Source organism: Triticum aestivum, chromosome 4A (genome assembly GCF_018294505.1).
Source record: "Triticum aestivum cultivar Chinese Spring chromosome 4A, IWGSC CS RefSeq v2.1, whole genome shotgun sequence".
Taxonomy (NCBI): domain Eukaryota; kingdom Viridiplantae; phylum Streptophyta; class Magnoliopsida; order Poales; family Poaceae; genus Triticum; species Triticum aestivum.
This window is the reverse complement of record NC_057803.1, coordinates 270,674,388-270,746,476: the sequence shown is the minus strand read 5'-3', so window position 1 is coordinate 270,746,476 and position 72,089 is coordinate 270,674,388. Positions and strand designations below refer to the sequence as shown.

Genomic DNA, 72,089 nt, shown 5'->3' with positions numbered 1-72,089 from the left:
TTGACGAACTCCAGGGACCGGCGTGCGCCAGCCCGGGCCGAGGAGCCCTTCCAAGCCTCAAGAAAGACGGCCGCCACTTCCAGCCAGTCGGCGGTCCGGCTGGGAGTGCGCGGAGCCGGCTTGTCTAGCCACAGGGAGGAGATTGCCTGGGCTCCGACACGCTGAAGGCGGCGCAGCATCCGATGAGACAGCCGAAGGAGGGCCTGGATGCTGAGGAGCTCCTCACTAAGGGATCGGGGGCATCGGCAGCAATCTGCACTCCTTCCGCCCTCCCTTCCTCGCGATAGGCCTCAATGGCCTGGTTGGTGGCGCCGGAGTGGCCAAGGAAGAAGTCTGCACGAGCAGAAAGCAAGTGAGGCAGAAGCCGGAAGCTAGAAGCCGTCCTGGTCAGCAGCCGGCAAATCAAAGAAAGAGGAAGGAAGAAGTTTAACGTCAGCCATGTCTTCGATCTCGCTGAAGCCTGCAGTCAGCATTGCCTCCTTATCGGTCCAAACGGAGCGTTCGGTCTCGGAATCAGCAAGGAGACCGGACTCCTTCGCCTCCGCCTCTTTCTGAGCCGTCTTGAGAAGCTCCGCCGGCTCCATGGCCAGCCGGTCACGCTCTTCGGCTAGCTTTCTGCACTCCTCCTCCTTGGCGCACAAGGCGGTCTTGGCTTCACCAAGCTGCTGCTGCAGGGCAGCGTTGGCCTCTGCAAGAGGGGAGAAAGGAAAATGCGTCAGCAGCCAACAGAAAAGAAGAATAGTTGCCGAGGAGATCCGGCCCGACTTCTCAGCAGTCGGCCCGAATCTCGGGGACTACAACCCGCAGGTGCGCCAGCGCGCCCCCGCAGAAAAAGTAAACAAGAACTTACTCCGACTCTCCGACAAGTCGACGGCCCGCTGGTCCAGCTCTGGGACGTTAGAGTTGAAGGCAAATGCGCAGAGGTTGTGATAGTCCTATAAAGAAGATAGCAGATGAAGTCAGTACTCGAAGCTCGCCAAATAAAGCTCTGAGGCGCCTTCTCAGCAGCCGGCCCGAAGCTCGGGGACTACACCCAGTAGGTGTGCTGGCGTGCCCCCATAGAGAAGTACAAAAAATGCAACAGTCAAAGATGAAGAAGCATACCCGGATGGCTGCTCGCGACTCCAGGAACGCCTGGTTGCACCGCTTCAGGGCGTCGGCTTCGGCTCGAAGTTTGCCTTGGACGTCCAAGATCACCTGGTTCAAAGGGCCCGTCCCGCCTCCTCGCACCCAGTCGGCGGGCGCGGTGCTGGTCGCCTCGGCGTCCAGGATCGAAGAGCTCGCGGCGCTGACTTCCAGCGGGCGCGGAGCCGAAGCCGCCTTTGCAGAACGGCGACGTGATTGTGTGCAGACCTCGGGAGTTGGGGCCATCACCATTTCGCTTTTGGCTGGTGGCGCTGGCGGGTCAGCCGGCTGCTTGTCTTGCGCTCCCTCGAACGGTGGTGCTGGAGGCATGACTACGTCCGGCATGACGATGTCACCACCTTCCCTCTCCATGACCAGGTGGTCGTCGCTGGCACCCCCAGTCGGCGCCACAAACTCTGGCGGTGGAGGTGCGGAGTTCAGGGGGACGACGAAGAGCAGATCCTGGCGGCATGCGGTTTCTTCAAGCCGCTTCTTCGCGGCAGCCTCCGCCTCCGCCAGCTTCTTCAGTGCGGCGGCCTCCGCCTTGTCTGCCTCCGCCTTCTCCCGGTAGGCGGCCTCCTGCTCCTCGCGCACCTCACGTGCGTTTCACTCCCGCGCCACCCGGTGGTTGGCCACGGGATCGATTCGCCGACTGGTGGTGGAGGCCTCCGCCGACCCAATAACGGAGGCGGCGGCTGACTTCTCGAGCGAGAGCAGAGCCCTAAATCAAGAAGACAAGGAGAAGAAGCTCAGATAAAATCAACAAGAAAGGAAGGCACGAGAAAAAGATACTTACGCCGACACCATGGGAGGCGCCTTCGGGAGTTTTTGGAACTTGGCCGCCTTTGCAGCGGCTTCCTTCTGCCTCGTCGCGGCGGTCGGATTCTTGGCCTTCTTCGGCGCGCTGCCGAACAAGGCGGCGCCCTGTTTACGCTTTCGTGTACCGCCTCGGGTAGATGGCTCGGCAGAGGGGCCCGCGTCCGCCTTGTCGGCGCCTCGTGAAGGGTGCGGCTCCTCCTCCTCCTCCTCAAAGTCGTATGGCCACGACTCGACGCCGACCCCCTCTTCGAAGCCGCCTGCTCCATAGACGCCGCATGTGGCGTCATCTTCCAAGGCGGCCGCCCCCAAGTCGGGGTCGTCCACGTCGCTTACCGCTCGGTCCGGTAGGTACGAGCCGCCCACCCCCACGACGGCGGCCATCGCCTTGGACATGTAGATCTGTTTCTAAAAAGCAAGAGGCCGGCTGGTCGAATCAACAGGACGGAATCAAGATAAAGCACGAAAGAGGGAAAAGGTTGAAAAGCTTACGGCAGGCAGTGGATCCGCGCGGGAGTACGGCTACTTGCCGAACTGCCAGGACCCGTCCAGCTTGAGGTCGGAGATCTCGTTCACCAAGTTTGCCACCTCGGCAGCCGGCATCTCCTTGGTGCTCAGCCAGCATGGGTCGCGATGCCCGCTCATCTGGCAGATCAGGTTAGGCCGGCCTTGGAGCGGGAGAACCCAGCGCGCGACAAAGGCGACCAGCAAGTCGGACGCTTTGAGGCCTTCGGCTTCGACCAGTGCCCGGAGTCGATTGATGGTGGCGGCGCCGTCTGGTGACACCGGCTTCGGCTTGTAGCCCCAGTTGGCCCGAGGCTCAGCCGGTGGGCTAGCTTCGTAGGCCGGCAGGTTGAGGAAGTCGACGGCCGGGTCGACGTTCTCCACATAGAAGTAAGATTGCTGCCACATCTTGACCGACTGTGGCAGCTTGATGGAGGGGAAGGCGTTCCTTGGAGACGGACGGCGCACGCCCAGAAGGCACCGCACTGAGCAGCCACCTCCCGGACTGAGGTGCCCAACTTGGTATATAAGAACGCTCCCCACAACTCGATGGTGGGGAGGATGCCGAGGTAGCCTTCGCACATTGTGACGAAGGCAGAGAGAAGCATCACGGTGTTGGGCGTGATGTGGTGAGGTGGGAGATGGTAGAAGTCGAGGAACAAGCGGAGGAAGCCGCTCGCTGGCAGGCCGATGCCGCGGATGAAGTGCGAGCGGAAGACGACCCGCTCGCCCTCCCCCGGCGCTGACGAAATCTCCCCCTCGTGAGGCAGGCGCGCCTTCACGTAGCCAGCGCTGGGAAGGCATCGCGTGTCGTGGAGGAAGGCGGTGTGGTCATTGTTGACGTTCGACCCGTCCCAGTCTCCTCCCTGCTCGTGCACCATGAAGAGATTGGCGAGGCAAATGGCGCGGCAGGGGAGCTGGGATCGAAGCAGGGCCGAGAAGGGCTCGGGCGGAAGAGCTCGACGGAAGCGACGGCGGCAGCACTCCGGCGGAGCTCGAGGGCGCTGCGGCGAGAGGAGGAAGAAAGAGGCAAGAGTAGGGGCAGGAGGGCGTGCGTGCTCTGCCGCTTCCCCTCCTCCCCCTACTTATAGCCGTCGGGCTGCGAAGCCGAGGGGGTGAGCGTGGGATCGTGGGATTAACTGTGCCCACGACCCCACATCCCCCCGTTTTATCGCGCGAGTTACCACGTGCGGTAACTCCGCGGAGAAGCTCAACCGGCCGCCTCGGCCGCGGCGGATCCGCTTGCGTGCCGAGGCCCGGTAGTGGCGGGCCCTACCTACTGTCGCGTCCCATCACGCGTGTGGGCTAGCAGCCTAGCCCAGTTGGTTGGCGCCAAGTGGCATGCCTACAGTGGGCGGTGGGCCTGGAGGCTTCGCTAGTACGCCACTTGGTTCCCATTGTTGCGTTCGAAGTTTTTGGTCAAGTCCAACTGGCCGTGGCCGACTCCCTCCATGTGACGCGCTAGGAGTCGGATGAAGCTTCAAGACCAGAGCACTTAGAGAAGGAAACTGTTGAGGCTTCTCGGCTAATTAGCTTTGACGCCTCACCAGCTTTAGGGACTACTGTCGGAGTAATGGGCCACGGGTAGCCTAACCCGAGTCCGTGAGCCTTTCAAGACATCGGGGCTGGTTGCGTCCCTCAAAGGCACCAAGAATAAGTGCCGCCTTCTGGTGGCCGGCTGTCCCAAGCGGCCGGCTGCCGGAAGGCAGCCGAGTTCAAGAAGGCGGCTCCAAGACGGGCCGACTTCCTGCGGGCAGCCTCCAGAGAGGTCGGCTCCTAGCAGTTGGCCCACCGCGCCCTCAGAGTCTGCGCTCCCATTTAAGAAGACGAGACCGGGTGAGGCTACAGTGTAGCCCATCCCCCCCATATCCAGGGCCGGGCGTGGCCACAGTGCTCCGTACAGGCGGAGATCTCTGCCTGTACGTGGGACTGTTGCCACTCCGTCCTTGACGTCCCTGCTGGCAGGCAAGGCCCTGTTCCCACGATGACCTATCGGTATGGCCTGCAGGTGGCGGGCCCTACTGGGCAGCGAGAGCCTGGGAGTCGGCGGAGGCCTGACCAGTCGGACCTGAGGGAGGTCGGCTCCCAGCAGGCGGCCCGTTCCTCCCTCGGGGCCCGTGCACCATTAACCAGATGAGACCCGGAGTGGCTACAGTGATCTCCCACCAGGCGGTGGGACTGTAGCCACGCTCCCGTGACCAAGCATGCGTCGTTAGCACCATGGCTACAGTAACCAACGGCCGGCAAGACCCGCGAGCGGAGGGAGCGGCCTGTCGGCTCCGTACCAGACCAGGCGGCGGGCCCCAGCAACCGGCGGAGAAGCCGGCGACCAGACACTGACAGCCGGGTCCTACACCTGGCCAGATTACCATTGTACCCCTGGGGGTAGGACTATATAAACCCCCCAGGGCACCCATGCAAAGGGTTCCCAACCTGTTAGAACTAGACTCGTACCTAGAGGAAGGAGATAGCGTGCTTGCCTTCTTCTACCTCTAGCATATAGCTCGAGAAGCACCATTGTACTCACTAGTGCTTTAGTGATCATGCGGAGACCCCGCAGAGCAGGACTAGGGTGTTATCTCCTAGGAGAGCCCCGAACCAGGGTAAAGTACGCTGACGTTCGTGTCTACGCCTCATCCCGCTTCCAGGCACCGGCGACGTTCTACTCGCTCCCACCATGATAAGCCATCCATTGGCATATGTCGCACCCAACCCCCGACAGATGGTCTCCTCCTTTGAATGATTCGAGTGGCTTGACTTGGCACATGTTCACGCATGTAGTTGAAACAAAATCAACATAGCCTCCATGATATATATATTCATGGTGATTTATATCCTACTCACGCTTGCACTCAATGTTGGTTAATCTCAATGCATGTCTATGACTATTGTCGCTCTCTAGTTGGTCGCTCCCTAGTCTTTTTCTAGCCTTCACTTGTACTAAGCGGGGATACTGCTTATGCATCCACTTCCATAAACCCAAAGTTGTTCCATATGAGTCCACCATACCTTCCTTTATGCGGTATTTACCTGCCGTTCCAAGTAAATTTGCATGTGCCAAACTCCAAACCTTCAAATGATAATCAGTTTTGTATGCTCGAATCACCCATGTAGTAACTAGGGCTGTCGATATCTTCCATGCTAGGTGGGTTATTCTCACGATGAGTGGACTCCGCTCATCATTCACGAGAAAATGGCTGGTAACCGGGATGCCTAGTCCCATGCTCAAATCAAATCAAAATCTAATTGCAAACAAAACTCCCCCGGGACTGTTGTTAGTTGGACAGTACCCGTTGTTTCGGACCAGCCGTGGAATGTGCTTGTTGGTGGTGGGGGAGTATAAACTTTACCATTCTGTTTGGGAACTGCCTATAATGACAATGAAAGCATATCGCTCAAAATATTATTTATCTATGTTTTAAAAACCCGTGCTCTACCACCTCTGCAAATCCCTGCTTCCCTCTGGGAAGGGCCTATCTATTTACTTTTATTGTCGAGTCATCATCCTCTTATAAAAATCACCAGTTAGAGAGCACCACTGTCATTTGTATGTGTTGTTATTAATTTATATTGAGTATGACTATGACTGGATCTCTTTTACCATGAATTACAATGTCTAGTCAGTCATTGATCTTCAGGGGTGCTCTGCATTTATGTTTTGCGGTCTCGGCAAGGGCTAGCGAGATACCATCTTGTTATATTACATCATGATTATTTTGAAAATGTGTTGTCATCCGAGATTTATTATTATTGCTCGCTAGTTGATTATGCCATTAATATGGGTGAATGTGAGACCTAAATGTTATTGTGAATATGGTTAGTTCATTATCTTTGCTGAAAACTTGAATGTTGGCTTTACATATTTGCAACAACAAGATCAAACAGAGTTTGTAAAAGTTTTTCCTTATCACTTTCAGTTTGTCAACTGAATTGCTTGAGGAGCAATGGGTTAATCTTGGGGGAGTTGATACGTCTCCATCGTATCTACTTTTCCAAACTCTGTTGCCCTTGTTTTGGACTCTAATTTGCATGATTCGAATGGAACTAACCTAGACTGAAGTTGTTTTCGGCAGAATTGCCATGGTGTTGTTTTTGTTCTAAGATTGATGTTGCTATGACTTTGCTATGCCTAATGCTTGTCACTAGGGCCCGAGTGCCATGATTTCAGATCTAAACCTATTATATTTTCATGAATATATTTGTGTTCTTGATCCGATCTTGCAAGTTATATTCAACTACTATGAGTTATGATCCGGCAACCCTGGAGTGACAATAGTTGGGACACTTCCCGATGATGACCGTAGTTTGAGGAGTTCATGTATTCACTAAGTGCTAATGCTTTGGTCCGGTACTCTATTAAAAGGAGGCCTTAATATCCCTTAGTTTCCAATAGGACCCCGCTGCCACGGGAGGGTAGGACAAAAGATGTCATGCAAGTTCTTTTCCATAAGCACATATGACTATATACGAAATACATGCCTACATTATATTGATGAATTGGAGCTAGTTCTGTGTTACCCTATGTTATAACGGTTGCATGATGAATGCCATCCAACATCATTATCCATCATTGATCCATTGCATACAAGTTCGTTTCATATTGATCTTTGCTAAGTTACTTTTATGTTGCCACTATTACGATTGCTACAAAACTGCTACTGTTACTTTTGCCACCGTTACTTCCATACTACTTTTCTACTAAATACTTTGTTGCAGATATTAAGTCTTTCAGGTGTGGTTGAACTAATAACTTAGCTGCTAGTACTTGAGAATATTCTTTGGCTCCCCTTGTGTTGAATCAATAAATTTGGGTTGAATACTCTACCCTCGAAAACTGTTGCGATCCCCTGTACTTGTGGGCTATCATCAAGATCATGGACTCACGGGAAGATATCACAACAAAACTCTAAACAAAAATAAGTCATACAAGCATCATATTACAAGCCAGGAGCTTCGAGGGCTCGAATACAAGTTCTCGAACATAAACGAGTCAGCGAAAGCAACAATATCTAAGTATAGACATAAGTTAAACAAGTTGCCATAAGATGGCTAGCACAAACTGTGATATAGATCGAAGAGGCGCAGGCCTCTTGCCTGGGATCCTCCTACCTACTCCTGGTCGTTGGCGGCCTGAACGTAGTAGTAGGCACCCCTGGTGTAGTAGGGGTCGTCGTCGACGGTGGTGTCTGGCTCCTGGGCTCCAATGTCTTATTGCAGCGACCGGTTATCGAAGGGGAAAAGGGGGAAGCAAAGCAACTGTGAGTACTCATCCAAAGTACTCGCAAGCAAGGACCTACACTACATATTCATTGGTATCAATGAAATGGGTAGTATCTGTGGACTGAACTGCAGAATGCCAGAATAAGAGGGGGAGAAGCTAGTCCTATCGAAGACTACGCTTCTGGCAGCCTCCATCTTGAAGCATATAGAAGAGAGTAGCTGGTAAGTTCACCAAGTAACAACATATAGAATAATCCTACCTTGCGATCCTCCCCTCGTCACCCTGTGGGAAAGCGATCACCGGGTTGTATCTGGAACTTGAAAGGGTGTGTTTTATTAAGTATCCGGTTCTAGTTGTTGATGTCGCTTGAAGCTACGTCAGTTTTTTCCCCAAAGAGGAAGGGATGATGCAGCATAGCAGCGGTAGGTATTTCCCTTAGATATGAAACCAAGATTATCGAACCAGTAGAGGAACCAAGCAACACAATGTAAACAGCCCCTGCACACAAATAACAACCACTCGCAACCCGACGTGTTAAAGGGGTTGTCAATCCCTTTCGGGTAACGGCTCTAGAAATGGCACGAGGACGGGGGAAAGTTGTAAATATTGATAGATCAAACGCTAAATAAAATAAATTGCAGCAAGGTATTTTTGGGTTTTTGGTTTAATAGATCTAAAAATAAAAGCAAATAAAAGTAGATCGCAAAGGCAAATAATATGAGAAAGAGACCCGGGGGCCGTAGGTTTCACTAGTGGCTTCTCTCGAGAAAAATAGCAAAGCGGTGGGTGAACAAATTACTGTTGGGCAATTGATAGAACCTCAAATAATTATGATGATATCCAGGCAATGATCATTACATAGGCATCACGTCCAAGATTAGTAGACCGACTCCTGCCTGCATCTACTACTATTACTCCACACATCGACCGCTATCCAGCATGCATCTAGTGTATCAAGTTCATGGAAAAACGGAGTAATGCAATAAGAATGATGACATGATGTAGACGAGATCCATTTATCTATGGTGGTAGATATAGATCCCATCTTTTTATCCTTAGTAGCAATGATACATATGTGTCAGTTCCCTTTATATCACTTGGATCAAGCACCGTAAGATCGAACCCACTACCAGGCACCTCTTCCCATTGCAAGATAAATAGATCAAGTTGGCCAAACAAAACCCAAATATCGGAGAACAAATACGAGGTTATAATAGATCATGCATAAAAGATATCAAAGAAACTCAAATACTTCCATGGATATAAAAAGATAGATCTGATCATAAACTCAAAGCTCATCGATCCCAACAAACACACCACAAAAGAGTTACATCATATGGATCTCCAAGAGACCATTGTATTGAGAATCAAGAGAGAGAGATGAAGCCATCTAGCTACTAACTACGGACCCGAAGGTCTACAAAGAACTACTCACGCATCATCGGAGAGGCACCAATGGAAGTGGTGAACCACTCCGTGATGGTGTCTAGATTGGATCTGGTGGTTCTGGACTCTGCGGCGGCTGGATGAATATTTCGTCGACTCCCCTAGGGTTTTGGGAATATTGGGGTATTTATAGAGCAAAGGGGCGGTCCGAGGGGCACCCGAGGTGGGCACAACCCACCAGGGCGTGCCTGGGCCTCCTGGCGCGCCCTGGTGGGTTGTCCCATCCTCGGGACTCCCCCCAGGTGCAACTAGGGCCCAACATCTTCCTTCTAGTCCATAAAAAATCTTAAAGTTTCATGGCATTTGGACTCCGTTTGATATTGATTTTCTGTGATGTAAAAAAACATGGAAAAACAGCAACTGGCACTTGGCACTATGTCAATAGGTTAGTACCAAAAAATGATATAAAATGACTATAAAATAATTATAAAACATCCAAGATTGATAATAAAACAGCATGGAACAAACAAAAATTATAGATACGTTGGAGACGTATCAGTTGTCATGAGGTCGGAATACAACTCCGGGTCGTCCTGTTACCGTGGACACAGCTATTCGAATAGATCAATCTTCCCTGGATGGGTGCACCACATTACTCGACCTCGAAAGATCATGCCCGGCCTCGAAAGATCAACATGTCGCAGGCCTACCTAGGCTTAACAGAGAGGTCAGCACACCGGTCTAAATCCTAAGCGCGCATGGGTCTTGGGCCCATCGCCCTTTGCACTCCTGCACGTTGTATGGGAGGCTGGAAGCAGACCTATCCCCCCTAATACAAGAGTCGACGTTCCAGTCCAATCTGGCGCGCGATGCTCAACCGCTGACATCTGGTAAGCTTCGGCTGATACTATGATGCCAGCTGCCCATATCTTGTCCCACATGGCGGTTAGTGCGTATAGGTCAATACCAACTCAGATCAAATACCCAATCTCGTTAAGCATGGTTCTGAAGTATCTGCGGACTCCGACCAGGACCAAGCCCACATGTCTCCTAGGTAGTCACAACCTGCCCTGTCGCTCCGCCACAAAGTAACACTCGGGAGCCGTCGGGAACCCAGGCCCACCACTACCTGGGTGGAACCACCTGCCCCAAGTGCAGAAGCGAAATCCGTTGAGCAAGAAGCCAGTGATCCCACAACATCAAAGTGATACATATGACATATTGGAAATTAGGCTTAGTTTGTAGCTGTGAATATAGTAATGCACTTATTTATTGATAAATATGTTCTATCAAGTAGAGCATACTCGGTAGAAAGGAGGTAGCGGAGCTGGGAAGAGGATTATACTTTATCGATTACTTGGACTTAGAGACCAATTATAGAAAGAAGACAGTAGCTGAGTGAGTTTTATGGATCTAGTTTATGAGCAGCTGAACTAGAAAAGCAAGCAGAAGGAATAGAAGAATGAAATGCAGAAATAGGGGAAGGGCGGAGCCCCCATATCCGAACAGTAACATAAGTATGTAATAGTATATCGTATATACCCGCAATCACCTCCCGAAGTGATCACGGCCCGATAGTATAGCATGGCAGACGAACAAGTATGTAAGGCCATTGATGACATTCTAGCAACCTATACTAAGCATTTAGGAATGTAGGTAAAGGTATCAACAATAGTAACAAGGACATGCTATGCAGCAGAATAGGATCATCCGAAAGCAGTAACAGTACTCTAATGAAAGCAGTAGAGGGAAAGAGTAGGCGATATCAGGATGATCAAGGGGGGTTTGCTTGCCTGGAAGCTCTGATGAGAATGAGGGGTCATCAACACCGTAGTCGATCGGGGCAGCAGCGACATTAGTCTCGTAGTCTCCAGAAGAGAAGAGGGGGAAGAAACAATGAATACAATGCAAACAGATGCATGATGATTCATGGCATGACATTGAGCGATGCTAGGTGTGCCCTAACGCGGTAGTAGGCGATACTGGTGAAGGGGGAAAACATCCGAGAAAGTATTCCCGGTGTTTGACGTTTTCCGACAAACGAACCGGAGGGGGACGGTTGCATGTTTGCTATGTTCGGGACATGTGGCAAACGAACAGACTGCATATTCGGATTCATCTCGTCGTTCTGACCAACTTTCATGTACAAAGTATTTTCATCCGAGTTATGGATTATTTTATATTAATTTTCAAAGTTTTATTCATTTTTGGAATTTATTTTAATTCAAAATTAAAAGACAAAATGATAAGTGCACCCACAAAGTGTACCCATCAGGGTATACTGCGGCTGACATGTGGGCCAGGGGACCTAGTTGACTAGTCAATGATGAGGACATCAATACCATTGTTACACCCACAGTCCCTACTGCTACATATACTGGACCAATTACTAGAGCTCGCGCATGCCAATTAAATTATCAGGTACTTTCGTTTCTTGGTAATGATTCTAATGTTCATGAGAATATGATGCTGCCTAAATTGGATACATTTGTTTTGCTTACAAATGAAGGTCCTAGCTTGGAGAAGGATGGACATTGGAGCAAGAACAAGCATGGAGATGATGTCATGCGCAAGGGGAACCAGAACGGAGTTACAAGTGATGATTTCAGGACTTTGAAGCCACCATAATGGGTGCATGAAGCCTTGGACGAAATATACAAGATGCCACTTCATAAATTTTGTCCTTAGGCTATTCTAGGTGCTGCGTCACCTTATTATTGGGCCAGGCCCATGTAATTTCGAAATACATAAGTATAGGCTATTTTTAGAGTCCGTATGTGTGGGGAAACAAGAGATAGGGTTGATTTTGGACCCCTCCACCAAGGGCCACGAAATTCCCCCCTCTTCCTCCATATATACAGCCCTTAGGGAGCCATTTAGACTTTGGGTTTTGTTTAGATTAAAGTTCGCCATAGCTGCAACTTCGCATACTTCGTTTGTGTTCAACGACCAGACAAAGGCGTCACAGAACCCCACCTTGATCAATAAAGCTTTCATCTTATATTCGCAATATCCAGATTGCAATCTTAGTTTCTTTGCTTGTTCTTCGTTTGCTCGCAGGAAACAGACCCTCGTGGTCAGGTTGATCGTGCTCCGGCGTGGTCAATAACCTCTCGGAGTTGGTTTAGCGATTGCTAAGGCGCGACGTCCTCGCACGTTCGTAGTCGGATCGTCAAAGTCGACTTCCACCAAAGCGAAATACATCATCTCATCGAAAGACGGGACACCTTTGCCTCTATCAAGTGGTATCAGTTTTCAGGTTGCTTGGTGAGATTTTACAGTTTTTTGTAGTTTAGATCGAGTCTGTTCTTCATACCTACAGTCCACGAAAAAGCCACAAAAAAATTAGGGTTAGTTCATCATATCCGAACCAATCTGAGCCTTTGCATAGTCTTTTTAGGGTTTTGCTTTGTTGAATTTGCGGTTGCATCGTCGTGTCTAGTTGCTGGTCTTAGAGTCTAGTCTTTTAGAGTTTCGAGTTCTGGTCATAAGTTGTCACGCCGCCGCCGCACCATCATCATCGCCCCTGCCATCTACCACCACCGCTCCAAATCCGTATCCATATACCACCACCAATCTGTGTCCATATACCACCACCAATCTGTGTCCATATACCACCACCGATCCATATCCATATACTACCACCGCTGCCATATACCACCACCATATATCCACCACCAATCCGAGTTCCTTGCATATTAGGTTTGTTTTCGGGATCCATCTAATTTCCGATTCGTGTTTCCTTGTCTGAGTAGGTTTCGGATTCCAGCAATCTTTCGCCGTCCGTAGAAGAGGTTGGTTTCCAAAAAAAAATAAGAGTCCGGAAACCACCCTCCGTTTAGGCCCAAAATTTTCCGAAAACGCACTTGTCGAAAAAAATTCTGGCTATCCTATTTTTTGGTGTTTCTAAGCGTATTGAGACAGTCGCCGTTATAGAAAGTTTTTTTGACCCGTTTCCAGTTTTTGGGTCCGGGCAGTCGAAAAAAAAAATTGGTCAAAAAAATTTCGTGCCCATCCTGTCAGTTTGACCTGGGAAGAGTTTTGAGACACTCGCCATTATAGTGGTTTTTCGCAAAAAAAAAAGAGCAGCGGAAAAAAAAAACAGCGCAAAAAAAAGCGCAAAAAAAATTCCAGAGTGTGCTTTTCCCTTGTTTACGTGCAGCGCTGTGATTTTGTTAGTGTTCTAGGCTCGCGTCTCTAGCATAGTCTAGCCTACGACCAGCACAGTACCGTCGTTGAGCGTTTATTCAACTTTGCATCTCTGAATTGATTATTGCTTACCCCTTTTGCTACCATATTATAAGCCTTCCCAGCTCCACATACATCTACGTCGTGCGTTTGACTCTCCCTGGTAATCGCTCTATCCAAGCTTTGAGAGTTTTGACTACAACGGTTGCCGATCACCGCCTGTTGCTGGGTAAGAACTAGTAAGAATTTGAGTTTTGCTTGACGGATTTGTGACACCCACCACCACTTGTTCGTAGTCTATAGGATCATATTCTTATGTGTTTCTATTGCTGCTAACCATGCCAGGATCACAAGCCGACGAGATTGACTGGGAGAACTTATCGAACAAGGAGCTTCATGATAAGTTTCAGCAAATGATGACTGAACAGGTGCAAGATGTGCTGAACAATTTTGAAGAGGCCATGGAGAAGATCACTGGCCTTGAGAAGACGTTCGAAACAAAGCTCGATAACAGATTTAATGAACTGCTTGCGCGTCTTCCACCACCGGCTGCACCTGCCGCACCTCTGCAACAACAACAACTACGCCCCCTTCCGAATCAGTATGGACGAGCACAGCGTGTTCCTATTGAGCCAGGACAAAATTCTGGTGCCGCTGCTACTGCTGTTGGTGCTTCTTTGGCTCCTGCTACTGCTGCTGCTGGTACCCAGGAAGATGATGAGTATGCGGGCGATTATGAGGATGAGGTTGATCAAAATCAGCACTACGTGCAGCCACCACCACCACCACCACCAGGTCGACCTCAGGTATATATTCGTAATGGTAGGCCTGCACCACCACCTCAGGTACGAGATGATGTCCATATTCCTAAACTGAAATTGAATATTCCACCATTTGAGGGTAGATATGTCCCTGATATATATCTTACTTGGGAGTTAGAAACTGAACAACGTTTTACATGTTTACAATATCCCGAGGAGAGACGGGTTGCTGCTGTTGTTTGTGCTTTCACTAGTTTTGCATGTGTATGGTGGTCTGAACATTGTAGATTATATCCTATTCCCGCTACTTGGGCTGCTTTGAAAACTGCTATGCGTACTCGTTGGGTTCCACCATATTATCAACGTGAATTGCTTCAAAAATTGCAGCGTTTAAGACAAGGAAAAAATTCTGTAGAAGAATATTATCAGGAATTACAAATTGGCATGATTAGATGTGGTATTGTTGAGGAGAATGAAGCTATGCTTGCACGTTTTCTGGGTGGATTAAATAGAGAGATTCAGACCATTCTAGACTATAAGGAGTATACTAATATCACTCGTTTATTCCATCTTGCTTGTAAAGCTGAACGTGAAGAGCAGGATCGACAAGCATTGGCGCGAACTAACTTTTCTGCAGGCCGGCCTTCATCATGGACACCGCGTGCATATTCTACTTCAACTGCACCAGCACCTCAATCAGGTGCCTCCTCCAGCCGCGATACAAGAAAACAGGCACAACAACCATTATCTGCCAAGAGCGCACCTGCCGGGCCTGCACAGAGTTCTTCTTCTTCCATGGCATCAACAGGGCGCACAAGTGATATTATTTGTCGTTGTTGTAAGGGAGGAGGTCATTATGCGAGAGAATGCAAATCTAAGCGTGTGATGATTGTTACCGAGGATGGTGGCTATGAGTCCGCTAGTGACTATGATGAGGAGACTTTGGCTCTTATTACATGTGAAGAACATGGTGGAGATGATTCTGATCATGAGACGCAATACATGGCTCCTGAAGACGCTGACAGGTATGAATGTTTAGTTGTTCAACGTGTTTTGAGTGTGCAGGTCACACAAGCTGAGCAAAATCAGAGGCACAATTTGTTCCATACCAAGGGAGTTGTGAAGGAACGTTCTGTGCGCGTCATCATAGACGGAGGTAGCTGCAACAACTTGGCTAGCATGGAGATGGTGGAGAAGCTTTCTCTCACCACAAGACCACATCCACATCCTTACTACATCCAATGGTTCAACAACAGCGGCAAGGTTAAGGTAACACGTACTGTTCGTGTGCATTTTAGTATCTCTACATATGCTGATTATGTTGATTGTGATGTGGTACCTATGCAAGCATGTTCCTTATTACTTGGTAGACCATGGCAATTTGATAAAAATTCTGTACACCATGGTAGAAACAATCAGTATACTCTTGTTCATAAGGATAAAAATATTACTTTGCTTCCTATGACTCCTGATTCTATTTTGAAAGATGATATTCATAGAGCTAATAAAGCAAAACAAGAGAAGAATAAGAGTGAAAATCAGATTGTGGCAAAAGAATTTGAGCAACAAATGAAGCCTAATAATAAACCATCTAGTGTTGCTTCTGAAATTAAATTGAAAAGTGCATGTTTATTTGCCACCAAATCTGATATTGATGAGCTAGATTTCAGCAAATCTGTTTGCTATGCTTTTGTGTGCAAAGAGGCATTATTTTCATTCGAGGACGTGTCTTCCTCTTTGCCTCCTGCTGTCACTAACATTTTGCAGGAGTTCGCTGACGTCTTTCCACAAGACGTGCCACCGGGATTACCGCCTATTCGAGGGATTGAGCATCAAATTGACTTAATTCCCGGTGCTTCACTGCCAAACCGTGCGCCATACCGTACCAATCCAGAGGAGACGAAGGAGATTATGCGTCAAGTACAAGAGCTTCTAGACAAAGGTTATATACGCGAATCCCTTAGTCCTTGTGCTGTTCCTATTATTCTAGTGCCGAAAAAGGATGGTACATCGCGTATGTGTGTTGATTGTAGAGGCATTAATAATATTACTATTCGTTATCGTCATCCTATTCCTAGGCTAGATGATATGCTTGATGAATTGAGTGGCTCTACAATATTCTCCAAAGTTGATTTGCATAGTGGATACCATCAAATTCGTATGAAATTGGGGGATGAATGGAAAACAGCATTTAAAACTAAGTTTGGATTATATGAGTGGTTAGTCATGCCTTTTGGGTTAACTAATGCGCCTAGTACTTTCATGAGACTAATGAACGAAGTTTTACGTGCTTTCATTGGACGATTTGTGGTAGTCTATTTTGATGATATACTGATTTATAGCAGATCTTTGGAAGAACATTTGGAACATTTACGTGTTGTTTTTATTGCTCTACGTGATGCACGTTTGTTTGGTAACCTTGGGAAGTGCACCTTTTGCACCGACCGAGTATCTTTTCTTGGCTATGTTGTTACTCCACAGGGAATTGAAGTTGACAAAGCCAAGATTGAAGCTATTGAGAGTTGGCTGCAGCCCAAAACGGTCACACAAGTGAGGAGTTTTCTTGGCCTCGCTGGATTCTATAGGCGTTTTGTGAGAGATTTCAGCACCATTGCTGCACCTCTCAACGAGCTTACAAAGAAGGATGTGCCTTTTGTTTGGGGTACCGCACAGGAAGAAGCCTTCATGGTATTGAAAGATAAGTTGACACATGCTCCTTTACTCCAACTTCCTGATTTTAATAAGACTTTTGAGCTTGAATGTGATGCTAGTGGAATTGGATTAGGAGGTGTGTTATTACAAGATGGCAAACCTGTTGCATACTTTTCTAAAAAATTGAGTGGGCCTAGTCTGAATTATTCTACTTATGATAAAGAATTATATGCTCTTGTTCGGACTTTAGAAACATGGCAACATTATTTATGGCCCAAAGAATTTGTTATACATTCTGATCATGAATCTTTGAAACATATTAAAAGTCAAGCTAAACTGAATCGTAGACATGCTAAATGGGTTGAATTCATTGAGACTTTCCCTTGTGTCATTAAACACAAGAAGGGAAAAGAAAATGTTATTGCTGATGCATTGTCTCGTCGCTATACTATGCTTTCACAACTTGACTTCAAAATCTTTGGTTTGGAAACCATCAAAGATCAATATGTGCATGATGCTGATTTTAAAGATGTAATGCAGAATTGTAAAGAAGGAAGAATGTGGAACAAGTTCGTCGTTAACGATGGATTTGTGTTTCGTGCTAACAAGCTATGCATTCCAGCTAGCTCTGTTCGTCTATTGTTGTTGCAGGAGGCGCATGGAGGAGGATTAATGGGACACTTTGGCGTGAAGAAGACGGAGGACGTACTTGCTACACATTTCTTTTGGCCAAAGATGAGACGGGATGTTGAGCGTTTTATTGCTCGCTGCACTACATGTCAAAAAGCTAAGTCACGACTCAATCCTCATGGTTTATATATGCCTTTGCCTGTACCTAGTGTTCCTTGGGAGGATATATCTATGGACTTTTTTTTAGGATTACCTCGAACAAAGAAGGGGAGGGATAGCATATTTGTTGTCGTGGATAGATTCTCGAAAATGGCACACTTTATACCATGTCATAAAAGCGATGATGTTGTTAATGTTGCTGATTTGTTCTTTCGTGAAATTATTCGCTTGCATGGTGTGCCAAATACTATTGTTTCAGATCATGATACTAAATTTCTTATCCACTTTTGGAGATGTTTATGGGCTAAGTTGGGGACTAAACTGCTTTTTAGTACTACTTGTCACCCCCAAACTGATGGACAAACTGAAGTAGTCAATAGAACATTGTCTACTATGCTTAGGACTGTTTTGAAGAATAATAAGAAAATGTGGGAGGAATGCTTGCCTCATATTGAATTTGCTTATAATCGTTCATTGCATTCTACTACTAAGATGTGCCCTTTTGAAGTTGTGTATGGTTTCCTACCTCGTGCACCTATTGATTTGTTGCCTCTTCCATCTTCGGAGAAGGTTAATTTTGATGCTAAAGAACGTGCTGAATTGATTTTAAAAATGCATGAGTTAACTAAGGAAAACATTGAGCGTATGAATGCTAAATATAAACTTGCTAGAGATAAGGGTAGAAAACATGTTGTGTTTGCACCTGGAGATCTTGTTTGGTTACATTTGCGTAAGGATAGATTTCCTGATTTGCGCAAATCAAAGCTAATGCCACGTGCTGCTGGTCCCTTTAAGGTGTTGGAGAAAGTAAATGATAATGCATATAAACTTGAGCTGCCTGCAGATTTTGGGGTTAGTCCCACTTTTAACATTGCAGATTTGAAGCCTTATTTGGGTGAGGAAGATGAGCTTCCGTCGAGGACGACTTCATTTCAAGAAGGGGAGGATGATGAGGACATCAATACCATTGTTACACCCACAGCCCCTACTGCTACATATACTGGACCAATTACTAGAGCTCGCGCATGCCAATTAAATTATCAGGTACTTTCGTTTCTTGGTAATGATTCTAATGTTCATGAGAATATGATGCTGCCTAAATTGGATACATTTGTTTTGCTTACAAATGAAGGTCCTAGCTTGGAGAAGGATGGACATTGGAGCAAGAACAAGCATGGAGATGATGTCATGCGCAAGGGGAACCAGAACGGAGTTACAAGTGATGATTTCAGGACTTTGAAGCCACCATAATGGGTGCATGAAGCCTTGGACGAAATATACAAGATGCCACTTCATAAATTTCGTCCTTAGGCTATTCTAGGTGCTGCGTCACCTTATTATTGGGCCAGGCCCATGTAATTTTGAAATACATAAGTATAGGCTATTTTTAGAGTCCGTATGTGTGGGGAAACAAGAGATAGGGTTGATTTCGGACCCCTCCACCAAGGGCCACGAAATTCCCCCCTCTTCCTCCATATATACAGCCCTTAGGGCGCCGTTTAGACTTTGGGTTTTGTTTAGATTAAAGTTCGCCATAGCTGCAACTTCGCGTACTTCGTTTGTGTTCAACGACCAGACAAAGGCGTCACAGAACCCCACCTTGATCAATAAAGCTTTCATCTTATATTCGCAATATCCAGATTGCAATCTCAGTTTCTTTGCTTGTTCTTCGTTTGCTCGCAGGAAACAGACCCTCGTGGTCAGGTTGATCGTGCTCCGGCGTGGTCAATAACCTCTCGGAGTTAGTTTAGCGATTGCTAAGGCGCGACGTCCTCGCACGTTCGTAGTCGAATCGTCAAAGTCGACTTCCACCAAAGCGAAATCCATCATCTCATCGAAAGACGGGACACCTTTGCCTCTATCAGTCAATGTTTGACTGGTCAACAGGGGGTGGGGCCCCTGTCATACACTGATTACTAATTAACAGGATTAGTTAGTTAATTTGTATGTTAATTAATCTTAAGTTAATTAAGCAAACTTAATTAATTCATTTATTAATTAATTAAGTTAATTTAAATTTATTTATTTTTAAATTTTTATTTTCATTTCAGGGGAGTGGGCCCCGTTGTCATTGGCCCAAGGGCCAACCGGGCGGGGCGCTAGCGGGCATGGTTGTGAGCGCCCAACTGGCGCGGGCGTCGGACACGGCGTCGCCCAAACGGGCCCGCCGGCGAGTAGGGCGGCTGCGGAGTGGGCGTGCGAGGGGCGAGGCACGAGCGAAGCAGGGGACGGCAGCGCAGGGTGGGGCTATGGCGTGACCGGGCGAGGACAGCACCGGAGCAAGGGGAAGTCGCGTGGGGAGGCCGGAGCGTTGCAGTGGACGCCGAGGAGGGAGGTCGGGCATGGCGAGCAGGGGCCCGAGGCGACGGCGGCCTCGCTTGGCAATGACTGGGGCGAGGCGTGGCGAGGCTGGGCTCGGGCACACGTGTGCGGTAGTAGGCGACGGCAGGCGGCGCGGGGCTGCGGTGGGGCGGCAGCCCAGGGAAAAACAGTGGTGCGGGGTAGCGGAAGGGGAGGCGCATGACGAAGCCAGCGGAGGGCGCACGTGGGCTGGCGCGGACGTAGCGAGGCATGGGGAAGAGGCAGTTGCGGACGGCGGCGGCCGCGGTAGGCAGTGGTGGGAGCGGCAGCAGCTAGCAGCGGTGGCGAGCAGCAGCGTAGGTAGCGGCAGCAGCAGCACTGCAGCGAGGGCAGCAACGAGCGGTCAGGTGAGGGCGGCAGGCAGTTCGAGCGCGGGAGCAAGGGCAGCGGCGAGGCAGCCATGGCGTGATGCGGCGGAGCAGGGGCAGGCCAGAGCGAGTGGCAGGTCACGGTGGCCGCGGGCGTTGAGCGGGAGCAGAGAGCGATGGGGAAGGAGGAGTACCATGGGTTCCTCACTCGCGGTTGTAGAGGAATGGGGAGCGGTGAGGCTTGATGGAGCTCGTCGGGGTGGAGGATGAGGAGGCGATGGTGGGGCGGCGATGGCGAGGCGGTCTGACGAGGTGGCGGTGCGGCGTCGGCGTCCGCTGCCCGGGTGCCCGGTCCAAATTGGGTCATGGGGGCAAGGAGCGAGGATATCATGCGGGTGGGGATGGAGGAGTGGAGTGAGAGGGATTAGGGTTAGGTGCGGTTGCAGAGCCATGTAGGTGGGGGCGCAGGGGAGAGGCTGGCCTGCTAGTGCCAGGTGGGCCAAATGGCCCGGGGGTTCCATCATTTTTTTTATTTTTTATCTATATTGTTACTGTTTTAGTTTCATATTAGTTTTAGTCTTCTAAAATATAAATCTAGCACCTAATTTCATTATTATAGTTTATCCTACTGCCACATTGAGTTTTAGCATTTAAATAAATAGTTTGTAATTTATACATTTAAATAAGGCATTTAAATTATTATGTTCACCACTATTTTAATTACTTTTGGGTATTTTAACACCTTATAAAATGTTTGTTCCACCATGACATTTATCCCTTTATTATTTGTAACACTTCGAACATTTTTATTTTTCTGTTTGAAGAAATATTATTTTTGCCTTTGTTTTAAATTTTCATTTGAATCATTTTTGAACCATCGCGAGATCAATAACAGTAAGTGTGGTGATGTGGCATCATTAGCAGCGAATTACTGTAGCTTGATTATCCGGGCGTCACATAGTCGATGGTGCCGCCTCGGGGCAACTCAATGGTATTCAAGCTATCATCCACTTCGCATAGATGGATGAGCCCATAGATAGAGAGTGCGCGCTCTGGACACAAATCTGGCTCACCAAGAGACCTCATTGGGATAGTTTTCCTTTCTACGAAGAACTTGTGCACCGGGATTCCGAGGACACTTAGGGCTATCTCGAGTTTGAGGTTTTCCAAAGTGGATTGTGAGAGCTTATGATGGGCTAAGTTATGACACCCCCGCAGGGTTAAATCTTTTCGAGAGTCGTGCACGCGGTTATGGGTGACTTGGAAATTTATAATATCCGGTTGTAGAGAACTTGACACTATATTCAATTAAGATACACCAACTACGTATGTAACTGTGATCGTCTCTTTTCGACGAAGTTCGGGAAGAGAACATGGTGGGGTTATGATTGAACCCTAAGTATTATTCAGGATCACTTATTGATCATATCAATTTGCGAGTGATATGTGTAGAACACTCATCCTATTCTTGTACTCGTAAGTTAGTCACTTAAACATGCTTAGTGCTTGCTGCAACCTCATCACTTAACCATGCCATACCCATAAGCTTTGTTAGTCTTGATATCATGGAATGAGATTGTTGAGTCCTCGTGGCTCACATATTACTACTACAACAGTTGCAGGTGTGATACAGATACAGGTGATGGCAGTGAGCTCCAGTGGGATTATGACGAGGATCGTGGTCGTATGTATGTTTCGTTTATGGATGTCTAGTTGACACTTCTAGTTGGGTCGATCGGGATTGTAGCATGGGTGGTTATGTCTTTTCTCGTTTGATTTCGTCCGTAGTCGGACCCTGTCTTCTTCTGGATGAATGTATGAATGATTGAACATTATGTTGTAGACATGTGGTGAGTGTAAGCCTTTATCTAGTATTCTCTCATGTCCATTACATGGTTTGTGCAAAGATATAACCATCCTTGTGACAGGCCTAATATGAGCTTATGCCCATAAGTCGTGCCTCCATACATGTGGGATATAATCGCATATTGGGTGTTACAGGGTGCCACCGCTAGTTGGCAGTAAAGATTTGCGGCATGCTCAGTCGCCGGACTGGGCTTCTACAGAGTTGTCCCCTTAGTGGGTCGGGCACGTCCCGAGACGAAGTGGTCGTTCCAGGGGGTTGCTATAAGACTCGATCGTCCCCAGGGAAATGACGATGTATCATCATTGTAGTCCTTTTGCTTGGTGAAGTAGTTGAGGCGAGGGTGATGCCTTGCCAAGGCTCGGTCTGGGGGTTTCCAGACTCTTGCCTTACTTGAATCCCTGTAGGGAAATCCAAGCGAGCCTCAGGTTGAGTTGCTACATTCAGAGAGTTCCTCACAATGAGCCAGGGTGGCCCGCGTGTAGGAGGTTAGTGGGTACCCGTTATCCACAGGACCTACACTCGGAGCGTTTCTTCAACTCTTGTGAATGATTTTATGATTTTCTTGATTGTCTCTTACCACAACTAGATGAGGCCGAGCTTCTTCAACATAGGCCAACTTAACTTGTTTAAGTTGTGCAAATAGTTTTGGGGAGGCCATTTTGGTGTGTCCGGGGAACCTTGTTTTCCTATACAACGATAGAGGCCTTGACTAGGGAGCTTGAAAACTCAATGCAAGTTACCAAAATCTCACCGAGTCCATTGAAGAGTTTGTGCAGGGTCATAAGAAGTTAAAGCTTGGTTATCTGAAGAGGAAGCAATATCATGAATCTAATCAGTGGAAAACTTCGGTTCAATAATGATTCTCTTATTGTGTGGTAAAGTGCCAAAAGAGAACTAAGAAGTTTAGTGAACTCTTGTGCATGCAAAGTCACATTTTTTGCAAAGAATGTGTTGGACTTCCTTGGCAATACAAGGTGAAAAAAGAACCACATGATCATGAGCAGCATCCCAAGACAAAAATTGTGCTTAGAAAAGTAAAGTACAATTTGTCCGCTCACTCTGAGGAACATTGTGCTCACAATGATGGTGCTTTGTAATTTTTGATCCCATGCACACTCTTAGCAAAGACAAGAATGGGCATACCTATGCAAGTACATTGGACCATGTGATCAATTTCCCACCAAGAAAGTTTCTCCTAAGAACATTATTGCACCTATGTTTCGTGAACCCAAACCTCTTGTCCCTGCAAACAAGGACCCATGTCATGTCTCTTGGATACAGTCTATTGTTTGTTGCGCAACTAAGGAAGTTTGAAAGTTAGTGATGCCTATTCAATGGTCTTCAAAATGTTCTTCACTAGAATAAGGAAAAGTAATCTATATCTAGTTGATTTCTCACGTGTACCAAAAGTCCAAACATGTTTGATACCTAGGCTTTTCTTGGGATTGCTTTGGTATCGAAGACTTGGACATGTCTGAAGTCGAGAGCTTATCAAAGGCAAATATAATTTGGCATGAAGGATGCCATCCTCAAGAAGGCTCGACTATGTAGTGCATGTCAAGCCGGGAGACAAGTTTTAGGACTACATCCTGTCAAAATCATCATGATGGCCTCAAGGCCACTCAAGTAACTACACACATGGACTTCTTTGGTCCCACTACTAGCACAAGTACCCGGCGCTATTCTTATGATCTACTAATTTTTTGGTTTTTTTTTTACTTTTCACTTAGGTGTCCTTTACTGATGACTAAGGTAAAACGCAAGACCATTTCAAAAGCCTTGCCAAGAAGGCATAAAACCAATCTGAAGTCAATATCAAGAGGATAAGAAATGACAACGGTACGGGATGTCTTTCTCGATGAAGAAGGAATCAACAATGAATTATCTACCACCTACAAATAGAGTTGTAAAGAGAAAGGAAGCCACCTTGATTTAAATGGCCCGTGCAATGCTCAATGAATACAAGATTGGATGCTACGTCGCTGCCAGCGTGTATAATTTAGCTGCCGCATACCAAGTTGAGGGAGCAGGTAAATCAAGCAACAAGACATCACTCAATTGGAAAAGACAGGACCACATCAGGCAATAAAACAGACCGATCATTGTAAGAGATAACTGCATTTTACAACAGCAACAGCAGTGGATCGATTATACACTCTTCGTCACAACACAACCCAAAGGTTCTTGTGGCACTACAAAATGGGATTCTCTGGACCTGGTGCCTATGGCCTTCAGGTCGCAAGCAAGCAGCTCAGGTTCTCTAGGTGGCATGTGCCATCGGGTTCTCGTGAGAAAAAATTACTGTGATAGGCTCAATACAGGGAGAGACCAGTAAGGACTTCGCGCTTATGGGGTGCATCTCGGTGCCAAGCACGCCCAGCTTTCCTTTGCCCAATTGCTGTATGGTGTATGGTGGTCCGTAAACTTCAATGGCTTGCCAACCCATCACATGAAACCGGCAGTGGCATTGTCTAAGCAGTGTTCAAGCACCATACGTACTCTAAGCTGCACAACAAAGAGCATCTTGAGGTGTTAGATGAACGCTAAACAATGTTCTGGGGTTAGCTTCAGATGTCCACAGATATTTACCATCTACCAACCGTGTGTGTAGCGGGTTCTTTTTTGGCATTTTGTTGGTTCTTTTATGATTCTTATAGCTAAATCCGCTCAGCTAAGATTGCAGGAGTAGCTTTCGACAAAGCATTTTGTCATCAAAAATATAATATGCATCCTAGTAGTAGACAACAATGAGCTAAGGATAAGGCTCCCAACCGAGTCAGCAGTCGCAAACATGAATAGAACTAACAGCTAGATAGCTACTAAAAGTGGTCGTGACACTCGCTAAAAAATAAGAATATGCATTATACCAAGATTAAGAAGGGAAAGCAGTACCTTGCAATCCAAGCAGGGGTCATTTATCATGTTTTTTACTTGTGAGATTACACCAGCATTTTGGAGTCGGGCTACTCGAGTAGATGAAGAATCACTGTTTGGGTAAATTAAGTTCAGAATGCACCACAAGGTTGCAACTCTCAATTGTTTATCCTTGCTCTGCAGAAAGTTGACCACAAAAGATGGTTTGATGCGATCTGCCCGGTGAGGAACAGTAACATCCATTACAGCTTCCTTGTTTAATTCATTCCCAGCTGCCATATTTGCAAGCACCAACATACCCTGAAGAGAAGAAACTGAAAGATCGATAATTCATCGTACAATATGATATTTGCTTTCCTTTATGAAATAATGTCCCATAGAAGCACACATTTAAAAAGCAAAATGCAATACAAAATTATGCAATTCTGTCAGAAAGATGTTCTTTTTTCCCTACAAAACTACATTCATGCATGTGGTAAAATAAATATAGCAAATGCAGATAAAGTAACCAACTATACTGCAGTTCAAGGGAAACTGACCTGGATGCAAACTCCTGTGGCAGACGCGCTGTTCAGTTGTCTTGAGATTGCATTTATAACCATGCCATCTTCACCAGTGACGTAGTTAACAGAATCCACATATCCATCAAGAAGATTCTGTACCAGCGCTAAGGTCTGTTCCTGAACAGAATGTTCAGAATCTGCAGAACATGTTGCAATTAGCAGTGAAACTAATTTAGCAGTTGCCAGGTATCATATCTGGGCATCTACACATACCGCATATGAGGCTTGAGAGAGTAGATACAGTTAGCTCCTTCAGAATGAGGTCTTTATCCTTGGGATTCATAAGGAACATAATATTCCTCAGAGCCAACACAGATTTTAGTCTCAATGTTGGATCCATCGACTTGGATAAATGAACAAGTTGGGAGACGACCCCAGAATGAAGAAGAACCGATTTCCTGGGTGTTAAATTCACTGCAATGTTGCAAATAGCACCCAGGGCAGCAATCTGTGACAAAGATAGTACACAGGTGAGACAAGTAGACACTCTTATCAAGCATCAACTCCTGATGTCCTAAGAACCTTTTCAGTCACAACATAGCTAATTGACACCAATATAGTGTTGGCTCCAATGATCAAACCATTGCTCCATCAATGCAGCCAGGAAGTGCTAGGGCATTACAAATTACAAAATACCAAAGGTATACCTCCTAAGTTAACCCGCAGGAGTTACAATTGTTGTTATAAAATTGACTACTTACATGCTGTGTAGTTTTACAGCATAACCATTACTAGTATTTCTTCCTTAGGGCTAATTTGGTTGCCAGGGATCCCGGGGGGATCCCCCTACTTTCCCTGGATAGGAAATCCACAGGCTGAATCAACCCGGGGGAGCCTGCCGCGCAATTTGGTCGCGTGCAAAGGGGAAGGACCCCCGCCCTTTCCTCGACCCTTCCCCGGGTGGGACTTCCACGCCTCGAGAGGTCGGGGACGAAATCCTCGTCTAGCTCGCTCTCGCAACTGAGAGGCGGCAGCGTTGGATGAAGATTCCCAATTTTCTCCGTCCAGCCGCCAGGAGCGCCGCCCCAACCCTCCTGTACCAACCGATCCGCCTACACGCTCCGCCAGGCCACCCCTCCAGCGAGAGCAACAACTTGGCGGTCGTCCTCCTTTCCCTGAGCTCCCCTCGGCCAACAAGCTGCTCCCACCTCCGACGACGACGCGATGGCGACACCAGGCCGTCATCCTCCTTCTCCTTCAACCAAAGCCCTTCCTCAGTGTTTTGCTTCCGGATGATGATGCCTTCCCATCTCCGCGCCCACTGCCGCAGATTCATGCATGGTGAAATTTTCTGCTGTGTGAATCACGGGCAGGAATCATTACTCCCTGCCTGCTACCAAATGGTCAGGGCAATCTCCCGCTTCCATGGGAGGGGATCCCAGCTGACAGGTAAACTCCCCCGATGGGGGTTTGCTCCCCTGGGTGTGCTGCCCGTGAGACCAAACAAAGCCTTAGGGTACTTTGATGAGTGCAAATACAGTAAAAGATCATCAACAATATCAAAGAGGGCAAGATTTTCATACAAATAGGTAAGTTAACACCCCAAGCATTACATATCAATCATCTTTGATAAAACCCACACACTCAAGCGACCAGCCCTCTGGAAGAATCAAGGAAGATTTGAAATGCAACCAAGTAAAAATCCAGTTTGGGATAATTCCAGTGAAGACTGCCTGATTCACATTACCTGAACTGAAGTAGATGAGTCGTACAAAAGCTGGACTAAGGGGGCAATAACTGTATCACAGGATAAGCGGCCTGCACTAAGCACCTGCAAATTAACCACATTAATTGAGTCGTTTGGGTGAACACAAAAGGTTGAGATGTAAAGAAGCATGATCCTTACCTTCGATGACCTAGAAATATTCTTCAGGCATGAACATGCTGCAACACGAATATCCGCACAATCGTGCTTCAACGCATCAAGTATCAATGTTGATACCTGTTAAGCGAATTATATTATTAGATATAAATATTGGGTCAATGGGTCGTCATATTCATCCACTTTCTTGAGGTCAAATGTCAAGAATCAGTGTATTGTCTTATCATGAATTTGCACTAATAACAGGACTCTACAGAACCTCAGTTAAGAACTCAACACGTAACAACGCATTAATCAGAAGTACTATCTTGCAGAAGCTTCACATACCTGGCCTGACAAAAGTTGAGATCTTGACTCTTCTTGTTTTGAGCAAAGTTCAGCTAAAGCAAGCAATATGGTCACTGCCCGCCTTGTCTGCGATGTATTTGCTAACAAATGGTTGCTAAGCTTCGCAACTGCATTTGTTGAAAAGGCTTGTTTCTGCAGTTCCACACTGTCCTTTATAAGCGTAGTTAGTGCCAAGGGAGCCTCATCTCCCACATGACCAGGTTCTTCAATGAGCTCAAGTAAGACCAGAATCAACTTCGTTTTAATTTGTCTGTCCAGAAAATGACAGGGAGAAGCATGACCAAGTGCAATCAAGCACAGACAAGCAAGTAGCCTTGTGCGCGGGCTCCGATCGTGTATTAACGCAACTATTGAACGGAAAGCTTTTCCGTGATCCATTGATGCAAACCTTGAAGCAACTTCCCAGTTATTTCTTATGATTGCAGTCATAGATTCTAAGCAAGCATCCCGTAGATTCATAGAACCTCCAAAAAGACTAACAAGTTTCTGTGGAACTCCAGCACCACATAGTGCTAATTGTTCTGTATTGCTATTGCAAGAGTATGATATAATATTAGCAGCCAGCTCAGTAACATTTTCGTTCTCGCTGTCCAAAAGGGAAAGAAGAAAGTCCATATTTTTCTCATTATTGACATCAAACGTTGGAGCTTGTTTTGATTGATATATCATTCTGAGAGCACGGGCACATGCATCGACAACCTGTAAGCAAGGTGGAAACTTTAGAACAGGCCAAATGATTAACCACCATTGTCAGTGGTTACAACTATTCAATATAGGATGAAACAACCAGCACAACACATACAGTGCCTATTCACACTGCATAACCTGAATCCAACGAACAAACAGGAGCTTGGACTGAACTCTTATGCATCCATGCATCATTAAAGTACATGAATACAAATACAAGATTTTTAAGATGCAGTTTAGTGAGTACAGAGCATTATAATTTCAACAACGTTGGAGAGATGAGACCACAAGTATACCATAATTAAACATATGGGGGATATGCTAATGCGGATGTTTCCTGACATCATAACATATCTGTATTTCCAAAAGAGAACGTCAAAATGAAAAGCTCAGGATCAAGCTAGTCAATAAACACTCAAGAGTAGCAACTAATATTATTAGGTGAACTGGATATTGTAGCCTAACACAATATTTATGTCCTGAATATGCAGAGGAGACATTTTCATATTATGAACATCAGAAGAAAAAACTAGTTTCCTGTATACTGGACTAGAAAAGGGGCAACACAGCACAAACAATTATGAGATAAATGGGCATGTGTGGAGTTGCGATTGTATAACCCTCATCACATAGGTTTGTATCCTCTTCAGCTCCAATTTCGGTGCATATTTCTTCTGTACAGAGAAGATATCTAGTTCTTCCTAGGTAGTCTGAGGTGGGAAAGGAAGATTAATAGGCATGTCATAATGAGTCCTGAAATGATTAACGCCCGACAGAGTGGTTAGGAAAGGACATTGAGATGTGACAATAGAGAGCTACAAAAGTAGTCATTTGTTCCGCTTTTCTTTTGTCATCTCATTCACCATGGCCTGTTCCCCGCTTTAATAGTCACGTTGTACCTGGCACAAAAGGTAAACTAGGCAAGACTATAAAAAAGGGTTGCATGTGCAGTAACTCCTCTAGAATCATTCACCCTCTGTACGTTCATGGATCATGTGAACAATTAGGCTCGGATTTCTACCCATTCCACATGGAGGGAAAATATAAGTCTGATGCATCGGAAAGAGGCTAATCTGATTAGGACCATTCAGTATTACAGAAGATATCGCGAGTTTGAATGCAATCATGGTCTTATTTAATGTCATACTTTTTACCCTAAGGTGCCTCCAACTGTCAGGTATAAACCTCCACATAATACCCCGCAAAACTAGAAATCCTCACATTGCAACAGACCAATAGGATCTCCGATGCAAACCAGTACATGGAGAAACCACCAAGAAATCACCTCCTACCGCCAAATTCTTAGCTCAAGCATATAACATGAGCTACGGTTTTACCATCACCAATTATTCATGCTCAAACCAGGGCAGCCAATCAAGTTTATTGGTTCAGACAAATTAATCACGAACCCAAACATAAAAGACAACTTTCCAGCACATTTATGCCCACCAGCACACCTAACCATTGACCCAATACCAAACTCTCCACAAATGAATGAGCAATATCTTCACTATTTCAACCAAAAAATGATAAAGAAAAAGGACAAAAGAAAAAGAGATGACAACTACCACCAGTTTCTCTCGCCTTAACTAAACTAACATATTCTGCAATACTTTGGCTCAGATAATTCTCCCCATTCTAAGCATAAACCTTCAATAGTGATTCCCTACTACAAAGTTCCCCTTTTGGCAATTTCACAAGCCAACCATGATTTATTTCCAAGTGCTTACTCGGCTCGAACACTTGTTGCAAACATCGATTGCAAATATCTTCTCGGCACAGTTACCAGGCACTCTTCACCACGAGCCTCTAATTGTTTTTCCATCCTAACTAGAGATACCATTCACCAATGTACAGACTAATTCCCACGGAAAACATTGATTAAGTTAGCACTGTCTCTTTTTCATCTACAGCTCAGGGACAAGCACAATTGCTAGCAAGCCCCAAATTGGTGCAATGATATCAATCAGCAAGCAGTTGCTGGGTTGCCGTCGTTTCCTCCCACCAGGTCTTCTCCACGCAACAGATGTTTTCCCAATTGAGCAACAAATCCACGAGAGAGAAAAAATCAACCCGATAGAGTTTTGGAGCCGCCAAACCCAGCAGGCATACACGAAATGAAGGAAACAAGTAAGTGAAGGAAGCAGACCTTGTCGTCGGGGTGGGCGAGGAGCCGCGTAAGGTGCCCCACGGCGCCAGCAGCAAGCACGGCCCGCGCGCCATCGTCCACGCCGCAAGCGAAGCTCCCCGCCGCGGCCGCCGCCTGGACGAGCGCGGCCGGAGACGCGCCGGGCTCGGCCAGCGCCGCGACGACCGCCGGCACGGCGCCCAGGCGGAGGTAGAGGAGCTTCTTGGTCCGGTTCCCAATGATCTGGTTCTTGATCTCGCGCAGCGCGAGCACCCGCTCGTGCTCCCCCTCCCCTCCCTCTCCGCGTCCTCCTCCTGGCCCGCCGACGCCGCCGGGGCCCCCGGCCACCAGCCTGGCCGCGAGCTCCTCCGGCCGCGTCCCCATGCAGAAAGGTGCGGAGGAAGACAGCGAAAGCGCCGATGCTGCCTCCTCCGCCCGCGCGCCGCCGCTCGCCGTGGCCGGCATCTGGGGGTGGGGGAGGTCGGCGAGAGGCGTTGTGTATATTGGCTTGTTGCCGCTCCGGGCTCCCTTTTTATTTTTATTTTACGAGTTTATTTTGTGTTTGGCTGGTAGTAGTAGTATACTCGTATTTTATAGAGAAAGGACGGGGCGAGAGAATAATGGGTAGGTCGGGACCTCCTATCCAATGGGCTCGCCACACGTGGAAATATTTATCTTCCTAGCTGATAACTACTCTGAGCCCGTGTGTGTATGTGATGTGAGACACATGGTGAAATGATTAGGGGAGTTTGATCTTATTTATTTAACTATATATTTTTACTTTTTTGGCGGAATTTTTCTCCGGAGGCGACTCGATTGGGACCTTGATTGGTCCTGATGTATTGACGTATGTGACTTTTCATTCATGTTGTATGGTTGTTGCAGAAAACCTCTAGCAAATAAAATGGAACTATCCTCATAGAAAAAGCAAATGTATTTTAGGTGTGGTTTTCAGCGCTGAATTATTAAGCTCCACCTTCAAGCATCAGGCTAGCCCCCGCTCCCACCCTCGTCTCTCTGCCCCCGCAGGAGGCCACTCCGGCCCCGACGTCCACCTCTTCCCGCCGGTAGCCGCTCCGGCTCCGGCGTACACCTCACCTCGCCGGTTGCCGCTCCGGCGCAGGCGTCCCCTCCCTCATGGCATCTGGTTCGCGCAGCCCGCCCTCCGTCTCGTCGGTGTTTCGCGGGGAGCGTCCGGTGGTTTCGGGCCTGGGGCTCTCCGGCTCTCCGGGCTCGGCTCGCTCCCTCTCGAGCGGCGCGGCCAGGGCGGAGGTCGCGGCTCCGGCGCAGGAGGCGGGCTGGCATAGGCCGGGGCCGTCCCGCAAGGCCATGTGGCGGCGCAGGCGTGCGTTCCGGCGCCAGCGGGAGGCTGGTGCGCAGGGGCGGCACCAGTCCCCTTCTTCTTCGGAGCGGAGGCTGATTCCTCCAGATCTTTACGGGCTCTGTTTTCGCTGTTTCAAGGAGGGGCATCGGAGACAAGATTGCAAGAACGAACCACTCTGCATCAGGTGCGGGCTGTCGGGGCACGTCTCCTCCCACTGCTCGATGCCGCGCAGCCCCATCTCGAAGGATGAACTCCGGAGGGCGGTGATCGAGAAGGTGTCTCGGGCCAGGCGCTTGCCGCAGATGGATGCGGGCATGGTGAGGAGGTTGCAGGAGCCTAGGCAGGGCGCACCTCAAGTGCTGCTCTCGCCAGTTGCGCCCAACCACCTTTCCATGGTACTGGCTCCTGATGCGAGGCTGCCGGCCTCGCCGGAGGTTTGCATTCTGCAGCGGTCGCCGGGGATGGACGACCTGGAGCAGCGGCTGCAGCTTGCCGTGGTGGCTTATGTGGGCGGATCCAGGCCCTGGGTGTCATGCGAGGAGGCGGCAGAAGCGATTTCGGCCTGTCTGGACATTCCGCGGCATCGATTTTCCATCCACAAGTACTTCCCAGAGAATTTCTTGGTTGTGTTTGCATCTCATGAGATAAGGAACAAAGCTCTGGCAGGTCCGGCAGTCCAGCTTCGCGGAGTACAGCTTCACATCAAGCCCTGGCTGCGTCAAGCTCAAGCTAAGTCGAAGATCATGCGTGTACAAGTGGATGTCTTGATCGAAGGGGTGCCGTCGCATGCGTGGACGAGGGACACGGCGGTGGAGTTACTGGGGAATGCGTGCTTGATTGACAGCCTTGCGTTGGAGACAGAGAGTCGTGAAGACTTATCCTTGTTCAAGCTCCGCGCTTGGTGTGTGGATCCGGAGGAGGTTTCGGTGTTTCGGCGCCTTTGGGTGCCAGAGCCTGAGCCAGCGCAGTTTGACCCGGCCGCGCATCGTCAGTCCTTCAGGCAGCTGCTGGAGTATCCAGCCTTCATCCACATTGGCAGGATGCGGGATTTCAATGCGCCGGAGCTGTGGCACAGGGACTCGAACTCTGATGATGGCAGTAGGCAAAGCGGCTTGCCGGGCAGTTCTGGAGGGTCTGCCGCTGGTGATGATTGGGTAGTGCAGCCATGGACGAGGGGTGTGTGTGATAGCCATGGGGCTGGCCGGAGAAGCTCAGGGCCGGCCGGTGGAACCAGCGGCGGAGCGGGAAGATCGTACCGTCAGGCGCTGGAAGGACGGGTGGGGCCATCGGCTTGGCGCCTGCCCCCCATGACGCATGCAGATTCTTTGGGTACGTTGGGATCAGTGGGGTCCCACCAAAGGACAGTCGTTGGTGCAACCAGGAATTCAAACGGGTTGGTTCCGGTGGTGGAAGCGGCGAGACCAATAGAGGAGACAACTGGAAAGATTGCCGCAGGATCCCGAGGCGAGTTGGTGGGCAGCATGACCAGCGACCAAGCCGAAGCGGACAGGAGGACCAATCTGGAAGCACCGCTAGACCGGGCCACTCACGCCCCCAATCCTGAGGCAGATATGGTGGTGGGTGAACTGGCGGGGCCCGAGGTAGAGAGAGCGGCTTTGCTGGTGGAACAGGCAGGGAATCTAGTCGCGGGCGCGGCTTTGGAGACAGCGATGGGGCCGGTCTTGACATCTGGCAATGAGGTGGTGGACCAGGCCACACACACATGATGCGGTCCAGACGCAGGAGCTGATTTTGGAGGGACAGGCGCAGATGATTGAGCACGCGGTTCCTTCTGTGCCAGGAAGTGACTATCCAGACGTGCAGGCCCTAACGCGCCAGTGCATGCATGAGGCCCTGGGCCCGAGGGAGATGCCAATAGTGCACCCAGCAAATGGATGGGCGCCAATCTCGGAGCTGGAAAATACAATCATTGCAAGCGGCTGTCCAATGGGGAGAATGGGCACAAGGAAACCGGGAATGCAGGAGCCACGGGTGGATAATCTGACCACGTGCGAGGTGGTGGTGGAAGAACCGGACGTGCATGAAGGGATGTTGGTGGTGCATGGCAATCCGACCAATCAGGAGGCGGCCGAACAATCATCAGCCAAGGAGTTGGTGGTGCTGGGGAACATTAAATCCTTTTGTGCTGGGCTGCTAAAGAAACTTGCGCCGCCTCTTCTGAAGGAAATTGTGGGAGCCCGGGGAGTGCGGCCAGGCCAAGATCCTTTCACACCCCGACGAACCACGCATTCAGTTAGAGCGGGAGGTGAAGGAAATATGCCCTAGAGGCAATAATAAAGTTATTATTTATTTCCTTGTATCATGATAAATGTTTATTATTCATGCTAGAATTGTATTAACCGGAAACATAATATATGTGTGAATATATATAGACAAACTTAGTGTCACTAGTATGCCTCTACTTGACTAGCTCGTTAATCAAAGATGGTTATGTTTCCTAACCATGAACACAGTGTTGTTATTTGATTAACGAGGTCACATCATTAGTTGAATGATCTGATTGACATGACCCATTCCATTAGCTTAGCACCCGATCGTTTATTATGTTGCTATTGCTTTCTTCATGACATATACATGTTCCTATGACTATGAGATTATGCAACTCCCGTTTGCCGAAGGAACACTTTGGGTGCTACCAAACGTCACAACGTAACTGGGTGATTATAAAGGAGCATTACAGGTGTCTCCAAAGGTAGATGTTGGGTTGGCATATTTCGAGATTAGGATTTGTCACTCCGATTGTCGGAGAGGTATCTCTGGGCCCTCTCGGTAATGCACATCACATAAGCCTTGCAAGCATTGCAACTAATGAGGTAGTTGCGAGATGATGTATTACGGAACGAGTAAAGAGACTTGCCGGTAACGAGATTGAACTAGGTATTGGAATACCGACGATCGAATCTCGGGCAAGTAACATACCGATGACAAAGGGAACAAGGTATGTTGTTATGCGGTCTGACCGATAAAGATCTTCGTAGAATATGTAGGAGCCAATACGGGCATCTAGGTCCCGCTATTGGTTATTGACCGGAGACGTGTCTCGGTCATGTCTACATTGTTCTCGAACCCGTAGGGTCCGCACGCTTAAGGTTACGATGACAGTTATATTATGAGTTTATGCATTTTGATGTACCGAAGGTTGTTCGGAGTCCCGGATGTGATCACGGACATGACGAGGAGTCTCGAAATGGTCGAGACATAAAGATTGATAGCCTATGTTTGGATATCGGAAGTGTTCCGGGTGAAATCGGGATTTTACCGGAGTACCGGGAGGTTACCGGAACCCCCCGGGAACCATATGGGCCTTAGTGGGCTTTAGTGGAAAGGAGAAAGGGGCAGTCCAAGGTGGGCTGCGCGCCTCCCCCTCCCCTAGTCCTACTAGGACTAGGAGAGGTGGCCGGCCCCCTCTCTCTCCCCCCCCCCCCGAGGAATCCTATTCCAACTAGGATTGGGGGGGAATCCTACTCCCGGAGGGAGTAGGACTCTCCTGGCGCGCCCCTTGTGGCCGGCCAGCCTCCCCCCCTTGGTCCTTTATATACTGAGGTAGAGGCACCCTAGAACACACAAGTTGATCCACGTGATCTATTCCTTAGCCGTGTGCGGTGCCCCCAGCCACCATATTCCTCGATAATACTGTAGCGGAGTTTAGGCGAAGCCCTGCTGCTGTAGTGCATCAAGATCGTCACCACACCGTCGTGCTGACGGAACTCTTCCCCGATACTTTGCTGGATCGGAGTCCGGGGATCGTCATCGAGCTGAACATGTGCTCGAACTTGGAGGTGTCGTAGTTTCGGTACTTGATCGGTTGGATCGTGAAGACGTACGACTACTTCCTCTACGTTGCGTCAACGCTTCCGCAGTCGGTCTGCGTGGGTACGTAGACAACACTCTCCCCTCTCGTTGCTATCCATCACATGATCTTGCGTGTGCGTAGGAATTTTTTTGAAATTACTACGAAACCCAACAGTGGCATCCGAGCTGAGGTTATTATGTTGATGTTATATGCACGAGTAGAACACAAGTGAGTTGTGGGCGATATAAGTCATACTGCCTACCAGCATGTCATACTTTGGTTCGGCGGCATTGTTGGACGAGACGACCCGGACCAACATTACGCGTACGCTTACGCGAGACCGGTTCCCCCGACATGCTTTGCACATAGGTGGCTTGCGGGCGACAGTCTCTCCAACTTTAGTTGAACCAAGTGTGGCTACGCCTGGTCCTTGCGAAGGTTAAAACGGAGTCTATTTGACAAACTATCGTTGTGGTTTTGATGCGTAGGTGAGATTGGTTCTTGCTTAAGCCCGTAGCAGCCACGTAAAACTTGCAACAACAAAGTAGAGGACGTCTAACTTGTTTTTGCAGGGCATGTTGTGATGTGATATGGTCAAGGCATGATGCTGAATTTTATTGTATGAGATGATCATGTTTTGTAACCGAGTTATCGGCAACTGGCAGGAGCCATATGGTTGTCGTTTTATTGTATGCAATGCAATCGCGATGTAATGCTTTACTTTTATCACTAAGCGGTAGCGATAGTCGTAGAAGCATAAACTTGGCGAGACGACAACGATGCTACGATGGAGATCAAGGTGTCACGCCGGTAACGATGGTGATCACGACGGTGCTTCGGAGATGGAGATCACAAGCACAAGATGATGATGGCCATATCATATCACTTATATTGATTGCATGTGATGTTTATCCTTTTATGCATCTTATCTTGCTTTGATTGACGGTAGCATTATAAGATGATCTCTCACTAAATTATCAAGAAGTGTTCTCCCTGAGTATGCACCGTTGCGAAAGTTCTTCGTGCTGAGACACCACGTGATGATCGGGTGTGATAGGTTCTACGTTCAAATACAACGGGTGCAAAACAGTTGCACACGCGGAATACTCAGGTTATACTTGACGAGCCAAGCATATACAGATATGGCCTCGGAACACGGAGACCGAAAGGTCGAGCGTGAATCATATAGTAGATATGATCAACATAACGATGTTCACCATTGAAAACTACTCCATCTCACGTGATGATCGGTTATGGTTTAGTTGATTTGGATCACGTAATCACTTAGAGGATTAGAGGGATGTCTATCTAAGTGGGAGTTCTTTAATTAATTTGATTAACTGAACTTAAATTTATCATGAAACTTAGTACCTGATTAGTATCTTGCTTGTTTATGTTTGGTTGTAGATAGATGGCTCGTGCTGTTGTTCCGTTGAATTTTAATGCGTTCCTTGAGAAAGCAAAGTTGAAAGATGATGGTAGCAATTACACGGACTGGGTCCGTAACTTGAGGATTATCCTCATTGCTGCACAGAAGAATTACGTCCTGGAAGCACCGCTGGGTGCCAGGCCTGCTGCAGGAGCAACGCCGGATGTTATGAACGTCTGGCAGAGCAAAGCTGATGACTACTCGATAGTTCAGTGTGCCATGCTTTACGGCTTAGAATCGGGACTTCAACGATGTTTTGAACGTCATGGAGCATATGAGATGTTCCAGGAGTTGAAGTTAATATTTCAAGCAAATGCCCGGATTGAGAGATATGAAGTCTCCAATAAGTTCTATAGCTGCAAGATGGAGGAGAACAGTTCTGTCAGTGAGCATATACTCAAAATGTCTGGGTATAATAATCACTTGATTCAATTGGGAGTTAATCTTCCAGATGATTGCGTCATTGACAGAATTCTCCAATCACTGCCACCAAGCTACAAGAGCTTCGTGATGAACTATAATATGCAAGGGATGAACAAGACTATTCCCGAGCTCTTCGCGATGCTGAAAGCTGCGGAGGTAGAAATCAAGAAGGAGCATCAAGTGTTGATGGTCAACAAGACCACTAGTTTCAAGAAAAAGGGCAAAGGAAAGAAGAAGGGGAACTTCAAGAAGAACGGCAAGCCAGTTGCTGCTCAAGAGAAGAAACCCAAGTCTGGACCTAAGCCTGAAACTGAGTGCTTCTATTGCAAGCAGACTGGCCACTGGAAGCGGAACTGCCCCAAGTATTTGGCGGATAAGAAGGATGGCAAGGTGAACAAAGGTATATGTGATATACATGTTATTGATGTGTACCTTACTAATGCTCGCAGTAGCACCTGGGTATTTGATACTGGTTCTGTTGCTAATATTTGCAACTCGAAACAGGGACTACGGATTAAGCGAAGATTGGTTAAGGACGAGGTGACGATGCGCGTGGGAAACGGTTCCAAAGTCGATGTGATCGCAGTCGGCACGCTACCTCTACATCTACCTTCGGGATTAGTATTAGACCTAAATAATTGTTATTTAGTGCCAGCGTTAAGCATGAACATTATATCTGGATCTTGTTTGATGCGAGACGGTTATTCATTTAAATCAGAGAATAATGGTTGTTCTATTTATATGAGTAATATCTTTTATGGTCATGCACACTTGAAGAGTGGTCTATTCTTGTTGAATCTCGATAGTAGTAACACACATATTCATAATGTTGAAGCCAAAAGATGCAGAGTTGATAATGAGAGTGCAACTTATTTGTGGCACTGCCGTTTAGGTCATATCGGTGTAAAGCGCATGAAGAAACTCCATTCTGATGGACTTTTGGAACCACTTGATTATGAATCACTTGGTACTTGCGAACCGTGCCTCATGGGCAAGATGACTAAAACACCGTTCTCCGGTACTATGGAGAGAGCAACAGATTTGTTGGAAATCATACATACAGATGTATGTGGTCCGATGAATATTGAGGCTCGTGGCGGATATCGTTATTTTCTCACCTTCACAGATGATTTAAGCAGATATGGGTATATCTACTTAATGAAACATAAGTCTGAAACATTTGAAAAGTTCAAGGAATTTCAGAGTGAAGTTGAAAATCATCGTAACAAGAAAATAAAGTTTCTACGATCTGATCGTGGAGGAGAATATTTGAGTTATGAGTTTGGTGTACATTTGAAAAATTGTGGAATAGTTTCGCAGCTCACGCCACCCGGAACACCTCAGCGCAATGGTGTGTCCGAACGTCGTAATCGTACTTTACTAGATATGGTGCGATCTATGATGTCTCTTACTGATTTACCGCTATCGTTTTGGGGATACGCTCTAGAGACGGCCGCATTCACGTTAAATAGGGCACCATCAAAATCCGTTGAGACGACGCCTTATGAACTGTGGTTTGGCAAGAAACCAAAGTTGTCATTTCTGAAAGTTTGGGGCTGCGATGCTTATGTGAAAAAACTTCAACCTGATAAGCTCGAACCCAAATCGGAGAAATGTGTCTTCATAGGATATCCAAAGGAAACTATTGGATACACCTTCTATCACAGATCCGAAGGCAAGACTTTTGTTGCTAAATTCGGAAACTTTCTGGAGAAGGAGTTTCTCTCGAAAGAAGTGAGTGGGAGGAAAGTAGAACTTGACGAGGTAACTGTACCTGCTCCCTTATTGGAAAATAGTACATCACAGAAAACTGTTTCTGTGACACCTACACCAGTTAGTGAGGAAGTCAATGATAATGATCATGAAACTTCAGAACAAGATACTACTGAACCTCGTAGATCAACCAGAGTAAGATCCGCGCCAGAGTGGTACGGTAATCCCGTTCTGGAAGTCATGATGCTAGATCATGATGAACCTACGAACTATGAAGAAGCAATGGTGAGCCCAGATTCCGCAAAGTGGCTTGAAGCCATGAAATCTGAGATGGGATCCATGTATGAGAACAAAGTATGGACTTTGGTTGACTTGCCCGATGATCGGCAAGCAATTGAGAATAAATGGATCTTCAAGAAGAAGACTGACGCTGACGGTAATATTACTGTCTACAAAGCTCGACTTGTCGCAAAAGGTTTTCGGCAAGTTCAAGGGATTGACTACGATGAGACCTTCTCACCCGTAGCGATGCTTAAGTCTGTCCGAATCATGTTAGCAATTGCCGCATTTTATGATTATGAAATTTGGCAGATGGATGTCAAAACTGCATTCCTGAATGGATTTCTGGAAGAAGAGTTGTATATGATGCAACCAGAAGGTTTTGTCGATCCAAAGGGAGCTAACAAAGTGTGCAAGCTCCAGCGATCCATTTATGGACTGGTGCAAGCCTCTCGGAGTTGGAATAAACGTTTTGATAGTGTGATCAAAGCATTTGGTTTTATACAGACTTTTGGAGAAGCCTGTATTTACAAGAAAGTGAGTGGGAGCTCTGTAGCATTTCTGATATTATATGTGGATGACATATTGCTGATTGGAAATGATATAGAATTTCTGGATAGCATAAAGGGATACTTGAATAAGAGTTTTTCAATGAAAGACCTCGGTGAAGCTGCTTACATATTAGGCATTAAGATCTATAGAGATAGATCAAAACGCTTAATTGGACTTTCACAAACAACATACCTTGACAAAATTTTGAAGAAGTTCAAAATGGATCAAGCAAAGAAAGGATTCTTGCCTGTGTTACAAGGTGTGAAATTGAGTAAGACTCAATGCCCGACCACTGCAGAAGATAGAGAGAATATGAAAGATGTTCCCTATGCATCAGCGATAGGATCTATCATGTATGCAATGCTGTGTACCAGACCTGATGTGTGCCTTGCTATAAGTCTAGCAGGGAGGTACCAAAGTAATCCAGGAGTGGATCACTGGACAGCGGTCAAGAACATCCTGAAATACCTGAAAAGGACTAAGGATATGCTTCTCGTATATGGAGGTGACAAAGAGCTCGTCGTAAATGGTTACGTTGATGCAAGCTTTGACACTGATCCGGACGATTCTAAATCGCAAACCGGATACGTGTTTACATTAAACGGTGGAGCTGTCAGTTGGTGCAGTTCTAAACAAAGCGTTGTAGCGGGATCTACATGTGAAGCGGAGTACATAGCTGCTTCGGAAGCAGCAAATGAAGGAGTCTGGATGAAGGAGTTCATATCCGATCTAGGTGTCATACCTAGTGCATCGGGTCCAATGAAAATCTTTTGTGACAATACTGGTGCAATTGCCTTGGCAAAGGAATCCAGATTTCACAAGAGAACCAAACACATCAAGAGACGCTTCAATTCCATCCGGGATCTAGTCCAGGTGGGAGACATAGAGATTTGCAAGATACATACGGATCTGAATGTTGCAGACCCATTGACTAAGCCTCTTCCACGAGCAAAACATGATCAGCACCAAGGCTCCATGGGTGTTAGAATCATTACTGTGTAATCTAGATTATTGACTCTAGTGCAAGTGGGAGACTGAAGGAAATATGCCCTAGAGGCAATAATAAAGTTATTATTTATTTCCTTGTATCATGATAAATGTTTATTATTCATGCTAGAATTGTATTAACCGAAAACATAATACATGTGTGAATATATATAGACAAACTTAGTGTCACTAGTATGCCTCTACTTGACTAGCTCGTTAATCAAAGATGGTTATGTTTCCTAACCATGAACAAAGTGTTGTTATTTGATTAACGAGGTCACATCATTAGTTGAATGATCTGATTGACATGACCCATTCCATTAGCTTAGCACCCGATCGTTTAGTATGTTGCTATTGCTTTCTTCATGACATATACATGTTCCTATGACTATGAGATTATGCAACTCCCGTTTGCCGGAGGAACACTTTGGGTGCTACCAAACGTCACAACGTAACTGGGTGATTATAAAGGAGCATTACAGGTGTCTCCAAAGGTAGATGTTGGGTTGGCGTATTTCGAGATTAGGATTTGTCACTCCTATTGTCGGAGAGGTATCTCTGGGCCCTCTCGGTAATGCACATCACATAAGCCTTGCAAGCATTGCAACTAATGAGGTAGTTGCGAGATGATGTATTACGGAACGAGTAAAGAGACTTGCCGGTAACGAGATTGAACTAGGTATTGGAATACCGACGATCGAATCTCGGGCAAGTAACATATCGATGAAAAAGGGAACAATGTATGTTGTTATGCGGTCTGACCGATAAAGATCTTCGTAGAATATGTAGGAGCCAATATGGGCATCTAGGTCCCGCTATTGGTTATTGACCGGAGACGTGTCTCGGTCATGTCTACATTGTTCTCGAACCCGTAGGGTCCGCACGCTTAAGGTTACGATGACAGTTATATTATGAGTTTATGCATTTTGATGTACCGAAGGTTGTTCGGAGTCCCGGATGTGATCACGGACATGATGAGGAGTCTCGAAATGGTCGAGACATAAAGATTGATAGCCTATGTTTGGATATCGGAAGTGTTCCGGGTGAAATCGGGATTTTACCGGAGTACCAGGAGGTTACCGGAACCCCCCGGGAACCATATGGGCCTTAGTGGGCTTTAGTGGAAAGGAGAAAGGGGCAGCCCAAGGTGGGCTGCGCGCCTCCCCCCCTCTCTCTCTTCCCCCCCCCCCCCCCCCGAGGAATCCTATTCCAACTAGGATTGGGGGGGGATCCTACTCCCGGAGGGAGTAGGACTCTCCTGGCGCGCCCCTTGTGGCCGGCCAGCCTCCCCCCCTTTGGTCCTTTATATACTGAGGTAGAGGCACCCTAGAACACACAAGTTGATCCACGTGATCTATTCCTTAGCCGTGTGCGGTGCCCCCAGCCACCATATTCCTCGATAATACTGTAGCGGAGTTTAGGCGAAGCCCTGCTGCTGTAGTGCATCAAGATCGTCACCACACCATCATGCTGACGGAACTCTTCCCCGATACTTTACTGGATCGGAGTCCGGGGATTGTCATCGAGCTGAACGTGTGCTCGAACTCGGAGGTGCCGTAGTTTCGGTACTTGATCGGTTGGATCGTGAAGACGTACGACTACTTCCTCTATGTTGCGTCAACGCTTCCGCAGTCGGTCTGCGTGGGTACGTAGACAACACTCTCCCCTCTCGTTGCTATGCATCACATGATCTTGCGTGTGCGTAGGAATTTTTTTGAAATTACTACGAAACCCAACAGGAGGAGCCAGGAAGTCTAAGGCCTCGGCGGCTGAGGCAGTTCTACGAAACACGCTGGGTGTATCGAGTGATGATCTGGCGGTCTCGGATGATGCAGTGGGACTGCTCAGATCGGTGTTCGATTCCCCTTTGCAAGAACAGCAGCTACGTGCCATTGCTGCTATCTTCGGAAAGGCAGTCCCATTTGATCTGGCATGCGAGATGGAAGCCATGGAGGCCCTAGTCCGATAGCGGGCTGGTTCTGACAAGCGAGTCCACATGTCCATACGTCATACATCGCACAGGAGTTAGTTTGTTGGAATGTTAGGGGTCTCAATAGCCCTGCTAAGAAGAAAGCCTTGAGGGAGTTCGTTGACACCATTCATGTCGTGATAATATGTATTCTCGAAACTAAGCTTGAGAGAGTTGACCAATATGTGATAATGCAATGTTTAGGTCCATCTTATGATGGATTTGCTTACCTCCCGGCTTCGGAGACTAGGGGTGGCATTTTTGTGGGGTGGGACTCCACTAGAGTTCACCTCTCCAACTTTGTGCTAGACACTTTCTCCTTAACTGGGTATGTCTATCCTAGGGAGGGGCCACCGTGGTGGCTCACTGTGGTATACGGACCACAGGAAAATGAGCAGAAAATTGCATTCTTGCAGGAGCTCACGGAGAGGTGGCTACTTTGTCCAGGACCATGGCTAGTGATTGGTGACTTCAACCTCATCCTTTGGGCGTCGGACAAGAATAACTCGCTGTTGGATAGAAGGATGATGGGAAAATTCCGGAGCTTCATTGACAACAATGCACTCAAGGAGTTGTTTCTTCATGGGCGCAAGTTCACTTGGAGTAATGAGAGGGAGGTACCCACCCTCACGAAGATTGATCGTGCATTCGTGTCAGTAGATTGGGAGCTTGATCATCTAGATTGTGTAATGCAAGATCTCTCTACTGCCGTTTCCGATCATTGCCTGTTGCATCTTGCGCTGGAGGAACACTCACACCCAAGAAGGCGCTTTAGATTCGAGCTATATTGGGTCAAGCTGGATGGATTCCTGGATGTTGTTCGCGAGTGCTGGGTCTGTGACAATAACATCACCTATCCTTTTCATCATCTGGATATTCTGTTGAGAAACACAGCTAGGTTCCTCACGACATGGGGCGAGAAGAAAACAGGGAACATTAAACTACAGATTGCCATAGCAAAACTAGTGATCTTTGCAGCTGAACCGTGCTCAGAAGAACAGGCTGCTCTCTCATGGTGAGAGATGGTTAAGAAATACTCTCAAGCACTTAATGTTGGGATTGGCCTCACTTGAAAGGACTATTGTGAGACAGCGCTCGCGTATTCGATGGCTTGGCGAGGGGGATGCAAACACGCAACTGTTCCATCTGGTTGCTAATGGAAGGAAGGCAAAAAACTTTATCCCAGCTCTCTCTGTGGAGGGGAACGTGATCACGGACCAAAGATGGAAAGAGGAGGCTTTCTACAAGGCATATAAGGACCTGTTAGGCAAGGATTATGCAAGGGAACACACTCTAAACTGGGAGACGTTGGACTTGGCAGCCCTTGACCTATCCGAGCAAGCTTTGCCTTTCACGAAGGAGGAAGTTTGGGCTGTAATTAAAGACATGCCGACTCACAGAGCGCCGGGCCCGGATGTCTTTATTGGGATCTTTTTCCAAAAGGCATGGGAGATCATCAAGGGATATATTATGGCAGCTTTGCACAAATTGTTCCTTAACGATGGGCACGGGTTTGGTAGGCTGAATCAGGCACTGATCACTCTAATCCCGAAAGGTTCTGATGCTTGTCATATTAATGATTTCAGGCCAATAAGCCTGGTTCACAACTTGCCAAAGTTGGCGTCGAAGCTCATGGCGACAAGGCTCAGACCATGCATGGGAGATCTGGTGCAAGTCAATCAATCAGCGTTCATCTAAGGGCAAAATCTGCATGATAACTTTCTGTTAGTTAGGTAGATGGCCAGGAGATTGCATCAGAGGAAAGCGAAAGGTGTTCTTCTCAAGCTGGACATCTCGCGAGCTTTCGACTCTCTGTCGTGGCCCTTTCTCTTCGAGGTGCTACGAGCCAAGGGCTTCTCGGAGAGATGGCTTTCATGGCTGGCGATCTTGCTTTCTTCTACGAGTTCTAGAGTGGTGACCAATGGGTGTGCGGGAGAGAAGTTCATGCATGCATGTGGGCTGCGGCAAGGGGAATCACTCTCACCAATGCTGTTCGTGATTGCGATGGATGTCCTGACAGTGATTGTGGTGAAGGCTCATGAAGCTCAAGTCCTAAGTAAGATGAACTGCTGCAGCCCTTTGTAGCGCCTGTCTCTTTATGCGGATGATGTGGTCATGTTTATCAAGCCATTAAGGACAGACATTAGATTGGTGGAGGAGGTGCTGCACATCTCTGGCGTGGCTTTGGGTCTTAAAATTAACTTTGTGAAATCCTCAGCAATTCTGATCAGAGCCGAGGAAGGCGATGAAGATCTAGTTAGAAGTGCTATGCCTTGGAAGATCGATAGATTTCCGTGCAAATAACTAGGTCTGCAGTTGAGCATCAAACAACTTAAAAGATCGGAATAGCAACCGATGGTGGACGCTGCTATCAAAATTTTGCCAGGCTGGCAAAGAGGAATGATCACCAGGCCAAGCAGGCTCATCCTAGTCAACCAAGTTATGTGAGCCAGACCCATACACCATCTGATTGTCTCTGAAGCGCCTAAATGGGCATTGGGCAAGGTTGATAAGAGTTGCAGAGCATTCTTTTGGGCAGGTTCGGAGGAAGTAAGTGCAGGCAAGTGTGTGGTATCCTGGCGGAGGGTGTGCATACCAAAATGCCTTGGAGGGCTGGGAGTGATGGATCTGGGCAAACACGGCATGGCACTTCGCTTACGGTGGGAGTGGTGAAGAAGAACAGATAGATCTCGGCCATGGTAGGGGCTTAGTTTGATGCCAGACCGGAATGTGCAGCAAGCATTCAACAGCCTAGTCAGTTGGAAACTTGGAGATGGCTCCCGCATTCTATTTTGGAAGGATAGATGGATCAACGGTGCTTGCATTGCGGAGGTAGCGCCCTTGATCGTGGCCAATGTAAAGACCAAAGTGAGAAACAGGAGAGCAGTAAAGGAGGGATTGTCTTCCCATGCTTGGACTATGGACATCCCAGGAGAAATGTCCACTGTTGAATTGGCGCAGTTCATCCAATTATGGGAAGTGCTGATTGAGGTGCACCCGTCTCTGGATCAAGAGGATGAGGCCGTTTGGCAGTGGTGTGCTGACAGGAAATACACGGCGGCATCGGCTTATAAAATGTTCTGTGAGGGAGGGATCCGGTTTCAGTCGTATAAAGGGATTTGGAAGAGCTGGGCGCTGTTATCCTGCAAAATATTTATGTGGTTGGCAGTACAATATCGAGTCTGGACCTCGGATAGAAGACTTAGACATGGCCTGCAAGAGGAAACCTCACCGTGCTATTTTTGTGACCAGGAGGAGGATACGGTGGATCACTTGCTCCTGCAATGTGTGTTCGCAAGGCACTTCTGGTATCTTTGCTTTGCCAAAGTTGGGGTCGAGCACGCAAACTTGCCCTCGGTCCAGTCTAGATTGGAAGAGTGATGGGAGACAAGTAGGAAGAGGATCATCAAAGCCAACAGAAGAGGATTTGACTCCTTCATCATGTTGATCTGCTGGACACTTTGGAAGCGGCGCAATGCACGAGTATTCGGGAATGCAAATGTAAGGGACGCTCAAGGAACCATGGAACTCATCTTCCAAGAGTTAAAGTTATGGAAATCGGCAGGAGGCTCGGGAGTGTCAACGTTTTGTGAGTAGTCGCTTTTGAGAGTGGAGTGGAGTGGGTGTGATGCATCGATGTGTGATGCCGACCCCGTGTAACCTCTTGTAAATACTTTCTGCCTTCTATAAAGCTAAGGTACGCCATTGGCGTACTCTCGAAAAAAAAGAATTATTAAGCTCCCACTTGTGCAATCATTGCTGTCCTGAGTCGGCCATACATTTGGAATATATGATAGAATGATCCTACTATCTTATGGAGGGAAACAATTAGTAAGATTATAGAGCATATTTCATATCTTCCAAATTACTTAAAACTTTGGGTATGTTTTAAGTTAAATAAACTTCTTCAAGTTTGACTAAATCTATAGAAAAAGTGTTGAAGTTGTACATAAAAAAATATAGTATGCAAATATATTTGTAATACACTAATTTGTTGTCATAGATTTATATTTTTGTTGAGTTGGTCAAACTTAAAAAAGTTTGACTTAGGACAAACTCATCAAGTAATTATGAACTGAGGAATTACTTCAAATAAATAGATAAAAATGTAGGTTCCAATTTGATTATCCATTTTAATACATTATTGTTTCATTTCCTCTTATATTGATGAAATCTACATCTAGGAACACATTCAACAAGAGAATTAAGATCACATGTGTAGCATGACTCATGGGTAGGATTCTTTCTAATAATCATCGACCCTAAATGAATGCATCCACATTCCTAACAAAGCCATGATTCTTGGCAGCAAAACTATGAGAAGTTGATTTGATCCATGTGGGAAAAGAGTTTATTGTCCAGGTATAAGTAGATCCACAATTCACATGTTTTTCTTCATATAAGGGCATCTTCAAAGTGGACCCGCAAACCTCCTGCAAGCCTGGCCAGGAGTATATGGGTAGCGACGGTGTGGTGCGGTTCTTGCCAGGCGTCTGGCCTCATTTAAATAGCGAGCAGACGAGAGGAGCCAACCGGCGTTGTGTTCTAAAATGTCGGTCGGCTCACGGAAGGACGTGTTGCCGGCACACGCGCGGATTCAATGGAGGTAGGCCGAGCAGTCTAAAGCTGGTTGAATGTGGCGAGGAGGCATGTTCAGCCTGGCGTGCAGCCAGTGGGGCTCTCTTGGCCAACGCGCTGGTTCAATGCCTCCTCCAGTCAGAGGTCACGTCCGTGTGAGAGCAATCACTCCCTCTGGTCCTTTTTTGTTTGGATATAAGAAAATCTCATTTTGCATTAACATTTTACAAGTAAAATTCATGGACAAACTTTGATCCAAAATACGATGGGGACTAGTAAACCAGGGTGGAGGTAGTAGTGATGAATTCCATTTTCGCTCCATACCAATCGTTCTAATAGATAGTATAGCGCCATTGAAAATCGAAACTCTTACCCCACTAAAAAATGATATTTTAAACGTGGCAACTCGACTAGTGGCGATTGGCGAGCCACCGCCTCCAGGTCATTCACATGTGGTCCCCGACCATCAACTCCTATGGATAAATTATCATGCGAGTTGACTATTTCTACAAAGGTGCGCTCGACCATGTACCCAGTACCCATGCGTGCAGCAATCGTGCACCTATTGGTTTATTTGTTTACTGTGCCTCACATAACTCTCATGTGTGTGAGACAGCGAGAGACCGACTGTGTGCATGCGCATCTTCTCTTTGTATATGTACTCCAACGTTTGTCCAGTGTCCAAAAATAATACATTAAGGCAATGTGCCAATGCGTTGCAACGCATCCAAAGTAGAGTAATGCATATTCACCAATTTGATAGAAAACAGTCTAGTTTTGATATCCACTGGCGAGAGGCACATGCATTGCACGGAACATCAAGATGCATTTATACGAGTTGTTTATCTTGTGGGAGAAAAAGATGAATGAGGGAAGGCCTTATCTGCAAATGTGGAGAGGGGTGCGGGTATCTTTTTGCAAAACTGCCATAGTTTGCTTTCTATCCATCAGATATAGATCGGAAGGTCTATATTGCAGGATGGTAGACACACCATCATCACCAACTTAGTTTTTTATAAGAGTAGAGAGTAGAGAAAAATATATTTTGATATACATATATCACTAAAAATATCTTATGTTTCACTCAAAATATATTCCTTTGGCTATTTTTATGAGATAAGGGAGGAATGTGGTAGGTTTCAAGGTTCAAGAAGTGGGACATTGTTGCAAAAAGCGCATGTGTGTGAGAGAAACAGGGAGATAGGAGGAGGAAAGAGTGTGTGTGTGACAAAGACATGAAGTGCGAGAGGTATTACCATAAAATGAGGCGATTGTGTGCATGTGCACGATCGAGAGGGCGTGTCTCAAGAAGGGACGAAAAATCTACATAGATATAAGGAGCGAAAATGTGCGGTAGATGGATAAACCTATCTAGAGGCGGGTCGATCAATGTATGTGAGAGAGATACGAGTCGGGGGTGTGAAAGCGAGAGTTTTAGGTGTGTGAGGGAGAGACGGTAGTCGGTAGGGGGTCCAAAGCGGGAGTTGTATGTGTGTGAGTGTGTGTGTGTGAGAGAGAGAGGGGGGGGGAGAGAGTTTGTCTGATCGGTAAAAAAATGAATAATGTTAGTTTTGGAACGGAGATGAAGATGGAAAGGAAACCCAACAAACAGTGTGTGTGCGGGGGAGGTAATTTTAGTGGTAGGAATCGTATCTAGAAAGATATAGGGTGCGTGAGAGAGCCTTGGAGAGAAAGGCAAAGTGAAAGACGAGTGAGAGTGTGTGTGGTGGTGAGAAAGAAAGCTTACGTGGCTATAGTGACACCAGGGAACGATATACATGAGAGATAATGAAAACCGTGTAATCTGAATATAGTGAGAGTGTGACACTTCTCGAGGGAGACAGCGAGAGACCGTGTTTGCAAAAAAGGGATAAGCATGTAGTGAGCATGCGGGTGAGATGGAGAAAACAGAGTGATAGCTACATGAAGGAGCACACGATAGAGACCTAGAGAGAGATGGGCATGAAACAAGATGCAAATATTTAGTTGTGCGTATAGAAGATGTCAACATAAAATGAATTCAAAAAGTTCAATTCCAGGTGATGGTACATGTAATTCATACTCAAATCAAAATTGATCTATCAAACATGCATACTAATTTGAATTTGCATGTGTGTATGTCATAAAATATATTGATATTGCCGATCAATACATTTGAGTTGAACATAATTTGGTTTCAAAAATTTGAATTCAAAGTTGAACATAATTTGGTTTAAAAAATTTGAATTCAACCTTATGCTTTTGAGATCATTGCATTTGTAAATCATATTTTATATATAAAGGAGCATAATTCTTTGTTATGCTTTTGAAAGTATATATAAAAATTGATGTATATAGATTTGTATTCGAATACAAAATGGATCATGCCCGAAAAAATTCAAAATGGACTCGAATTGAGTTGGCACGGTAAACATGCACTCTTTTTCTGCAAAAATTTGAACGAAGCGGGGAAACTTGCAGTAACCACCCAAAACCAAAATCTGCGAGATGGAAATTACTGCCTATCCCTGACACGCAAAGCCTATCAGCTCGATTTCTATAGGTTTTAATATAGGGGTAGGCTTGTAATTTCACTCAAATGTGACATAACTGCCTCCGCCTCTCACCTCCCTAGATTTCATACACGGTAGACGCCAAAACACAGTTTCTCCTCGGCCGAAATCACCCTCACCTCCCCGGTTCATACACGGTGGGCGCCAAAACAAACTCTCCTTGATCGAAATCTCCATCAGCAAATATTCGGTGTATGCGAGATTACCATCCTATCCCCAGCCGACTAATATTGCTGTGATGTAGGAAATATTAAATGGGGGCTAAGTTTGTAAATTTCCTCGCATTTGAGACAAGCAAGCCCTGAAGACATGGTTCCCCCTACCTCTCTCCCTCCATTTCCCCATTCGTACTCCGTGGGCACCAAAACACACTCTCCACCCCAGTCTCCTCCGTCTGCCACCCCATCCACCGCCGTCCTCCTCCACCATGCCAGAGCCGATACCCCGGCACTGATACGTCTCCATCGCATCCACTTTTCCAAACACTTTTGCCCTTGTTTTGGACTCTAAGTTGCATGATTTGAATGGAACTAACCCCGACTGGCGTTGTTTTCAGCAGAATTGCCATGGTGTTATTTTTGTGCAGAAAAAAAAGTTCCGGAATGACCTGAAAATCAACGGAGATTACTTGTGGAATATATAAAAAATACTGGAATAAAGATCCACGTCAGGGGGCCCACACCCTGTCCACAAGGGTGGGGGGCACGCCCTACCCCCCTGGGCGTGCCCCTGCCTCATGGGCCCCTGATACGTCTCCAACGTATCTATAATTTTTGATTGCTCCATGCTATATTATCTACTGTTTTGGACTATATTGGGCTTTATTTTCCACTTTTATATTATTTTTGGGACTAACCTATTAACCGGAGGCCCAGCCCAGAATTGCTGTTTTTTTGCCTATTTCAGTGTTTCGAAGAAACAGAATATCAAACAGAGTCCAAACGGAATGAAACCTTCGGGAACGTGATTTTCTCACCGAACGTGATCCAGGAGACTTGGACCCTACACCAAGGCATTAGAGAGGCGGTCACGAGGGTGGGGGGCGCCCCTCCTAGGGCGCGCCCCCTGCCTCGTGGGCCCCTCGGAGCTCCACCGACGTACTTCTTCCTCCTATATATACCTACGTACCCCCAAACGAACAGGGACGGAGCCAAAAACCTAATTCCACCGCCGCAACTTTCTGTATCCACAAGATCCCACCTTGGGGCCTGTTCCGGAGCTCCGCCGAGAGGGCCGTCATCACGGAGGGCTTCTACATCATCATAGCCTCTCCGATGAAGTGTGAGTAGTTTACCTCAGACCTTCGGGTCCATAGTTAGTAGCTAGATGGCTTCTTCTCTCTCTTTGGATCTCAATACAAAGTTCTCCCCCTCTCTTGTGGAGATCTATTCGATGTAATCTTCTTTTTGAGGTGTGTTTGTTGAGACCGATGAATTGTGGGTTTATGATCAAGTCTATCTATGAATAATATTGAATCTTCTCTGAATTCTTTTATGTATGATTAGTTATCTTTGCAAGTCTCTTCGAATTATCCGTTTGGTTTGGCCAACTAGATTGGTAGTTCTTGCCATGGGAGAAGTGCTTAGCTTTGGGTTCGATCTTGCGGTGTCCTTTCCCAGTGACAGAAGGGGCAGCAAGGCACGTATTGCATCGTTGCCATCGAGGATAACAAGATGGGGTTTATTTCATATTGCATGAATTTATCTCTCTACATCATGTCATCTTGCTTAAAGCGTTACTCTGTTTTTAACTTAATACTCTAGATGCATGCTGGATAGTGGTCGATGAGTGGAGTAATAGTAGTAGATGCAGAATCGGTTCGGTCTACTTGTCACGGACATGATGCCTATATACATGATCATGCCTAGATATTCTCATAACTATGCTCAATTCTGTCAATTGCTCAACAGTAATTTGTTCACCCATCGTAGAATACTTATGCTCTTGAGAGAAGCCACTACTGAAACCTATGGCCCCCGGGTCTTTTCTCATCATATCAATCTCCGTCAATTTAATCTTATTTTGCTTTTACTTTGCTTTTTACCTTTCACTTTGCATCTTTATACCAAAAATACCAAAAATATTATATCTATCAGATCTCACTCTCGTAAGTGACCGTGAAGGGATTGACAACCCCTAATCGTGTTGGTTGCGACTAGCTATCGTTTTGTGCAGGTACAAGGGACTTGAGCGTGGCCTCCTACTGGATTGATACCTTGGTTCTCAAAAACTGAGGGAAGTACTTACGCTACTCTGCTGCATCATCCCTTCCTCTTTGGGGAAATCCAACGCAAGCTCAAGAGGTAGCAGCCCCGTGACGCTCCACCGACCTCAACCTTGACTCCATATATTTACTTTCGGGGAGGAAAAAATCATAGAGAAGGATTCATCGCGTTTTACGATACAGAGCCGCCGCCAAGCCCTAAACTCTCTCGGGAGGGCTGATCTGGAGTCCGTTCGGGGCTCCGGAGAGGGGAATCCGTCGCCATCGTCATCATCAACCTTCCTCCATCACCAATTTCATGATGCTCACCATCGTGCGTGAGTAATTCCATCGTCGGCTTGTTAGACGGTGATGGGTTGGATGAGATTTATCATGTAATCGAGTTAGTTTTGTTAGGATTTGATCCCTAGTATCCACTATGTTCTGAGATTGATGCTGCTATGACTTTGCTATACTTAATGCTTATCAATAGGGCCTGAGTGCCATGATTTCAGATCTGAACCTATTATGTTTTCATGAATATATGTGAGTTCTTGATCCTATCTTGCAAGTCTATATTCACCTATTATGTGTTATGATCCGTTAACCCCGGAGTGACAATAATCGGGATACTTACCGGTGATGACCGTAGTTTGAGGAGTTCATGTATTCACTATGTGTTAATGCTTTGGTCCGGTACTCTATTAAAAGGAGGCCTTAATATCCCTTAGTTTCTAATAGGACCCCGCTGCCACGGGAGGGTAGGACAAAAGATGTCATGCAAGTTCTTTTCCATAAGCACGTCTGACTATATTCGGAATACATGCCTACAATACATTGATGAACTGGAGCTAGTTCTGTGTCACCCTATGTTATAACTGTTGCATGATTGATCGCATCCGACATAATTATCCATCACTGATCCAATGCCTTTGAGCTTTTCATATATTGTTCTTCGCTTATTTACTTTTCCATTGCTACTGTTACAATCACTACAAAACCCAAAAATATTACTTTTGCTACCGTTACTTTTGATATCATTACCAGTACTATCATATTACTTTGCTACTAAATAGCTTGCTGCAAATATTGAGTTTCTAAGTGTGGTTGAATTGACAACTCAGCTGCTAATACTTGAGAATATTCTTTGGCTCCCCTTGTGTCGAATCAATAAATTTGGGTTGAATACTCTACCCTCAAAAACTGTTGCGATCCCCTATACTTGTGGGTTATCAAGAACATTTTCTGGCGCCGTTGCTAGGAAGCATACCTCTATTCTTTGAGTCACTTGGGATTTATATCTGCTTATCATTATGAAGAACTTGAAAGATAAATGAACCAAGATTTTCCCCTCAACTACGAGGGGAGGTAAGGAACTACCATCTAGCTTTGCACTTGATTCACCTTCTATTTTGAGTAAATTTGCGACACCTACACATGCTATTGATTCTGATAGGTCGCATCTTATTGATGATGCCACTTCTGCTTTGCATGATACTTATGATGAAACTACTTCTATGCTTGATACTACTGTGCCACTTGGTGAATTTCTTGATGAACTTGCTAGGGCCAGAGAGAATGAAATTATTGAAACTGATAATATTGATGAAAGTGATGATGAAGATTCTCCCCCTAGATATGAATTGCCTGTTGTTCCTGAGGGTTATGTTATGGATGAAGAAACTGCTAGAGACTTTCTTGCTTGCAATGATAGAAGTGATCTTAAGAAACTATTAGCTAGGCTGAAAGAAAAATCTCTGAATGCTAGAATGAAATATGATCCTGCTTATGCTACTTCACCTATCTTTATTACTGATAAGGATTATGATTTCTCTGTCGATCCCGAGTTAATTAGTTTGGTTGAATCTGATCCTTTCTATGGCTATGAATCTGAAACTCTTGTGGCACATCTTACTAAATTAAATGATATAGCTACCCTGTTTACTAATGATGAGAAAACTCGCTACTATTATATCCTTAACTTATTTCCGTTCTCATTAAAGGGTGATGCTAAGATATGGTTTCATTCTCTTGATCCTGGATGTGTGCGTAGTCCCCAGGATATGATTTACTACTTCTCTGCTAAATATTTCCCCGCTCATAAGAAACAAGCTGCTTTAAGGGAGATATATAATTTTGTGCAAATTGAAGAAGAGAGTCTCCCACAAGCTTGGGGGAGGCTTCTCCGATTACTTAATGCTTTGCCTGATCATCCTCTCAAGAAAAATGAAATACTTGATATCTTTTATAATGGACTAACCGATGCTTCCAGAGATTACCTGGATAGTTGTGTTGGTTGTGTTTTCAGGGAAAGAACTATTGATCAAGCTAAATTGCTATTAAATAATATGTTGACTAATGAAAATAATTGGACACTTCCTGAACCAACTCCCAAGCCAACTCCGAAGAAAAGGGGTATTCTATTTCTCAGTCCTGAAGATATGCAAGAGGCAAAGAAATCAATAAAAGAAAAAGGTATTAAAGCTGAAGATGTTAAGAGTTTACCACCTATTTAAGAAATACATGGTATTAATTTGCCTCCTGTTGAAGAAACACATGGTCTTGATAACCCGACACAGGTAGTAAAGGTAAATTCTCTCTATACATTTGATGAGGTGATATTCCTCGTAATAAGTCTGCTAGCCAATTGTTAGATGAGTTTGATAATTTTATTGTTAAACAAGAAAACTTCAATTCTTATGTTGGTAGACAATTGAAACATAATGCTTATATGATCGAACACTTGGTTGATTATATGGCTAGTGTTAAAGGTGAACTTAAACTTATTAGTAAACATGCTTCTATGGTTACCACCCAAGTAGAACAAGTACTTAAAGCTCAGAATGATTTGCTCAATGAATTAAAAAACAAGAAAAATGGTAATGATGTTAGAGTTATGACTAGAGGTGGTAAAATGACTTAGGAACCTTTGTATCCTGAAGGCCACCCTAAGAGAATTGAGCAAGATTCTCAGAGAATTAATATTGATGCACCTAGTCCTTCTAAAAGGAAGAAAAAGAAAAATGATAGGGCTTTGCATGCTTCTAGTGAACATGTTATTGACACACATGAGAATCCCAATGATTTTTCTGTTTCTGATGCTGAAACATAATCTGGTAATGAACATGAACCTAGTGATAATGTTAATGATGATGTTCATGTTGATGCTCAACCTAGCAATGATAATGATGTAGAAATTGAACTTGTTGTTGATCTTGATAACCCACAATCAAAGAATCAACATTGTGATAAGAGAGACTTTGTTGCTTGGAAGAACGGTAAAGAAAGAGAACCATGGGTTCAGAAACCCATGCCCTTTCCTCCTAAACCATCCAAGAAAAAGGATGATGAGGATTTTGAGCGCTTTGCTGAAATGATTAGACTTATCTTTTTGCGTATGCGTTTGACTGATATGCTTAAAATGAATCCTTATGCTAAGTATATGAAAGATATTGTTGCTAATAAGAGAAAGATACCGGAAGCTAAAATTTCCACCATGCTTGCTAATTATACTTTTAAGGGTGGAATACCAAGGAAACTTGGAGATCCAGGAGTACAACTATACCATGCCCCATTAAAAGAAACTATGTTAAAACTACTTTATGTGATCTTGGAGCCGGTGTTAGTGTTATGCCTCTCTCTTCATATCGTAGACTTGATTTGAATAATCTGACACCTACTGAAATATCTTTGCAAATGGCTGATAAATCAACTGCTATACCTGTCGGTATTTGTGAGGATGTGCCTGTTGTGGTTGCAAACGTTACTATTTTAACGGACTTTGTTATTCTTGATATTCCCGAGGACGATAGTATGTATATTATTCTTGGAAGACCCCTTTTGAATACTGTAGGGGATGTTATTGATTGCAGGAAAGGCAATGTCACTTTTCATGTTAATGGTGATGAGCATACGGTACACTTTCCGAGGAAACAACCTCAAGTCCACAATATCAATTCTATTGGAAAAATTTCAACAATCACTATTGGAGGTTTTGAATTTCCTCTTCCGACTGTCAAGAAGAAATATGATATTCTTATTGTTGGGGACATGCATATCCCCGTTGAGGTAACATAGTGTTATTCGAAAATTCTCCGACTTCATGTTATTCGAAATGAGTTTGTTAACAAGACCTGATCAACCTTGTTAGTGGATTCCTTTTGATGAGCATGAGATGGATGAATTTAGAAAACACAACTTTCTGTACCCTCCTTTTACTTTCTGTTATTTATATTAAATAAAGCAAACATAGTATTTTCTGTCTGTTTTCTGAATTATCCATGCAATAAAAAACACCCCGAACATAAAAGTTCTCCAAATGCCCTGAAATTTAAATATGATTTTTTCTAGAATATTTGAGAATATCTAGCACTGAGAACACACCAGGGGGAGCAAGCACCTGGGCACGAGGGTCCAAGGCGCGCCCTACCCCCTGGGAGCGCCCCCTGCCTCGTGGGCGCATGGTGGCTCCCCTCCACTTATTCCAGCTAGCACACACTCCTTCTTACTCCCAAAAAAATCACCAACCAGCTCAAACCCGAGTTCTTGCTCATCTTGCTGCCATTTTCGATCTCCTAGCTCAAAGCTCCATTCACAAGACTACTTTGGGGGATTGTTCTTTGGTATGTGACTCCTCCAATGGTCCAATTAGTTTTTGTTCTAGTGCTTTATTCATTGCAAATTTTTGCTGCTTAGGTGACCCTGTTCTTGAGCTTGCATGTCAAATTTATATGGTCAAAAGTAGTTTTAATGCATGATATTGCCTCTAGGCACTTGTAGGAGTAGTTGCTATCAATATTGTTGAGTTTGGTCCACTTTTGTTTTGAGCTACTAAAAATTTCAGAGGAATAAATATGTTTAGGAAAATGTACCAAGGTGGTTCTTCAAGGAAGCAATGACCCAGACCCGCAATACGCGATGCGGACGAGGAACCACCAAGAGAAGCTCAAGTGCGGCCTTGTGAATGACCGTCAGACGATTTCATGGTCCGAGCAGGAATTAAGGAGGAATTTGATGCATATACGCATAATGCTGAACTCGAGGGCTTCGTGCTAGATAAGTGCCCTCAATACTATCACCTAACTGATTCCTTTGTGAGAAGGTTCAAATTTTCATCTTCATGTAATTCTCACATTGTCCTATTTGATCTTTATGATAAATCATATACCATGGACTTAGAAGATTTTAACATTGCTTGTAAACTTCCACAGTGGGGTAATGTTAGTGAACCTGGCAAATCTGAATATAGAGACTTTATTGCTAGTATAGCTGTGGGGGAATCTAGGAAATCACGCAAGCTACCATAGGGAGCATTCATTTTCCTGCTATACATTATTTCACTCTCTTCATAGGTAGGTGCATAAATGGTAAGGATGAAGCATGCCACATGTGTGTCCCTGATCTTAGTGTTCTCAAGAGTGCTGTATTAGGAGATAGACAATACAACTTGGGGGCCATTGTTGCACGTAGGTTGCATAATAATCGTATTCATGGAGATTTCTTTGGTGGAATTTATGCAACTCGTATAGCTAACTTTCTTGAGATACCCATACGTGGATATGATATTGAGTTGCCTCTTGCTTATTTAGATTATGATGCTATGGTTCGTCATTAGTTTGTTGAGAGGAACGACCAGTCCCTCCAGTACCGACTAATCTTTGACAGACGACGCACCTATCACGTCGCTCTTCCTACTCCCGCTTTCTTTGACTTTCAAGCAAAGGGGAGATATTTTATAACCAGTGAGGAGGTGACCGAGTACGAAAGAAGCGTGGAGACAGCTCGCCTCCAAGCTGCAGCTCATCAGGCAATTGCCGCTGCATCTCAGTACGATCCCAACTATAACTTTAGATATCCGCCAGGCCAGCAGTGGCCATAGACCAACTTAGGCCAAAAGCCTATGCTTGGGGGAGTATGTATCTCTCACCGACATTACATTCCTGTTCACACACTCATGCTAGTTGTCGGTGCTCATACTTTTTCATTGTAATATCCATGCTAGTTTATTTCCCTTTTTTATGCTTTCTTCTTGTGTGTTTGATAAACCTTAAGAAAAATCAAAAAAAATAGTTGTAGCCTTTAGTTAGTTTATTTTCCATGCCTGTAGTAGTAGTAACTAAAAAGAAAACCCAAAAAGATTTCTCATTTTTTTGCTTGTTGGGACCTTTTTCGTGTAAATAGTTTTATTTATTTTCTTGTTCTTTGGGAGTTGAGAGGAGAAGACCATAATGAAAATGTTGAGTGGCTCTCGTATGGATTATTGTTGATCTAACAAAGAGCCCATATTACCTTGTCTTCTCTCTTGAATTGAATGCTTGCAGATTCCAGCTTAGTCCAATGCACGTGCACTATTGTTATTAACCACACTATTCGGTCGTGCAAGTGAAAGGCAATAATGATGATTATATGATGAACTTATTGAGATGAGAAAAGCTGGTACGAACTCGACCTCTCTTGTTTTTGTAAATATGATTAGTTCATCATTCCTGATTCAGCCAATTATGAATAAACATGTTTGCAATGACAATTAGAGATTGTAGTTGCTTATGCCATGCTTAATTAGCTAGGAGCTTATAATGGTTTACCTTGCGTGCCAACATGCTATTAAAATGGTTGTGATGTGGTATGATAGGGTGGTATCCTCTTTTGAATGATTCGAGTGGCTTGACTTGGCACATGTTCATGCATGTACTTGAAACAAAATCAAAATAGCCTCTACGATATTTATGTTCATGGTGCATTATATCCTACTCATGCTTGCATTCGGTGTTGATTAATTTTAATGCATGTTCATGACTATTGTCGCTCTCTAGCTGGTCGCTTCCTAGTCTTTTCCTAGCCTTCACTTGTACTAAGCGGGAATACTGCTTGTGCATCCAACTCCATAAACCCCAAAGTTGTTCCATATGAGTCCACCATACTTACCTATATACGGTATCTACCTGTCGTTCCAAGTAAATTTGTATGTGCCAAACTCTAAACCTTCAAATAAACATTCTGTTTTGTATGCTCGAATAGCTCATGTATCAACTAGGGTTGTCTGTATCTTCCATGCTAGGTGGGTTATTCTCAAGAGGAGTGGACTCCGCTCCTCACTCACGAGAAAATGGCTGGTCACCGGGATGCCCAGTCCCATGCTTTATGCAAATCAAATCAAAAAAACTGCAAACAAAACTCCCCCGAGACTCTTGTTAGTTGGAGGCACTCGTTGTTTCGAGCAAGCCATGGATTGATGCTTGTTGGTGGAGGGGGAGTATAATGTGTGTAGCATGGAAGATATCGAGATCTCTCGGTTGTTATGTTGACAATTTAAGTATGCCGCTCAAAATATTATTCATATCTATTTCAAAACCAAGCTCTGGCACCTCTACAAATCCCTGCTTCCCTCTATGAAGGGCCTATCTATTTACTTTTATGTTTAGCCATCATCCTCTTATTAAAAAGCACCAGTTGGAGAGCACCTCTATCATTTGAATCCATTACTGCTAGTTTACATTGAGTATGACCGTGACCAGATCTCTTTTACCATGAATTACAATGTCTAGTCAGTCCTTGATCTTTAAAGGTGCTTTGCATTTATGTTTTGCGGTCTCAGAAAGGGCTAGCGAGATACCATCTTGTCATACCATGTCATGATTATTTTGAGAAAGTGTTGTCATCCGAGATTTATTATTATTGCTCGCTAGTTGATTATGCCATTGATATGAGTAAACATGAGACCTAAATGTTATTGTGAATATGGTTAGTTCATAATCTTTGCTGAAAACCTGAATGTTGGCTTTACATATTTACAACAACAAGAGCAAACAGAGTTTGTAAAAGTTTTTCTTTATCACTTTCAGTTTATCAACTGAATTGCTTGAGGACAAGCAAAGGTTTAAGCTTGGGGGAGTTGATACGTCTCTGTCATATCTACTTTTCCAAACACTTTTGCCCTTGTTTTGGACTCTAACTTGCATGATTTGAATGGAACTAACCCGGACTGACGTTGTTTTCAGAAGAATTGCCATGGTGTTATTTTTGTGCAGAAATAAAAGTTCTCGGAATGACCTGAAAATTAACGGAGATTATTTTGGAATATATACAAAATACTGGAAGAAAGATCCACGTTAGGGGGCCCACACCCTGTCCACGAGGGTGGGGGGCGTGCCCTACCCCCTGGGCGCGCCCCCTGCCTCGTGGGCCCCCTGACGCTCCACCGACCTCAACCTTGACTCCATATATTTACTTTCGGGGAGAAAAAAATCATAGAGAAGGATTCATCGTGTTTTATGATACGGAGCCGCTGCCAATCCCTAGACTCTCTCGGGAGGGCTGATCTCGAGTCCGTTTGGGGCTCCGGAGAGGGGAATCCATTGCCATCGTCATCATCAACCTTCCTCCATCACCAATTTCATGATGCTCACCGCCGTGCGTGAGTAATTCCATCGTAGGCTTGCTAGACGGTGATGGGTTGGATGAGATTTATCATGTAATCGAGTTAGTTTTGTTAGGGTTTGATCCCTAGTATCCACTATGTTCTGAGATTGATGTTGCTATGACTTTGCTATGCTTAATGCTTGTCACTACGGCGTGAGTGCCATGATTTCAGATCTGAACCTATTATATTTTCATGAATATATGTGAGTTCTTGATACTATATTGCAAGTCTATAGTCACCTATTATGTGTTATGATCCGTTAACCCCGAAGTGACAATAATCGGGATACTTACCGGTGATGACCGTAGTTTGAGGAGTTCATGTATTCACTATGTGTTAATGCTTGGGTCCAGTACTCTATTAAAAGGAGGCCTTAATATCCCTTAGTTTCCAATAGGACCCCGCTGCCATGGGAGGGTAGGACAAAAGATGTCATGCAAGTTCTTTTCTATAAGCACGTATGACTATATTCGGAATACATGCCTACATTACATTGATGAACTAGAGCTAGTTCTGTATCACCCTATGTTATGACTGTTATATTTTTTTCATGAATACGCTCGAAGGCGTATCATTGCATTGATAGGTAGGAGAGAGTACAAGGGTGTGTGGTTACCCCAAGGCATACACGACTAGGGCGCCCTCGAGGTTACCTATGAGCATAGGAGGGGGTTGCTCAGCCCAACAGGAGGTTAGGTTACAGGAATTATCCTATCTAGACCCTTGGCACCAGCACGTGCCCATCGTTTGGCTTCGTCTTTGATGGCATTGGTGAGGTGGTCGTTGGAATGTTGCTCGCCGTCGAAGATGATTGCGTTCCTGTGCTTCCAGATGAACCAAGCAGTGATGGTGGCGAGGGAGGCAAAACCCTTGTGCAGCTGCGACGGGGCTGAGGTGGCACACTCCAACCACCAGTCGAAGAAGGTGGGCACAACTCAGCTGCTAATACTTGAGAATATTCTTTGGCTCCCCTTGTGTCAAATCAATAAATTTGGGTTGAATACTCTACCGTCAAAAACTGTCGCGGTCCCCTATACTTGTGGGTTATCAGACACCGTCGTCCATTACAAGAGATTGACCTCGCTCATCCACGGCTTCAGACCAAGATCCTTACGTCGCATCCTCTCGCTTCATACGCACTTTCGTCCACCTTGCCGAGGCTGCTCGTACGACCGCCTCGTCCATCGCGCTGGGATATTTCCCTCGCTGCCACCGTCTGCCCTCCTAGATCTGCTTCCATGCCACCGACAGCCATCGCTACCACAACACCCTCAACGCCTCAGCAGATGCTTACACGACGCCACACCAGAGGCGGTACTCTTTCGTATCTGCTCAAGTTATTTATCTCAACAAGAAAATAGACCGCCACTGCTTTACTGTGATTTCTTATCCATCACTTAGAATCTTACTTGTTAGTTGAAACCAAACATTGGTTGTGAAGTTGCCTTTGACCGGTTTGCACCTTCAGATCCGCCATGGCACGCTCACAACTATACTCGCAATGCTTATGGTTTTCCCCTTTTATATTCCACATTAGCTTAAATCACAGTCGACTGAATTTCAATTTGGGGCCAGTCCATTTTTTAGAGCTCGCCGGAGGGAAAGAAGGGGCTCGCCGGAGGGCTGCCCCATTATCTATCTTAGGGTTTCAAGTGGGTACACTAGTTGTGGGGAGCTATCGTCGGGCTATGGTGTGGCCTAGGCAAAACTCGACGCGGGGGGGGGGGGGGGGTGTTAGCTAGAGGGATGGTCGGGGGCGGCGGAAGACCGGAGGTGGTGGGAGGTTCAGGGGAGTGTGGGGGTCGGTGGTTCAGCCTGTGGCCCGTGTGGTGGTCCGTAGGGGAAGAATAAAAGGTGAGGAATAATAAGGGTTAGGAGACATAGGATCTTCATCCAACCACCTGAAATGGTCGACTGACCCAAATGACGGAAGTTAGGCGACTTGCTGTAGAGATTCCCATATATTCAGTACCATCATCGTAGGTGCTTTGAGACGTACGTGAAAGCAGTGCTCCTTAAGCCATCAAGCTAAACAACATGCCACTCATAATTCCAAACTTAGTTGCTCAAATACGAATCTGATATGATGCTGACACGCACTAAAACAGAGAATGTTTAATTGGTTAGCTAATGTTCCTACTTTACATTCGAAAAGCACATGCACCACATATTAAGGGACAGTAGGGAGTTGCATTCTTTATGCGCTTTGGTTCATCATGTGTGGGCAACTAACATTTTATTATCCAAAATCTGCTTGCTCTTCTTTAGCATGCTCCTCTTGTGTTCTTCTTTTATAAGTACTCTCTCCGTTCCTAAATATAAGTCTTTGTAGAGATTCCCCCATGGACCACATACGGAGAAAAATGAGAAAAATGAGTGAATCTACACTCTCCGTATGTGATCCATAGTGGAATCTCTACAATGACTTGTATTTAGGAATAGAGGGAGTATAATAGTTGTACATTATGTTCCTTGTAGTGAACAAGAGCAGGGACATTTGCAGTGTATAGGTCTATTTCGTCACTTGTCATGGACGCTTTCAACTCTTCACGTTGGTATTCATGTCGCTTTTCATGGACGCTTTCAACTCTTTGTATTCGGCCATATGTGTCGCCTTTGAGAGTTAGACTGATAGTAACAGTACTGCACCTTCATTTGTAGAGATCTGGTATCCGAAGCCTTTCTAGCCGTACTGACAATACTAGCACATCTTTTCCAGCAAGTTCCACTTTCCTGATTTTACTCTTGATGCTTAGGGTTTTCCCATTATATCTACACTATGATTAGCGTAGGTGCTTTGTGTCCTACTAGCAGCAATCCACCCTTTAAAGCTAAATAACACACCAATCAACCAATCATAATTCCAAAGCTTAGTTGTTCCAATACGAATGTGACATGATATTCATATTAGTTAACAGACATACATTTAATTGGTCAGCTAATGCTCCTACTTGAGTTTCCAAATGCCCGTGGCCACATAGCGAGAGACATCATGGAATTGCATTTCTTTGGATGCTCTGATTCATCATGGGTGGCAACCAATATTGTATAGAAATAAATGGAATCTCCATGATATGCTTCCTCTTGTATTCTTTAACATGTTCCTATTCTATTCTTCTTTAATAAGTACAGCATGTTCCTCGTCAAGAAGGTAAGCATGGACATCTATAGTCGACAGGTCTATTTGGCCGCTTCTGCAAGTTACTTTCAGCAATTCAAGTTGGTCTGCCATAATATCCAGGAAATGCTGAGAGCTGTGCAGGCTTTGAGAGATTAGACTGATAGTAACAGTAGTGCGCTTTCAGGTGAATAGAGCTGGCCTGTAGGTGATCGATAGGCACTCGATTAGTAGCGGCAATAAAACCCCATATTTTCCAGCCAGTTCCACTTCCCTTATTTATTTATGATGCTTATGGTGTCCCCCTTTTATCGAGACTACAATCTACGTAGTGGCTTTGTGTCATAATAGCAGCACTCCATCCTTCAAGCGAAACTACATGCCACTCATATTTCCAAAACTTACATTTAATTGGTCAGCTAATGTTACTATGTGAGTTTTGAAATGCATGTGCGCCACATACAGAGACATGTCGGAATACTATTTCTTTGTGAACTCTCGTTGTCATGGTTTCGCAATAAACTTTCAATACAGTATAGTTTGAACCTATCATCTGCCAACTATCCTTACTTCTAGAGCTCCCAACAGGGAGCCTGTTTTTTGTGTAGTTCCGCCAGATTATATTATTGTACACACCAAATTACAGCACACAAGGGCTCTCTCATCCAAATCCAGTGATAGCACACAAGGGTTTACAAGGAGCCCATATTATATTAGAATATCCTCTGCATTACAAAGATAATCTCACTACTATTTATTTTGTCATGTTTCTCAGATATTGAACAAAATCACAATGAATATGAGAATGCGCACATCAAAATAGTATCGCAGAACAATGCAACGACTAACAAACATGGCATCAAGGCATCGAGTTCCATTATGGATGGAATGAAGCCCAACGCAGCGCACCTACAAATTTGTGTTTAGAATATGATTGTAATGACTATTTTGAGCTCAAGGAGTCAAAGGCAGATGGCCTATCCTGTTCACCCTACAAGGCGTCTGTTCTAATTTGGCAAGGTTTTATTGGTTGCACGTAACTTGTGTAAGCTGTCTTGCGTTTCTTCTGCTTCTTTGCACCATCATCTGCTTAGTTTACTCATCATATATGTGAAGTTGCCATGCCCACCCATTATCAATACACATTCCATTTGTCATCATACCATGTTTTTCCATTCAAATGTTGTTCTTGTGTATTAGACATCCAAAAGGAAGAGAGTGGTTGTAGAACCTGAAGGTGTAGTAGCAAAGTCCTTGAAAAAGGTGGTGGTACAGCAGAAATCAGACAACACCCCACTTATATTGGCGATAGAACATGTGCCACAAAACCTAGGATATCACAACTATGTTGCTCGCTGCTTTGCTCTTGTTAGTACCTATTGTCTTGTATCACTGTACTTACATTCATACCTGGTTGATTATGTGACATCCGTGTGCATGATAACCTGCATATCCACTGTTATCTCCTAATTATCAGATCTATATTAATGCTTACATTAGTGTAGAATAAACCCAATGCTTATGAAGAAGTTTAGCTCTACATTGTTCTTGTAAGTATCTGTTGTCCTTTATCACTGTACTTATACCGTCAGCTAGTTGTTATCACTTTGCAGCTTATTTTCCCTTAGTATCCATTTTGTACACATCAGATCTATGTTTACTCTTACCAAAATGTTGAATAAAACCAATGCCACTGAAGATGTTTAGCTCTACATTACTCTTTTCAGTACCTTTTGGCTGTATGCTATACCTACATTTATAGCTAGTTGCTTATGTAGAATCACTCTACATCTTAACTTAAATAATCTCCATTTGTTCCTATATTATCACTTCTATATTTACTCTTAACAAAATGTAGAATAAAGGCAATGCTTATGAAGAAGATTGTTTGGTAAACTTCTTGAATTGGCCCCCCATCAACATGGAAAAGGGCTTTATAGACCCAGTCTTCATTACTAATGTAAGTTTGTCCTTCTCGAGCCTTCTAACTTTGTTGTGTATATTTGGATAGCAATGACTGTAATTGCTGCTTATTTTCTTTTGCATCAAATTGCATGTTTAAAGTTTATTATGAAGAAGTTCATAGACATACGTTTCTCCTTCTCAATTTTAGTTTTTAGTTGTACAACCCACTTCCTTATTCATACCATGTAAATTAAACTAAACGTAGCAATTGATCTTCCTTAGCACTACATGTATGCTTATGTTGTTGATCTGTAATACAATGGTGTGGTCAAACTACCAACTCCAGGACAATGTCATATCCTGCTATGTCTTAACTATGAACAATGCATATTATGTTCATGTTATTTAAATCGTATCTCTTTATTTACCAATCTGAAATGGGATAAATTGACAGTACACTCACCATTGATGCTTATACATTCTTTAGCACTTCATGTATGCTTGTGTTCTTCATCTGTAATCCAGTGGTGTGGTGAAACTGGCCACTCCTGCACAATGCCATTTCCTGCCATGTCTTAACTGTGAACAATTATTATTCTATTTTAATCCAGGTCTCTTTATTTTCCACTAAGAAATGGGATGAATCGACAACACTGTTGCTTATATGTGCAGCATGTTATCTGTCTGCTTTTTTCTCTTTCAGGGTGATATCACTGACTTCAAGAACCGCCGTTGATGCTATGTAGCTAGAGTTGGATATAGGCATCAAACAAGTGCAGTCATCAGCTTGCTCAGCTGCTTCCGCTGCAGCTCCCAGGCAGGGCTAACCTTTCTAGAACTGTGTTGAAGCACTGTTGGTTCTGTATATTATTTTAGGTGGCGTGTTTATTTGCACTAGTGGCGACCTTTGATGCCTAGTGTATGTAATCTGCTGCCTGGTTGCGCTTTATTATCGCTGGCGGGGAACTTTTATGCCAAGTGCAAGTAATATGTAGTAATTTCTTTGTTGTATAGTCTAGGTATATTCTTCGTCATGATGCGGTAATTTAATTTCTGTATATGTTGTTGTTGCTCCAACTCCGCCTATGTCTTCTAGGCATAGCCGGTCCCAAGCCCGGGTAAAGGAGGAGGGTTGTGATAGGCTTGGCGAGCCAACGTAAAAACTAGCCAGTCCCATAGGTATGAAACCCATTTGAGCGAGAATAGTACTAGGATGGGTGACCTCCTAGGAAGTCCTCGTGAAAGGGTTTCATATCTAAGGGTTGTGATAGGCTTGGCGAGCCAATGTAAAAACTAGCCAGTCTTTTTGGGTATGAAACCCATTTGGGCGAGAGTAGTACTAGGATGGGTGACCTCCTGGGAAGTCCTCGTGAAAGGGTTTCATATCTAGCCTACCCCAACTTGTTTGGGATAAAAGGCTTCGTAAGTAAGTATATGTTGTCGTTGCTCCCTGAAAAGGCCATAAGCTTTGACAGAGCGCAATGGGCCTAAACATTCGATTTATTATATAAACAAATTATGATACTAAAACTGGCTGGCCCACCAATCACTATGAATGGAATGAAAACTGGGCTTGCAATCATGTCCAGCCAATAGTAGGCCTAGATGTAAACTCACCAACTATTAGTTTCGGGCCTTTAACAGGCGGAGTAAACCAGTTGCCTAAATTGGGCCAGAAAATAGAATGGGCTTTAAACAGTCTGAAAAGTAGATTGGGCCTGAACAGTGTCGGAGGCCCATGGTTGGCCCAGCCACAAAACGGGCCGTTAACAGGCCAAAATATGTGTCGGCCACAGCTGGCCCAATAACATTATGGATCATAAGCAGGCTGGTTGCAAAGCGAGCCATCATTAGGCCCAGTTATCTCACAGTCCTTTACTGGGCCAGTAGTCAGGTTGGGCTAAAATGTATCTACGAATACTGCGGGCATTTAAGAGGCCAAAAGTCACTTCACCCCAGAAATAGGCCCACATGCAACACCGATCGTTAAATGGCCGAAAGTGAAACGGGCCAACAACGGCTGATACGTCTCCAATGTATCTATAATTTTTGATTGTTCAATGCTGTTATATTATCATTCTTGGATGTTTTATAATCATTTTATGAAGATCATTGGACAAAATAAGCTTGATTCTTAGTAATAGTTTTGAGATATGATGATGTGATATGTGAGTCATGTTGATGAGTAATTATGCTTTAGTAAGAATATTGGTGTTAAGGTTTGTGATTCCCTATGCAAGCATGAAAGTCAATAATTATGTAATCAAATTATATCCTACTTGTGGTGAATTATTCGGTGTTAATTATGCTCAATGCTTGCTTATGAGATTATTCGTTTCTTGGTTGGTCGCTTCTCAATCTTTTGCTAGCCTTCATTTTGCACCAAGTATGATCACTACTTGTGCAGCCAAAACCCTTTAAACCAGTTTTGCCACATGAGTCCACTATACCTACCTATATGTGGTATTCTTTTGTCGTTCTAAGCAAATATGTATGTGCCATCTCTAATATTCGAAATAAATTTCTCTTTTGTGTGCTCATACCGCTCGTGAGGCGGTGAGGGGTGACTAATATTTTCCATGCTAGATGTGTTATTCTCATGATGAGTGTTTATTCACTTTTCATTGCACGAGAGTAAGGCAAAGGTATTAGGGATGCCCAGTCCCGAAATGAAAAATGAATTTACTTTATGTTATCAAATAATAAATTCCTTGGAAAGTGTTGGTATGGAAGGCACCCGTGGATACGGTTAGCCATGGAAAGTGAAAGTATGGTGGCAAAAGGAATAAACTTTAATTTCTGTTTGGGAACCACCTATGATATATCTAGCATGGAAAGTGTTGGGAACTCTAAGTTGTTTTTATCTCTCAATTTTCGCTTTGAGCTCTGGCACCTCTACAAATCCCTACTTCCCTCTGCGAAGGGCCTTTCTTTTACTTTATGCAATTTTTATTTTTGAATTTGAGTCTCCATCTTCTCTTATAAAGCACCAACTAGGGGGCACTATGATCGTACTTGAGCATTGGGTGTAGTTAATATGCGAGTGTGTTTCATGAATGGATCAATGATTGAGCATGATGGGCTAGGGATAGCTTATTTTAGCGGTGATATTTTGAAATACTTGGTTGGTTGTTGATATTCTTGAGTATTTAAGTTATCATGTCAAAACTAGACTATTGCTTTGAACAATATAAAAGTCCACATGTCCATGCTATATAGAAAAGAATACAGTATGACATGTTAGGTAGTATTCCACATCAAAAATTTTGTTTTTATCATTTACCTACTCGAGAACGAGCAGGAATTAAGCTTGGGGATGCTGATACGTCTCCAACGTATCTATAATTTTTGATTGTTCCATGTTGTTATATTATCATTCTTGGATGTTTTATAATCATTTTATAGTCATTTTATATCATTTTTTGGTACTAACATATTGACATAGTGCCAAGTGCAGTTGCTGTTTTTGCATGTTTTTACATCGCAGGTAATCAATATCAAACGGAGTCCAAATGTAGAGGAACTTTTTGTGGATTTTTGGACCAGAAGACACCCAATGGGCCGGAGAAGCGCCTGGGGGTGCTCTGAGGGGAGCACAACCCACCAGGGCACGCCTGGGGGCCCAGGCGCGCCCTGGTGGGTTGTGCCCACCTCGGGTGCCCCCCGGACCGCCTCTTTGCTCTATAAATACCCCAATATTCCAGAAACCCTAGGGGAGTCGACCAAAATCAATTCCAACTGCCGCAGAGTCCAGAACCACCAGATCCAATCTAGACACCATCACGGAGAGGTTCACCACTTCCATTGGTGCCTCCCCGATGATGCATGAGTAGTTCTTTGTAGACCTTCGGGTCCGTAGTTAGTAGATAGATGGCTTCCTCTCTCTCATTTGATTCTCAATACACTGGCCTCTTGGAGATCCATATGATGTAACTCTTTTGTGGTGTGTTTGTTGGGATCCGATGAACTTTGATTTTATCATCAGATCTATCTTTTTATCCATGAAAGTTATTTGAATCTTCTTTGATCTCTTATATGCGTGATTGCTTATAGCCTCGTATTTCTTCTTTGATATTTGGGTTTTGTTTGGCCAACTTGATCTATTTATCTTGCAACGAGAAGTGGTGCTTTGTAGTGGGTTCGATCTTACGGTGCTTGATCCCAGTGATAGAAGGGGAACCGACACGTATGTGTCGTTGCTACTAAGGATAAAACGATGGGCTCTATTTCTACATAAATATATATTGTCTACATCATGTCATCTTTCTTATTGCATTACTCCGTTTCTCCATCAACTTAATATACTAGATGCATGCTGGACAGCGGTCGATGTGTGGAGTAATAGTAGTAGATGCAGGCAGGAGTCGGTCTACTAATCTTGGACGTGATGCCTATATAATGATTGTTGCCTGGATATCATCATGATTATTTGAAGTTCTATGTATTGCCCAACAGTAATGTGTTTACCCACCATTTGCTATTTTTCTCGAGAGAAGCCACTAGTGAAACCTACGGCCCCCGAGTCTCTTTCTCATATTATTTGCCTTTGCAATATATTTTATTTGCCTTTTATTTTCAGATCTATTAAACCAAAAATACCAAAATACCTTGCTGCAATTTATTCTTATTTATTTTATTTGGCATTCGATGTATCAATCTACTACAATTTATTCACGTCAGTTTACCAATTTCTGGCGCCATCACCCGAAAGGGATTGACAACCCCTTTTACACGTCTTGTTGCGAGTATTTGTTATTTGTGCGCAGGTGCTGTTTACATAGTGTTGCTTGGTTCTCCTACTGGTTCAATAACCTTGGTTTCATCACTGAGGGAAATACCTACCATCACTGTGCTGCATCATCCCTTCCTCTGTGGGGAAATACCGACGTAGCTTCAAGCTGTATTAATGGCCCATATCTACCAATGGCCATTAACAGGCTGAAAGTAATATCGGGCTAAACTATTACATGGGCCTTTAAGAGGTCGTAGTTAAAATGGCCCCCAATGGGGCCAAAAGCACCGTGCCTGTTAACGGTCCATATCATATATGGGACGCAATTTGGCCCAAAATATGTCAGGTAGTTAATGGGTCGGATCCGATATGGGCCGTCATTTGGCCCAAAACATAGCAGACTATTTACGGGCCAGATATGATGAGGCCTATCATTTGGCCCAAAACACGACAAACATCTAATGGGTCGGATCTTATGTGGGCCGTAATTTGGCCCAAACCGTGGCAGGCAGTTAATGGGCCGGCCCAGTAGAGTATGACAAAATCTTATGGCCCTTGGCTGCACTTGCCTTTTTTTATTTAAATGGGCTACTTGCAATCTGCCACGTGTCAAAGTATCATAGGCACGTCTCCTCCATTGGATGAATGACATCTATACCAACGCTGAGCTGACACATGGATACTCCGACGAATCAGAATTTTACGTGTGGAACATCCCCATTGGTCTGGGCTGTTAACGGGTTATCGAGTCCAAACTGAAACCCAATAGCTTAACGGCGAGCCATTACGGTGGATGCCATGGTGTTGGTTACCCTTGACGAAAGCACTTCCATGACGCGCCATTTATCGTCATGGAAGTGGACACTTCCGTGATGATAATTTTGGTATTGTCATGGAACACTTCTAGGACAGCACATGTATGGCTATCTTGATTCTGTCATAAAATCATCATGGATGTACATGCATGACAGAATACGTGACCTACTGTGACAAACACATATCATCACGGAAGTGCTTTTTTTGTAGTGAAGTATGATGGAAAACTAAACCCGACAGAGTTTTTGGGCATCTATATGATCGCCGATCAAGCTTCCGGGGGAAGAGATGAGAAAGTGCTCACCAACTACTTGCCGTTGGCTCTCAAGCCTAATGTGAGGTCTTGGCTGATGCACTTGCCGGAGGACTCCATTTCCTCTTAGGCAGACTTGTGCAACGTGTTCGTTGGCGCCTTCACGGGTGGCCATCAAGAGCTGCGACAACCCAGTGACATGCAAACCCTTCTACAAAAATAAGGATAAAGTTGGCACAAGTATTTGCAAAGGTTGAGCCGAGTACACCGCAACAACCCGAAGATACACCCGACAACTGTGATTGCTGCATTCCACACGAATGTGCGCAACCGCAGGATGCAGCCAAGATGAAGTGTTCGGTTGACCAAAACCGCCAGAGAGCTTTACACGTTGGTGGACAAGTGCGCTTAAGCTGAAGAAGGGAGACGACTATCAGGGGAAGAGGTTGGTGTCGAAGTCGATTCGGAAGACGATGACGACACTGCCACCCTAGGAAGAAGAACGGAAAGCGCAACAAGAATCGTAAGGAAAATACAGTGATGGCCGTGGAGAGTTTTGGTGATCTTAGCACCAGCAAGAAAGCAAAGACTGAGGCACCCGACAAGGAGGCTGCTACTAGCGT

At 45.3% G+C, this 72,089-nt stretch overlaps 1 protein-coding gene across 1 annotated transcript; it reads right to left on the bottom strand.

The window, feature by feature from the left end:
• Positions 1–24,056: 24,056 nt before the first annotated feature.
• LOC123085947 (armadillo repeat-containing protein 8) lies at positions 24,057–30,953 on the bottom strand. Its single transcript, XM_044507651.1, has 8 exons — positions 30,422–30,953; positions 27,565–28,284; positions 27,262–27,357; positions 27,103–27,186; positions 25,629–25,863; positions 25,392–25,552; positions 24,871–25,152; positions 24,057–24,483 (listed from the first exon to the last, which is right to left on the bottom strand). The coding sequence occupies exons 1-8, from the start codon at positions 30,863–30,865 to the stop codon at positions 24,424–24,426; spliced, it is 2,082 nt and encodes a 693-aa protein (XP_044363586.1). The 5' UTR covers positions 30,866–30,953; the 3' UTR covers positions 24,057–24,423.
• Between the last annotated feature and the right edge of the window lie 41,136 nt (positions 30,954–72,089).

Coding starts and splice junctions, on each gene's coding strand:
- LOC123085947 (XM_044507651.1), bottom strand. CDS start 30,865: ATGCCGGCCACGGCGAGCGGCGGCGCGCGGGCGGAGGAGGCAGCATCG. Junction 27,358..27,564: donor CTCAACTTTTGTCAGGCCAG/GTATGTGAAGCT, acceptor TTCGCTTAACAG/GTATCAACATTGATACTTGA. Junction 25,864..27,102: donor ACTCATCTACTTCAGTTCAG/GTAATGTGAATC, acceptor TCTTTGTCACAG/ATTGCTGCCCTGGGTGCTAT.